General features: G+C 34.5%; 4 protein-coding genes across 5 annotated transcripts; all 4 read right to left on the bottom strand.

Moving 5' to 3' along the window:
* Positions 1-27,014: 27,014 nt before the first annotated feature.
* Positions 27,015-31,790, bottom strand: LOC145017812 (uncharacterized). The gene is made up of 9 exons (XM_078975767.1): positions 31,549-31,790; positions 30,102-30,287; positions 29,856-29,948; positions 29,463-29,645; positions 29,264-29,366; positions 28,986-29,171; positions 27,681-28,408; positions 27,346-27,563; positions 27,015-27,269 (listed from the first exon to the last, which is right to left on the bottom strand). The coding sequence occupies exons 1-9, from the start codon at positions 31,759-31,761 to the stop codon at positions 27,209-27,211; spliced, it is 1,971 nt and encodes a 656-aa protein (XP_078831893.1). The 5' UTR covers positions 31,762-31,790; the 3' UTR covers positions 27,015-27,208.
* Positions 31,791-50,725: 18,935 nt separating this feature from the next.
* On the bottom strand, positions 50,726-53,894 carry LOC145015708 (UDP-xylose transporter 2-like). Of its 2 annotated transcripts, XM_078974182.1 has the most exons (10): positions 53,624-53,894; positions 53,440-53,533; positions 53,182-53,353; positions 52,248-52,432; positions 52,104-52,171; positions 51,883-52,015; positions 51,632-51,793; positions 51,249-51,521; positions 51,035-51,159; positions 50,726-50,925 (listed from the first exon to the last, which is right to left on the bottom strand). In XM_078974182.1, exons 3-9 carry the CDS (start codon positions 53,300-53,302, stop codon positions 51,043-51,045), a joined length of 1,059 nt encoding a protein of 352 aa, XP_078830308.1. In that variant the 5' UTR covers positions 53,303-53,353; positions 53,440-53,533; positions 53,624-53,894; the 3' UTR covers positions 50,726-50,925; positions 51,035-51,042. The 2 variants fall into 2 exon arrangements, with proteins under 2 accessions (XP_078830308.1, XP_078830307.1); XM_078974181.1 differs by having other exon boundaries at positions 50,726-51,159; positions 53,624-53,893.
* A 3,366-nt stretch (positions 53,895-57,260) lies between these two features.
* Positions 57,261-60,801, bottom strand: CRTISO (carotenoid isomerase). The gene is made up of 13 exons (XM_078973194.1): positions 60,031-60,801; positions 59,740-59,946; positions 59,525-59,624; positions 59,319-59,401; positions 59,172-59,228; positions 58,933-59,085; positions 58,645-58,723; positions 58,410-58,558; positions 58,192-58,326; positions 57,990-58,103; positions 57,806-57,916; positions 57,603-57,711; positions 57,261-57,469 (listed from the first exon to the last, which is right to left on the bottom strand). Exons 1-13 carry the CDS (start codon positions 60,583-60,585, stop codon positions 57,396-57,398), a joined length of 1,926 nt encoding a protein of 641 aa, XP_078829320.1. The 5' UTR covers positions 60,586-60,801; the 3' UTR covers positions 57,261-57,395.
* A 2,354-nt stretch (positions 60,802-63,155) lies between these two features.
* LOC145013924 (expansin-A10-like) lies at positions 63,156-64,624 on the bottom strand. The gene is made up of 3 exons (XM_078972276.1): positions 64,363-64,624; positions 63,901-64,213; positions 63,156-63,815 (listed from the first exon to the last, which is right to left on the bottom strand). The coding sequence occupies exons 1-3, from the start codon at positions 64,493-64,495 to the stop codon at positions 63,512-63,514; spliced, it is 750 nt and encodes a 249-aa protein (XP_078828402.1). The 5' UTR covers positions 64,496-64,624; the 3' UTR covers positions 63,156-63,511.
* Positions 64,625-72,089: the final 7,465 nt, after the last annotated feature.

The raw sequence follows: 72,089 nt of genomic DNA, 5'->3' as shown, positions 1-72,089 counted from the left end.
AGAGGCCGCTCCAAGATACAGATGGGTGAGACCCGTGGGTGAGGATCGTATGTTAAGAATAATATAAGGTGAGACCTAGGAGCAGAGTAGCTCAGTAGAATGGTTCGGGTGAGACCCGTGGGCGAGGCCATGTAATTATAGTGATACAGGAGGGACCTGGTAGAGACCGTAGGGTCAGGATAGGGGATCAAGGATCCCAGGACTTGTAGGGACAGAGTGGCAGGGTAGATAGAGTAGTTGTAGATAGTCGAAGTTTCTTTGGAAGTCGTTGGGAGCGACTGAGAGGTTGTGCATGGGTGTAGTAACCAGTGGGAGTCCGATAAACCAGTTATCATCATATTAGTTGCGACCAGGGTGGTCTCGGTTTATCCGGAAGGCGTATAAAGAGATAGCATGGTTCTCAGTCAGAGGGAGTAATGATAAGAGGAGTTTGGTGCGAGACAGCTAGTTGATCGAGGAGTGCTACGCCTCTCACAACAGGGTTAAATAATCTCAGAGGGAAGGGTTTGGCCCTATTGCACAACTCTCGTATGAGTATAACCATTATAGGGATGAATCTTTTACTCAAAAGATTATCTGATCCATTCGATGGGTTGGGTGCTTAGCACTACGTTATAATAGCAAAAAGTATGCAGTGTGTATCGGCAGTAGTGACAACCACTGGGAGTGGCTGGAGTAATGGATATCGTGAAGGATATGTCCTTCACAATGGTAGAGGAGGTGGTTAGTTATGGAATGTTGCCTTGGGAAGGCCAGAAAACGCGCATGGAAAAGAGGGGGAATCCCTAGGATGTTCAGCATAAGTACTCAGGGAGTACCGCGTCCTCTGAGGATCGGATTCAGCAGGAGATGTATGCATCAGGAAGGCATGTGGTGAGAAGAATATAGAATAGTTGACCCTAGCAGACTTCGAGGATGAAGTCTAGTTTAAGTGGGGAAGAATTGTAACACCCCGTTCGGAAAAGCTTTCATTTATGGATCTAGAAGTCAAGGCTAAGGGGCATTTTGGTCATATATGGGTTTTGAGTTTTATTTAGGAAGGTTTCAGGCTGGAGTGTGTTGTTAGAAGCGTAGGGCTTCTTACCACCTTTCCGTAGATATAGAGTTCATCGGAAACAGATCTAGAATGAAGGAGTTATGAAACTTTGAAGATTTTGGCAATTATGGCCCTTATGGAGAAAAGTTCGCATGGAAGGCCAAGTATGCATTTTTGGAACACCTGTGGGTACGCCCAACATAAGCTGGGTTATGCCTAGCGTAGTGGACCAAGTGATCACGGTGCTGAGAGGCGTACACCCAGCGTACGAGAGGTACGCCCAACGTACGCTCAAAGCCTTCAACCCTATTTTTAGGGTGTGCCACTATATAAAAAACATAATGGCTCGAACCCTAGCCTCCTCATCAGCCTCCCCAACTCCAGAGAGACCCTAGAACTCCCCGACCCTTCATTGTGTGAGATCTTGCCCTTGGGAAGCTTAGTTTGGTGGTTTAAAGCTTGGAAGAGAAAAGAAAAAGAGTTGTAAGGAGGAACCTTGGAGGCCAGAGCTTATAGATCTAGGATAACATCATCATTTGAGACACTCTAAAGGTAAAAAGCTTCCAACTTTCCTCATAGAAGCTTAGATGTAGGTATAAGAAGCTTTGGACTTTTTTAGGTCCAAAGATTGGGCCTTTATGGTAAAACTTCATCCTTGAGCTTGGGATTGCCACCCTCAGAGTTAAAAGTGCCCCATGAGTAGTAAAGTGGTCATCTTGAAGGTCCAAATGAGTTCATGTATGAGTTAAGACCTTTTTCCATGGAAATAAATTATTGTTTTTGGAGTTTGAGCTTATATGAGTCATGCAAGCCATCAAGTAAGCAACTTTATGGTTTAATACACGAAATAAGACTTAGATCTGAGTTTGTAGCTTCAGAATCAGGGTATTAAGCACTTAATAGAAATTTGACTTAATAGGGTTGTACGTTAGGCATACAAGGAAGTACGCACCCATCAGCCAGTACGCTCAGCGTATCTAGAAGTACGCCCCATGTACACGTATGCTGCCAGGTTTGGGCCTTGAGCATTTGGGCCTCGGTGTGGGTTGTTCTTTGGACTATAGGTCTTTGGGCCATAGTGGGCCATCATGAGTCAGTGATTATGGTCCAAGTATATTTGTTGGGCTTAGGGTAAGGCCCAATAAAGCGATTGGTCCCTTTTTGTGAATGGGTCTACAGCCACAATGTCGGCCCATGTAGTTATAAGTATGAAGACCCGGGGGTTAGCCCTGGGTACTGTTTGCTAGTATGATATTCAGGACCAAGGTCCAATGTCGGGCGGGTGCCCAAGGAATGGTTTGCATGATAAAGTATACTTGTTGTCTGTGTGATACTTGTATGTTCCTGGTAGGGAGGTGAGTGTGGGTGTGGTCCTGTATCTCACCATTAGTAGAGTATGGATGGGGTTCCATATCTCATTAGTAGTCGAACAGGGGCGTGGCTCGAGTTAGTAAAGAAGTGAGTGTGGGTTGGGCTCGTATCTCATTATCAGAAGGAGTATGAACGGGATTCCATGACTCATCAGTAGCAGGACAAGGGCGGGGCCCAAGATAGGTGAGGCCTTAAGTCAGTAATGCAGTAGGGTATGTTCAGTTTATGTGTTATGTGCTATGGTTATATGTTTGCATGCGTTTAGTGGGTGGGGCCCAGAGACAGACGGGAACTAAAGTAAAACAGATCTGTATATCGAGCGGGGCTCAGAGATAGGATGGGCCTAAAGTAAAACATGTATATATATACCGAGTGGGGCTCAGAGACAGGCGTGGCCTAGGATCGGGGGAGGCCCTATGTAGCGGGCGTGGCCCAGTGCTTGCAGTATGTCATTATGCATGGTATGTGGTTGGTTGGGGAACTCACTAAGCTTCGTGCTTACGGTTTTCAGTTTTGGTTTCAGGTACTTCCGGTAGCGGAGGGAAGAGCTCGGGGTGATCGCATGGCACACACCATTGTTTAGTCAGTCTGGGATGTTTTGCTCTGATAATAAGAATATGTTTCGAATTAACACTCTGATTTTATGTTATGATTTATATTATGGATTGACAAATGTGGTTTAAGTAACGTTATAAAAATGAATTTTTTAGTCATGATTTTTGGGTCGTTACAATAAGGTCTTCTACTACAACGATGTTAGGCGTGTCAGACCCAACAAATAAAGGGGTACAAATGACTCCAAAAACATTGTTACTTTGCACAAAAAAACGTAATACAAGGTAAGCAGGGTCGATCCACAGAGACACGGGACAAATGCTTATACCCTTTTGTGCAATGTACAATATGATCACAAAAGATTGGGGGGTTTTAATGCAATGATTCAAACAAGAGCTAATTTAATGAGTAAGAAATTGATTAAGTGAAATGAATTCAAGATTTGTAAGTACTCCAACTCTATGTAAGACAAATTAGCAATGTGATTTAATGGATGACAATATATTTTTTTAGTTCTATCTAAGTTGGTACTTCAAAGTGTTAACAAGCTCTAACACTTCCCATTCACCACATTAATCAATCAAAACAAGCTCTTTGATTAATTCTAACCTTACTAACCTAATCTAAACAAGCTCTTAGAATTAGATTGAAAGGCTGCTTTAAACTTTATGTGAATGTTCCCAACAACACTCAATACTCCTCACAAGCTCAGGACTGTAAAAGTGTGTGAAAAGATTTACACTAAATTCATTCAATAGAAATCAAATTAGTGCTTATTACTTAGTCTAATTTACATAACAATTACGAATTTTGCAATTAGATAACTTGAATGATCTAACCATAATCCAAAAGGCCAATAAGAATAACAATTAGAATCAAACATTCGATTAAGACCAAATAAAATTCACTAGATAGAAAATTGAAAGCAAACATCAAGTCATATGATTGAAATCACATCCAAATGTCAAAACATAAAGTTGGAGAATTAAGTTTCTAGCCACTCATGACTAGAACAAACACAAACCTAGAAATTAAGAGTTAAACCTTACAAATTGAGATCAAAATGAAATCCAAGTGTTTTCAAGCAACAATTGTCTTCTAAAAGCTCCCAAAATCGCCTCCTAAAACTCCAAAATACGACCCCCTTCCTTTGGAACCGGTTACCTCCTATAAACTAGAATGAAATTGTTTTAAAAAAAAAACTGGCGACACGTTTACACAGCCCGTGTAAACTATAACTAATCATTTACACAGCCGTGTAAATACAAAAAGTAAATTTCTCACGAGTATGTGTTTACACGGCCCATATAAACTATAGGCTTACATTTACACGGCTGTGTAAATCTCTGAAAAGCTAAAATCTTCATTTTCCTCTTATCTCTCTCCTCAATGATCCGCAAGTCCCGAAATTTTGCCATCAACTCTTTTTAGCCTCCTAAAGCAAGATCCAACCTCCAAAAGTCCCTGAAATATCATAAAAGTGTGTGAATGGAATTGCATAATGAAAAATCCCGAAAAATATGCAAAATGCATGAGTTTAAACCTAAATGCAATGCACTTTTATGGATTAAAACTACAAAATGGATGTATGAAATGCACCTAACAAACGATAACTTAATCAACATCCTGGGCATTCCTACGCTTGACTTCGTTATAAGCCCGAGGTTGTAGTCCATCTTGAAAATAAAATAACTTGGCTTTTTCTTGTAAATTGGGCAACTCGAGCATTAAAGCAGTAAATTCTGCTACATAATCCTAAATCGAACCAACATGTTTCAGTCGCCAAAGTGTCTTCATTGCTACATCTTTGGCGTTATGGGGATAAAACTGCTTCTTGAGTTGCCTTTTGAACTCATCCCAAGTCTCTATAGCGCATAGCCCTTTTTCTATGTCGCTATGCTTCTGCCTCCACCATAGGGCGGCGTTCTCACATAGTTATAGGACGCTCATGTCTATCTTAGGCATATCATCCTTCATCCTGATTGCGTTGAAATAACATTCTACAGACCAAAAAATTTCTTCAAGAAGTTTAGGGTCATGCTTACCTCCGTACTTCAAGGGTTTAGGTACGCCGGCGTGCGGCGTCACCTTTGTACTATCTCCTCCAGCAATCGCGGCTTTACACAGGTTTACTTCGGCTTCTAGCGTAGCCACCTTCTCATGGAACTCATTTCGCAGGGTATAGATAAGTCCAAGGACTTCTTCCTTGATGACACCGATGGTCTCTTTTAATCCATCGCTCGTGTCACTTATCTCTATTACGAAGTGATCGATGGTATCCTTCCATTCAAGGATCTCACCGACATTAATCTCCGTCCTTGTAAGCTTGTTCTCTAAGCTTGCCAATGCATCTATCGATTTATCCCTATTCTTGGACTTTCTTCCATTCTCCTCGATGACAAGGGGCACGTTTGATACTTCACTATTTCCTCCTTCCACAGCCATGATCTCTTGCTTGTTTGATCTCTGGCTCTGATACCACGTGTCATAGGATGGCTCAATCACCGTGTGCCACTTAGTATTTTCTTGACTAAGTCAGGCAAACTTTAATATTCTAGATGTACTAATGACTCAAGGAAGCAAGAGAACAACAGAGAACACTCTAAAGTACGAAAGAAAGCTTTTTTGTATACAACTCAACTTCTTACAAGTGAGCTTCTCGATGGTTTGGTAAAATGAGTCCTCCCCCTATTTATAGGATACTTACACCTCCTTAAAGGGAAGTTTCTCGGTTTTGTACAATCTCGAGTATTCTAGATCTTAATTACAGTATCTTAATTTGTATACAAGGTTCTATAAGGTTCTATGATATACCTTAGTGTCCTAAAGAATTATAGGACGTTCTAGGTTCTTCAGGATTGTGATTACTAGTTTCATCATCTTGTGGATTGGTATGGAAAATTCTAGAACACTGTCTTGTGACCATATGCTCTTCAAATTGGGTTTCATAACGATTGCTCAACCTCATCACTCTTAGCAAGCAACATCGTACCAAACCGCATCATACCTCATTATATATGTAGACGACATCATCCTCAAGGCTTCGTCATTTAAGTTTCCTTAGTAGATTATTTTTTGCAGTCATCTGTGCGTTTTTCATAATTGATATGGATGCTCTGAGTTATTTTCTTGGCATCCATGTTATTCGATATTTTATTGGTCTTTTTTTATAGCTAAAATTTGTGGTTAAGATTCTTGAACAAGCTTGCATGCTCAATTATAACCCTTCCTAGACACTAGCAGAGTCGGTTGAGAAGCTAGGTGTCACTTTTGAACCATTAGCCATTTTATCACTATATCGTAATCTAGCCAAAATGCTTTGAAATCTTGATTTTCAATAGACCAAACTTTGCTTTTGTTGTGCAGTAGTTATGCTTATACATGCACGACCCTAGACAACCTCATCTTCATTTTCCCAAATGTTTTTTGTAGTATATTCGATGCAATCTTAATTATGGTCTCCAACTTCAAGTATCTCCCTCTTTGGATCTCACCGCTTACTCTAAAACTGGCTGGGGGATGCCCAACTACCCAGAGATCCACTTTATATTACCATGTATTTATAGAGGACAACCTTGTTTCATGGTATACTTCATGGTATTGTATCACGGTCCATCATGAAAGTTGAGTATCATGGAGTTGCGAATGTTGTAGCAAAAATCAATTGGATTCATAACCTTCTTCAAGAACTTCATTGACTGATAACCAATTTCACTATAATATATTATGATAAAGCCAGTGCAGTTTATGTAAAATACCAAATTTTAGACTAATTTCTTTAATTAATAAATTAAATCAATGAAATATGATTTATATAGTTAAATCATTAAGGAAAAATCATATCACTATTTGTTATGAAGTTTTGAAAGTTAGAAGTGAAAATAATAACATTTTAAAAGTTAAAGGGCCAAAACTAACAAATTAGGAAAGTGAGTTGACAAAATGATTGACTCGGTTAATGGAAGTGACTAAAAACGTACAAAATATATGGATAAGGTCCTGTTATGTCAAAAATTGAGTTAAAATCACAAATATTGAGTTTATGGTGGGAAATGGAAAGAATACTCAAACTAGAGGGGCCAAATGTGAAAAATCTGAAAATAAGAAAGCACCCTCTCTTCTTCCAGCCAAAGGAGATCGATTAAGAGAGGGGAAGGTCTATATAATGGCAATGTATTCTTTATCAAGTCCTAGGATTCAATCTAAAGCTCTCTTGGTTCATTTGGAGCAAGTTATGCAGGAAATCAAGGGTTTCAAGGTATATGTTCTTCTCTTTGATGTAGAAATTCGAATTTTTGAAATGGGTTGAACCCCAATGTTAAAATTAGCTTCTCTAAATGATAAGGGTTTAGTTTTGTAACACCCCTTGAGTATTTATTTGATGATCCCAATCTCAATCCAATTATCTCATTGATCGATTTGATGAATTGGATGAAAACCCTTATGAGGCATTATTATTGATGATGAAATGGGATTGGATTCTATGACCTAGATAATATTTGACAACAACAAATCCAATTGGAATACTCAAATTCATCCATGATGGTAAAATCAAGCATTAACATGGGTTTTAGATGGTTTTGGGAAAAATTATGAAGAAACCAATGTAATTCTTTGTATGTGAGCATTTGATGGGTATATGATACTAATAAACATGAGTTGATACTAATAATATGATTTGAATGCAAATACATGAGGACCTGTGTAACAACCCAAAAATAGTTATAAAAATTTTCATTGAAGGACTATCAATTTCATTCATTAATTGTCCCAAAAACCATCACCAAATATAATATCAAAAATACCATAGTACAATTATTCAAAATACAGAAATAACGAGGGGAGGATCTTGTTCCATCACGTTAGTCTATTTCCTTTTCGAACCGGAAGTACCTGAAATCATAAGCATAAACTGTAGAAGCACAAAGCTTAGTGAGTTCCCCAAAATACCACATACCAATCATACAACTGGGCTTAACCATGGGGTATATTCCGACCCAATGCACATATATGAGCCCAGCCCTGTGGCCTCTCCCTAGGGTGTATTACAACCCAATCAACACATATGGGATCTGCCCTGTGATCTAATCCTCGAAATCATTTCTTATCATTCCTTACATGCCAAGTAACTTGAACTACATGGCCACAACTACAAGCATACCCCAGTCTTTCCATGACACCCGTAACCAACCCTTACATGGTTCTGAAACCTGAAGATAAACAAATTCCTCATATGATGATCACATTGAATCGATTCGAAACCTGAAGCCTCAAGATGGTCTGGCTCCCTGACAGACCTCTTATACCAAATCATTATTGTTGAGCCCAGTCTGCTTGTCTCTCATCTTTTTATTCAACTTCTGATATCTTGGGGGGGGGGGGGGGGTTCCAATCATCTAGATACTTCTCATACATGTGAAAACCCAATTCGTCAATACCGCCCTAAACACAAAAACTATCTAAACACTAATCTTCCTGAAGCAGTATGCTGCCACATGGTTGCTTTCCAAAATTTACTGAGATCTCCCTGGTCTCAATTCGTTCACCGATCATCTGAAATACCGGGTTCCGACCCGGTCGCGGAGCTAAAGGAATCCCACATAGTTTCCTCACACGACTTCCGAACGAAATCCTTCCCTGAAACTAGTTGCCACTAGTTATCATGCCACCGCGATTCTAACAACCTCCTGATCCAACCGATCAAATCCATGCGTCGAATCCTGTCGATACCAAATCCACAGCTAAAAGCGATTGCTACATGACCAATTGTAGCCTTACATTACAAGCAACCTTAGGCAATCCATTGCTTCCTTGATCTCATAACTGTAGTGATACTCCTACAGTCTTATCACTGGCTTTACCAGGTCTAACCCCTCTGGGAAAACCCATAAACCAATATGTGGATTTCCATATCATCACTGCTACACCCGAACCGGTGGGTACTACTGTCCCTTCCGTATCCTAAAAATGCGCTCATGCTATCTACCAACCTAGTGAATGTTGCGGCTATACCCACAAAGTTACATCACTCTAGCACTATTTGCTAACCTCATGAATGCTATGGCTACACCCGCAGACTTACAACACTTCTCACACTATCTACTGCTAGTGAATGCTACGGTTAGCCCCGCAGTCTTACAATACTTTTCATACTACCTGGTCGCTAGTGAATGCTAGGGCTACCCCCGTATTCTTACAACACTTTCCATACCGGTCAAACACACACTCGACCTAACACACAACGGAACTTAATTCATGGCAAGAATCCTAACCTGATTCCCAACATTCTGCTACCAAGCACCGAGAAGACGCGATTCACATGCTGGGGAGTTTTACCGAACTCCTAACTCACACAGCCCTCAAACCAAACAGTCACTTGGGTTCTCTTCCTTCCTAAAAATGATGAAAAACTTATCCCAGTTTCAAAACCGATCTTGCTTCTGCATTCCAAGATGATTCTTCCCCACTTAGATTCGACTAAATCTTCACCAGACATGAAAGTTGAAGAATTCCCAATCATTCTCACTTTCCAATGATCGGTCTAATGATAACCAACTCTTTCCAACTAGTGATCCATCACCAGCCAATCCCAAGTGATCACACACTTCAAAGAACTAGTTGAACACTTCTTGAATCCTAGTGAAACCAACAGTCCCTAATACTTGAATGATCCCACACTCAAATCTTGAAGACCTAAAAATAGGTTCTCTAACTAATGTCTTAGCTATGAGCTACTTCCTTTGGCGCTCTCATCTTCCAATTAATAACGGTTACTAAACCCATTGAATCCTGACAATGCTGAATAACCACCCTGTAGGACGCTGTTCGTAGACCTACCACATAATACCCTTCTACTCAAAGTGTTCCAACAATTCTCCCATGAAATAGTCTCCAATCCCAAAAGTGTAATAAATCACACAATCAACCCTTACCGCTCGATACAAGAGATCCAATGCGAAACAGATCTTAGCTCCTATGAGTAGGGATGATAATCGTGAACGCCTCAAAGGATACTTATGCCACATGGAACCACATGCGCTCACCAGCACTGAAATAATGTCACCAACTCCTGCAACTAACTGACCCGGAGCTAGAATACAACCTGATCTTGGGGTCCCAAGTCTGCTCACTTCTTCGAGCTCAAAAAACTGAAAGGGCATTATCCTTGCTCTATAAAACGACATTCCAATCCATCAATTAACTGTTCTACTTCCATCAGCAAAACCCCAACTGAACATAATCATCACTCCTTTTCCGGAGTCCCTGCGACTCGCATTCCGTCCTCAGAGAAACCCCTGAAGCCTCACATCTAAACACATGTGCTAGCCTCAACCGCTCAACCCACGATATGTAATAAGTATAGAAATCTCCCTGATCCTAAGTAATTGCAGCCTTCATCTCATAAGAATATGTCCCAGTAGCAAGCCTCGGTACTGGAAAGTTCGACTAGCTCCTCCCCTGTCATCGTAACAGCTATTGTAGTTGTTATGGCAGCCGTATCAACAAGGCTGCATAGCGCTCTTCGAAATACTCAACCATGGCGATCTCATTAGACCCAAACATTTATGGAATCTCCCCCCGTACAATCTCAATCACTTTCTCCCAGATTATCTCCCTGACACAATCCTCTGTCAATGATGGCTTATCCTGGCTGCCAGCTCCCGATCCTGACTCGGATCCGGTCTCAAGACGTCTTATAACCATTGTTCTGGTAATACACTATAAAGATCTCTGATAATCCATATAATGACAGGGGACCAACTAACAACCAAACCCCAGGGGTTGTGACTTCCTAGCTACGCGTATGGGTCCTGTGCTTTCAGTAGTACGGGCCCATAGTACCTTCCACACCTACCCATATTTTCCTCAAGTATCATTACAACGCCCTAACAATATACATAATCATAACGAGCACTTAATCCTCACTCCTAGAGGAATGCTAAATATCACATAATTGGCCTCCCAGCCTCTCACAACCCACCTATCCATGAAACTTCCACCAACATTGCAGCACTCATGTATGCTAGCCATACATAACGTAGGACCCTATAGACTTTCGAATATCTGATCCTACCTTAAGCCCCCAATCAATAAGAACAGAACATAAGGCCAAACCAAACATTCTCAGGCTATAAGATCTTAATTATGTACAGTCGTGATGCATACACAAGCAACTACAGTAATAATGTTAATCTTATATAAGGAAAACCCTAGGCTAGCATGCATCACGTAATCAGACAATTTTATCATGAAATTCCTGAAGATCCCTAGCCTAGTACTAGCATGTTGTTCTAACATACCGCAATATTAATTAAACGCATGGTATGTTGGGGTCTACTTACTGGCTTCGGCTGATCGTATACCCTGTATCCTCCTTTTCTCATTTTGAAAACCATTTAAAATTATTTTGAGAATCCTTCCTTGATTTGAGACCGGATTCATACGAATGTTCCTTCAATTCACTCAAACCAAGGCTCTGATACCAACTTGTAACACCCATAAAAATCAAGCCAATTTAAAATTTTCTCAAACATCCAAAGGCTATTAACTATTACAAAATGTTTTCAAAATAGTTTAATATCAGAGTATCCTAGAAACCATGAGTCAAAAACACGAGGATGTGTACGGTTACACCTTCGCCTTGACGGGTCATCTGAAGCACCTAAAACAATAAACTGAAACCGTAAGCATAAATCGTAGTGAGTTCCCTTAAAATAACCATACACACAACAATACACATATAATCACAAACAACATACTATGGGTTCAGTCAACCATCGGGTTGGAATACCCCAGGCCCTCAACCATCCGGTTGGAATGCCAACATACTATGGGTCCAATCATCCTCGGGATGGAATACCTAGGCCCACAACCAACAGGTTGGCATGCCGCACATACTACGAGTACAATCATCCTCGGGATGGAATACTCACTACCCACAACCAACCGGTTAGAATGACCAGATCTATTGGCTTTCGCACAAAGCAGATAAGCCTCAACCACCAATCAAACATGTGCACAAATAACAGATAACCAATAACAGTCTATAGATAGAAAAACCGATCTAACCGATCATAACCGCATATAACATTCTATCTACTAGGATATTGATCTAATGTATCATAACAACATATACCATCCTATCTACCAGGATACTGATCTAACATATCATAACAGCATATACCATCCCGTCTACCAAGATACTGATCTTACGGATCATAACAGTATATACCATCCTATCTACCAGGATATTGATCTAACGGATCATAAAAGCATATACCATCCTATCTACCAGGATACTAATCTAACAGATCATACAATACTCACGCATATAACATATCCGGATAACAATCCAAAAGGGTCAGCCTTGGTGCCTTAGACCCTTGAGTACAGTGAGGAAACTCACCTCGAAATGTCGATACGGACTGAAGAATCGAATTCCCGAATCGCTGTCTCACCAAAAATCTCGAACTATCCAAAATAATAAATATTAAGTCAAAAAATGGGAATACTAATTTTACCAAGAGTCCCACCTATGATACTAGTCCATTTTTCCTTCCCCCTAATTTCAGCCAAGGCCCAATACCAATCCATGATCCATAACTTCTAATATGCAAGGCCCATTATTGGCCTAATTTTCCAAATTGGGCCTAACTCCCTAATTCGGGCTCATTCAAAGATTCATTACCAAAACTGGCCCAAAATACTCTTATCTAAAGAGCCCATCAAGGCCCAAGTCCAACCAGTCCAAAGGTAGCCCAAATCGCAAAATTCCAATAGGGGTAGTACGTTGGGCATACCCCTCTGTTACACGGGGCGTACTCCATCTCGTGTCGACTGAAAAAATGGGACTGCTGACTCGGTATGCGGGGCGTACGCAAGTCTGAACCAAAACTCTCATAAGTGCTTAATGGCTTAAGCACTTAAGCCTAAACTTCAGATCCATCGACCAAATGTGCCTAAGGTTCATAAAGTCTCGAACTTTAACACTTTGGACGTCCAGAAAGTTCTTAACACAAGGTCTTTATTCATTAAGACCTTTCTACTACATGCATGGGACATCCAAAGCCATTGGAACCTCATTTTTATCACTTAGGACCCTCTCTAAGGTCTGAAAGGACAACTCATCTCATCCAAATCATAACCTGCACCAACTTGAGACTTCTGGGACAAGAAATGGTTCCATAAAACTAGCATTGCAAGATCTATATCACACAAGCATAAATTTTGAAGCTTTTTACCTTCTGGAGCTTCTATATCACAAGGAAACTTCAGATCTATAAGCTTTCATTCCTCCTCCAACTATTTGATGCAATGCCTTCACCTTCAAGAGCTTTAAACCCACACTAACTCACACTCACACACAAAACTAGGGTTTGGTGCGTTTTTGGAACATGGAGGCTAGGAATGATGAGAAAAATGAGCCATAAGGATGTTTATATAGCCCCCACCCTAAATATTAGGGTTTCCTTCTAACATGAGTACGCTCAGCGTACACAAGTGTACGCCCAGCGTACTAGGGCGTTCCTAGTATGCTCAACGTACCCATATGTACGCGCAACGTACTCCTCTTGGTCACAAAATTGTAACTTAGCCCTTAGGCTTTTCATGGCTTTACCTTTCCATCCCTAGGGACTATAAATGACAAATTTTAGGATGTTACAACTCTCCCCCAATTAAACTAGGCTTCATCCTTGAAGCCTGCTGTGGCAAACAATTAAGGATAATGCTCCCGCATCTTGGACTCGGGCTCCCAAGTTTACTCGGATCCTTTACGATGCTGCTATCGGTCTGCCTACATAGTTCAAGTGCTCTCCAACCTGAACATCACTCAGTGATACAACCTCCTACTCATCCAATATGCACCTTTACAGTTGCCTACATAGTTCAAGTCGCGAATCTGACTGAGCTTCTTTGGAAGGTCTAACCTATACGTTACCTTGCCAAACCTAACAATAACCCTGATGATCCAAAGTATCGGAACCCAACTTCCCCTCTTCCTGAAGCAAACACTTTTTTTGATGACAGGATAATGCTTCCTTCGATTCCCAAAATATCACACATAATTAACCCACTAATAAATACGAATACTCATGCCTGGCCCAATCAGCCTCGGGATGGAATACCAGCCATGCCTACGACGGGTCCAGTCATCCTCAGGATGGAATACCCTCATATCATCCACATGTTTGGCCCAATCAACCCTCAGGTTGGAATACCAAACAAGTCAGGTCCAATCAATCATAGGGTCCGGTCATCCACAAGATGGAATACCCTAGATTGGAACACCATTATATATATATATATATATATATATATATATATATATATATATATATATATATATATATATATATATATATATATATATATATATAACTTGGGTCTAAACTCATAACCCGAGATCTAGGGACCTACCCTTGCATTTTACCCAAATCTTATAATCCAACGCGACACCTCACTAAAACTGGATACAAAGGCTTCCTCAACCGCCGCTGATACTACCAGTCTTACACCTGGTCCTGCCACCAGGTTCCTAAAAACCTGAAAGACAAGAACATTCTAACCCAACAACCTTCGATTTCACCATTGATGTCATTACACCCTTCGCTTGGAACTCGTGACTCGCCCCATAAACCAAAAAGATTCTCCACTTTCCTTATCGTCTCCCAGAATACAGTCCCTACACAAATACACTCGCGATTCCCTAATGCGAGTTCCCACCAAAATCCCACTAAAAACTACCACTCATAATCTTCTCAAAGACCCTTCTCTACAACTGATGAGAATCCAATAATGAATCTACCGCCAGATCCAGACTGGAGACACTACCAGAAACATGCGGAAAATGACCCTCAACACACCGATCACGGACCTCACTCAAAACCAAACCATATAGCCCACCAAATCCTAATACACTTGACCCTTGACATGTCATTACCAACCACTGGCTTAACGACCAAAGATGTTTAGACCCACTTAAATTTTGATTTCATCCTCGAAATCATTTCTTATCATTCCTTACATGCCAGGTAACTTGAACTACATGGCCACAACTACAAGCATACCCCAACCTTTCCAAGAAACATGTAACCAACCCTTACACGGTTTTGAAACCTGAAGATAAACGAATTCCTCATATGATGATCACATTTACTCGATCCGAAACCTGAAGTCTTGAGATGGTTTGGCTCCCTAACAGATCTGTTATACCAAACCATTATTGTTGATCCTAGTCTGCTTGTCTCTCATCTAACTATTCAACTTCTGATATCTAGTGGGGGTCCAATCATCTAGATACTTCTCATACACCTGAAAACCCAATTCGTCAATACCGCCCTAAACACTGATCTGCCTAAAGAAGTATGCTGCCACATGGTTGCTTTCCAAAATCTACCGAGACCTCCCTACTCTCAATTCGTTCACCGGTCATCTGAAATACCGGGTTCCGTCCCGGTCACGGAGCTAAAGGACTCCCACATAGTTTCCTTACACGAATTCCGAACTAAATCCTTACCTGAAACTAATTGCCACTAGTTATCATGCCACTGCGATTCTAACAACCTCCTGATCCAACCGATAGGATCCATGCATCGAATCTCGTCGTTACCAAATCCACGGATAAAAGCGATTGCAACATGACCAATGGTAGCCTTGCATCACAAGCAACCTTAAGCAATCCATTGCTTCCTTGATCTTATAACTGTAGTGATACTCCTACAGACTTATCACTGGCTTTACCAGGTCTAACCCCTTTGGGAAAACCCATAAACCAATCTGTGGATTTCCATATCATCACTGCTACACCCGAACTGGTGGGTACCACTATCCCTTCCGCGTCCTAATAAAGCGCTCATGCTATCTACCAACCTAGTAAATGTTTCGGCTACACCTACAGTCTTACATCACTCTAGCACTATTTTATAACCTTGTGAATGCTACAGCTACACCCGCAGACTTACGATACTTCTCACACTATGTGCTGCTAGTGAATGCTACGGCTAGCCCCGCAGTCTTACAACACTTTTCATACAACCTGATCGCTAGTGAATGCTACGGCTACCCCCGTAGTCTTACAACACTTTCCATGTCAGTCAAACACGCACTCAACCTAACACACAAATGAACTTAATTCATGGCAAGAATCCTAACCTTGTAACACCCCAAAAATACGAGCCAAAAATTTCATTTTTGAAAACATATATTTAGCAAAACATTCGAATTAAAACGTTTACTGATCATAACATTTTATAAAGATATCGCATGTCTGGAAAACATTTCATAAAACATAATAATGTCAGAGTACAAATCCCCGGGAAGATCTCATGATGCGGAATACGAAGCATGTGTGTGATGGGCCGCTACCGCGCCAGCTCTTTCCCCTTCGAAAAAGAGGTACCTGAAACCAAAATTGAAAACTGTAAGCACGAAGCTTAGTGAGTTCCCCCATCATACCGCATACCATACAATCACATATCATACATATTGCCCGACATTTCTGGGGTGCCCGACTTACCCGGTTCGGCCATTCTGGGGTGCCGACCTACCCGTGTCAAGCCATTATGTGGTGCTGACAACCCATGTCAAGCCATTCTGGGGTGCTGACTACCCTTTGGTCCTGACGACCGAACCTTGGGGACTATTTCACCCCCTACTGCTACTATCACATATATCATAACATAACATATTATCAGACATATCTGGGGTGCCTAAACTACCCTTCGGTCCTAGCAACCGAACTCGGGGACTGGTCCCCTCCTACTACCTCTGTCGCATATAACATAACAAGCCAGCATGTAACATATAAGCATATACTGTCAGACGCGTCTGGGGTGTCTAACTACCCTTCGGTCCTAACAACCAAACTTTACTACTATCACATACAACATATCATGCTAGCATATAACATATCAGGTAGTAGCAAACCTAGATGATATCACAAAGACAATCTTCTATCATACGTCTCCTACTGGTGGGCCGACATTGTGGCCTTAGACCCACCGCTACTGGAAGGTAATTCACCTCGTAGTAGCTGCTGATCTGTGTGGGAATGGTCTGTCTGCTGCTGCTACTCCGGAAATCCTCCGGCTGTAATTCCCACCAAACACTTAGTCAAATACTGCTAACCGCCCTCAGGGTAAATTGTCCATTTACCCTTAACAAGTCATGAGTCAAGTCACAGTCAACTGCCAGTTGACCAGACTCGCTGAGTTGGCTTGCCAACTTACCGAGTCCCTTTCTCTATACCGAAGTCCAATAGTCCTTCATCCTACTCGCCGAGTTGTATGAACAACTCACTGAGTTTGCCTTCATCCAAAGAACACTCTAAGTTGTGACTCGCCGAGTTGTATGAACAACTCATCGAGTTGTTCTTGAGACAAGAAGATTGCCATGAACTCGCCGAGTCAAGGCATTGACTCGCCGAGTGACTTCATGAGTGAGTCTGGCTTCCAACCCACTGAGTCATACCCTATGACTCACTACTCCAAGTCGCAAACACAAAAAGGGGAACAACCCGAGGACTCGCGACCCGACTCACCGAGTCTGCCTCATGCAAAAACTATACATGCGATTTTGCTTGAATCCAGTCCATGCCATTCATAGATCTGGGTTCCTAGGGCCTGGTTTACACGTAAAGTTTCCAACTTTACGTGTAGATAGTCACCAATGAAGGTTTTAGGGCTCAAAGTGCACCAAAAGGGGTAGATCTAGGACTTTCATGCAATATGACTCCATAAAGGCAGTAGATCCAAGCTCCAGGGACTAAATCATGCCTAGATCTAAATGCTAACAACTTATTACAACCCACAAAGCACAAAAAAGCTTGGAGAATGGCTCAAGAAGGACTTTCATGAAGCTATTAGGGACTACAAGCTTGAAAACAGAGGGGAAACGAGGTATACCTCAAGGAAAACGTTGATATGTCACAAAAATGCTTGGCCTCCTTCTCCTCTTCTTGATCTACTCTTCTTTCTCCTCAAAAACTTCAAGAACACACCCAAAACACTTCAATCTCACAAGGAAAAAGGAAAAAACGATGTTGGGGGCTTTGAGGGTGAATGGGGGCGAGCTTGGGGCGGAAATGAGGGTTTAAATAGGGTGCAAACCCTTGAAATTTAGGGTTTCATCAAACAGCGGTGACTTCCCGAGTCCAGAATATGGACTCGCCGAGTCGCCAACTTAAACGTACCCCCAGACCGCGTCCCTACTCGGCGAGTCGGACCTACAACTCGCCGAGTCCAAGGCTAAAATGACAAATACTTAGATAGATTTTACGTACCAGGAACCAGGTGCTACAAACCTGATTCCCCAAATTCTGCTATCAAGCACCGAGAAGACGCGATTCACATGCTGGGGAGTTTTACCGAACTCCTAACTCACACAGCCCTCAAACCAAACATTCACTTGGGTTGTCTTCCTTCCTAAAAATGATGCAAAACTTATCCCAGTTTCAAAACTAATCCTGCTTCTGCATTCTAGAATGATTCTCCCCCACTTAGATTCGACTAAATCTTCACCATACATGAATGTTGAATAATTCCCAATAGTTCTCACTTTCCAATGATCGATCTGATGATAACCAACTCTTTCCAACTAGTGCTCCATTACCAGCCAATCCTAAGTGATCACACACTTCAAAGAACTAGTTGAACACTTCTTGAATCCTAGTGAAACTGACAACCCCTAATACTTGAATGATCCCATACTCAAATCTCGAAGACCTAAAGATAGGTTCTCTAATTAATATCTCAGCAACGAGCTACTTCCCTTGGCACTCTCATCCTCCAATCAATAACGGTTACTAAACCCACTGAATCCTTACAATGTTGAATAACCACCTTGTAGGACCCTGTCCGTAGACCTCCCACATAATAGCCTTCTTCCCAAAGTGTTCCAACAATTCTCCCATGATTTGATGAGTAAATATAGCAAGCATATGAGTCGAAGTTTATCCATTCCTTTTACCCTTAGAGGGATAAAAGCGATATATGTGGTCCCCTCGATGATTTAGTGATGACACCCAAAGCGCATGGCCAAGCCTGGACTGATTTGATTTGTTCAATTAGTCAGTTGTCATAAATCGGAAATTGGGAAACAACAGATGGATAGAGAGAATAATTATAATCCATGTCTCGGTCCATATGATATCTTGTAGAATGGAGGAATATATCATCCCTTATCTAAAGGACACGTCATTGACTGGGTCAGAGTTCGACAACGGGTTTTAAGAGCTACGATTGCTAGTCATGATTTTGGAGTCATACTTGTAATAAAAGTTATTAGACTTATCCAAGTGGGAGACTGTTGGATTAGGTATCTAAGCTTATAACTATAATTGGTATGTACGTGAGCCGAGAGTAGCATGGTCCTTTTGGGTTGCCTTCACCAGAACAATCTAATAAGATGGATATTTGAGAAAGAGGTTACTATTGATATGTTAATATATTATAAGTATAATATATTAATAGGAAATCATATTTAATTAGTATTGATCAAGAATTAATTTGGAATTAATTTAGTGATCAAAAGAGACTAATTAAATTAATAGGGGCTGGTTATGTAAATCAGTGATATATGTATGCGTGTGTGTGTGTGTGTGTGTATATATATATATATATATATAGTTTGGACTATTTATCCATGATGGGCTAGGTTTATGTAAGTATTCATGAAGTGTTAGCCTACATGAGATATAGATCATAACTTAAGTGTACGGATTAGGGTTTACCCATGACTCTTGGATTTCTACACTATATATATGGCACCCTTAGCCTAAAATTGGCGACACTAGTAATATTGGAGATACTATAGCTGAATTTTAGTGCCTAGAAGCTCTTTCTCATTATCCTCCAATTGTTGGTGGTGTTTGTGACTTATTAGATGCATCACACATGAGGTGCTAAGTTCTTAAAGGCCAAAATTCAACAAGCTACAACAAGAGTTAATCTTCTAACTTACTTTTATGATTCATATGCCAAATTGTATGCTAGTTGTAGGCTTCATGCTTTGGAAATTTTTATTGCATTTATAACCAGAGAAAAATTAGACCCAAAGCATTTAGGGTTGTATGTGCACCATAGGATGTTGTAGTATACAAAACCTAACACTTTTTCCATCCCCTAGGGTCAAAAGATGGTCACCAAACAAGCCTAAGGTTCTAGAGTTGTCCAAAACTCGAAGATCACTTGTTCGAGGGACTTCATGGCATGAAATAAAAGAAGAGGATGATAAAGGTGGAAACTTTATACCTTCCGAAGCTCTACAATATGAAGGAGATGCAAAATCTGAAGTAAATACACTCTTCTAACTAGCAATTACTCATCCCCCCCTCTTCTTCTTCGTCCCAAAGTGAAAAAAGTGCAAACCAATCATCAGGGGGGAGGGGGTAGGGTTCCGTTTAGGAATGTTAGAGGCTGAAGAGGATGCCCTAATCTTGAAGTTAGAGGCTTTAAATACAAAAGAAATCCTAAAAGATCATGTATTTGGACTGCCACGACCACCGTGTCGTGTCACACAACTTGCCACGCTGTGGTGCTCACCAAAAAATCGAGATCATAAAAGCCATGTCATGTCGTAGCATCCATGCACCACGTTATGGCACATGTTTTTCCTCGATAACCATATATTTAAATCAGGTCACCAACTGATCTGTAAAACGAGTGTTACATGTAGCTAAAAAAATAATGAAGTGATTAATGTAATTTAATAGGCCATTATATTTTGGTATAAGAATAATGAGTTATTAAGTATATGGTTTACTCTTTTCAATGACCTTGACATTAATAAAATAAGCATATTTGAATCGATATGATCATACCACTAACAAAAAAAAGTAGATTTTGAAGCGACCATAGAAGCTTGGATGGTTACTAATCAGGGGTCATGAGTGTTATAGCCAGAAACTACAGTTCATTTTCTCTTCAAGCCAAAATGTCAAACTTTTAAAGATTCATCAACGATATGCGAGCTAAAACGTTTGATAGCATATAAGTGCCAAATTCGATACTCGGGACCAAAGTTCATTGGCAGTTGGCAATGTCCTGTATCAAAGTGTTATAAAGTTCGTAATGTGCATATCGATCACTTCTAGATGATTCCACCGTCGCCCTCCACATATGATCACCTATAGTATTGTTTGGTTGCATAATAGTGATATAGCTTTTGAAAAGTGTCTCCAAATTTAATTTTTTAGTTGGGCTATACATATCTTGAGGACACCCCAAAGCGCTCATGGTATCATTATGAATATACAAACCAAAACTGTGAAAGCCTAGAAATATACATGCCTAGTTGAGATGTGATATGATTGCATCGCGATGCCTAAGAACACGATCTAATAGATAGTTGTATCGAGTAGTCTCTTACCATAAAAATGGTTGCATGCGCAGCATCACCAACTATGAGAAATCTATCAATCCACATATGATGTGTGAACAATGACAGTTGTGTACCATAGTCAGTAGCTAGATATGGATAAGAGGGCATGTCATACATATGGTAAGCTATAACAATGGTTAAAGAGCCTAACATAGTTAGGTTAAGAGATAATTGAGCATGTCATGACGAGGATCTTATATAGGCCTTTATGGCCCAGACCCATAAATGGACCTTTATGGTGGAATAGTTTTTCAATGAAATATGGTTTGAGTTTGGCTATATTTAAATTTGCCGCAATTTTTCCAAGTGAAACTCTACACCGCCTATATTTACAGAAAGTTCAGAAGACGACACAAATGTAAATCAAATACAACTCCGAATATATATTAGAAAATTTCCCTCATTATCTTAACCATGTATAAAAACATTGTATTGTTTGACAATTCGTATTAAGCTTACTTTTCTGTCGTAACAAAAAAAATGATTTAAAACTAGAGGTGGCAAAAATTGATACGTCACAAAACCCCGATACAAACCCGACACGAAATAAACGAGTGTTGGTAAGATATTTCAACTCGTTTAAATAAATGGGTTGACACAACACGATACGAAAATTAAACGGGTAGGGTTAGTGTTGAGAATTTCAACTTATATGACTCGAAAATGACTCGTTTATTTATATGCAAGTTTTTTGAACTCTTTAAATAAACTAGAAAGATACAAAATCAAAACAATAATTAGAAGAAAACCTTTGATTGAACCGTTTTGTAATGTTGAAATGACTTAACTGTCTAGATCAAGACTTCATTTTTACTTTTTTCCGTTTTCTCTCAAACTACACAGTCCTTTTGACCACTCTCATCCTCATGATTTTGTCTTCTGTCTCCCCAACTCCCGCTCTTTTAATTTTGTCATCTGAACTTGCTATAACTTCATCTATTCCGCCTCTATACTATTAGTTATTCATTTCCGCCTACGTAACTCCTACTCTTTTAACAAACTCAATCTTTTAACCTTACATTACACGAAATATTTCAAGGTATACCTCTAACACGAAACCCGACACGAAAATAAACGGGTTGACAAGACATGACACGTTAATTAAACGGATCAGGTTAGGATCAAATACTTTCAATCTGTTTAGTGTTTTGACACGACGGAACCTAACACGACATGACACGATTTTCACCTCTATTTAAAACTAAATGACTTGAATGGTTGGAAACACCCGATAACAAAGTTGTTTCTTTAAAGAGTTGTAGAAAATTGGTTAATTCTTGAAGTAATATCCAATTCAATTTGGGGGATTCGAACAAATCGATGTTTTTCCGGTTTTTGCTGTGAAATATTTTCAAACATGACACAAATGATCACCATAGTATTATTTTCATAATCAGGGACCAATCAAAATTCATTGCATTGATAAGAAAAAGAAAGATGATATTTTTCTTGTCTTGCGTAGGTAAATCATTGCAAACTTGTAGCCCACCATGCACAATTTTATTTATAACTAAAAAGGTTACCCCGCTAAGCGGGGCCAGAAGTTTTCAATATTGTTTCCGAATCGATAAATATGACCAACGTAGAAAGTGCAAGGATGAAAAGTCCGGACTTTACCTCAGACCATTTTTTTTCATGTTTTATGAAAAAATATAAAGGTTTTGACTGCAAGGATCAGAAGTTTCAAACGGTTAAAGAATTAAAGGGGTAGGAATTAGTAAATTTTTAGAAATGTGATCAAAGTTGTCAAACCGTTAAAGTTTTGTATCCAAATTTTAAATATTAAAAGGTTCTTAAAAAGTATAAAAATATTGATTGTAAGGACCAAAAATATCAAAATAAGTAAAGAAAGAGAAACAAAGTACAAGATCATTTCTGCCAAAAAAAATATCAGTTTACTGATGGCGTTTGTATTATTTAAAACGCTATCGATTGAAATTGAAAAATAGAATTGTCTAACTTATATTCCACTAAAAGGTCTAAGTATACTTTTTCTTAAATTCATACGTGTATATGGATAATCTAATAATTTAATTGTAATGGTCCAACTTCATCATTAGCCAATATTCGTTGTGGAGCCAATGCGCGATAATAACTAAGAAGGAATTGACATTTCCATAGGGGAAATCTTGTAAAGTCTTATTTTTCAAACCAAAGTTTTTATTAATCAATATCCAAAACCATGTTTCATAAAAATCTCAAGCATCAAAAGGTTGAAATCAAGATAAACTAGTAAAATGTATTAGAAATTGTGGAAGCCAAAAATCATAATATATAGAAGATGTGTAGGCATCATAGTCAAGCTGGAGTCTTCCACTGCGAGAACCACAACCTGAAAAACTATAAACATAAAGTTTAATGAGTTATTTAAAATATCACATGCTCACAATAATAATTATGCATGTCAATAATGGGCCTATGGGCTTTCGTCGTCATCCCCATACATGTTTAGCTCACTGTGTTGTTCTTATTATCATTCCTACAAGAATGTTTAGCTTATGACTCCATGTCATTCTTGCTATCATCCCTACAATCATGTTTATCTCACGACTCCATGTCGGTCCTCTTATCATCCCAATGAAGCATATAAGAATACAAGTAAACAAGCAAAACCTTACCGGTCTAGCCACACATACAATCCTATCATAGCATTGCACAAGCATCCAACACCCAAAGGATCCAATCATGACATAAGTAATATAATGAGAAGACTCACCTAGATTAAAGAGTTGAATCTCAACTACTTGAAGTCCCAAAGAATCAACTACATGAACCGCCTAAAACAATAAGAGGCTAAAAGTCTACAGCTCAAAACCTCCAGTTTAATCAAAAGCCAAATGGGTCAAAAATCAACGGTCAATAGTCAATGGTCAACTGTTGAGCACATTGTAACCAAGACTATGTCGCACCGAGAATCACAAACCAACAAAATAGTCAGGAAAACCCAGAAATCGCGTCGTGACCTGTAGTCAGTTGTGCCTGAAACTCCAGCCAAAATTCTATTTTCCATTACACACTTAATCCCTTTAGACCAAGGCTCACAACTTTCCAGATGACTTCAAAATAGACTTAGTGGATAAAGTTTCCAACTTTATCTATTTGCATGTCTCAAACACACCTTTCTGTAACCTAGGTCTAAAATGGGACCCAAAATGCTACTAAAAACATGCATGGACCGATAGCAAGATAGAAACCTCTCTTATGGATTCAAAAGTCAACAAGACACAACCTTGAAAAAACTAAATATCAACTAAGGGACCAAAATATGCTTAAAAAACTAGATCTATAAAGATGAATGCATAAAGCTTGGAACTTGAGGGCATACAAACGTTTAGAATACACTTAGAAGGTTGAAATGCTTATGGATCTAACTTCTTGACAACACCAATCTCTTGCTTCTTCCTCAAGCTTCACCAAAATGCCTTAACAACACCAAAAAGGGATGAAAGGGGATAGGGTTTCAAGGTTAAGGTTCTATGAAGATGGAGTCCACCAAATGAGGCAAACCCTAGGACTTAGTCTCTTTAAATAGGGACCAAATGCCGAGAATTAGGGTGTCTCATCTCATTAAGGTTACGTCGTTTCTAAGACCATGTCACGCCGTGACATTCATTAAAGGTAGCGTCACGATCAACCCAAGGTCGCGCTGAGCATCCATCAAACCCTTGAAACTTATAAATTCCAATTTAATACTTAAAAACATTCCTAGAAATCGAATGTTACAATTCCAAATGTTACAAGTAAGTGAAGCAAGATGATTGTAGTTTGCAAAGCCTACAATTATTTCAGATTTCGCTTTGGCCTAAAGTCTAACCACATCGCGTCTTAGAGTGGTACGACTTACACGTTACAACAAGATATTGCATTTAAAGTTTCAATTTGTTTAATTATGTAAGCAGACGGTTGCCGAAAAGGTCGAATGGAAGTGCTTCTTGGATGACAAGTTTGATAAATGCTTCTCGTACTACATCATTATTGTAAATAAATAAATGTCCGGTTCGATAATAGTTTGCGGTGAATTTGTATTGCCTTCTTTGATCACTTTGCATGAAGTATCTTTCTAACTTGTCAAAGTAGTATTTGCGAGGCGGCATAAAACCACCAACATCGTTTGCACCAATCCTTCTTCATTAAGTCATTCATAATGAAATAGTCAAAATAAGAGCAAATATTTGGGTTTAGATTTGTCTGTTTAATTCCCCTTATATCATCGTTCGTATAGTTTCTTAAAGTTGTTCCTGTACCGATGGAAGTGGAAGCAAAAGTTAGTGAGGATGCCATTTTTAGCTTTGTAATTTGAGGAAAAGATGTCGGGATTGCAAAAAACATCGAGAATAGGCATCGTTTTTTTGCACGGGTGGAAATCAAATGAATCCACCTTTATATATATATATATATATATATATATATATATATATATATATATATATATATATATATATATATATATATATATACCCTTAAAAATATATAAACTTAGGTACTCAAACTCACCATAATATATTGTTTTGTTTGATATATTCATTATAATGTTCTTAAACTTCAACATTTAACTTGATTTACTTTCAAGATTTTCAAAATTTCACTATTACATTCATCTTATAACACATCTTTATGCCGAACACATATTAGGTTATATATATTATAGTTGAAAATGAAAACTATGTACGAGGAAGATAAATGTAAAATTTATAAAAATCTTAGAATTAAATCAAGTTATAAGTTGAATTAAAAGAACATTGGACAAGTGCAATGTGTATATATGATACAAAATGACATAATATAATGAATTTGGTTACCTAAGTTTATATACTCTTAAGGGTATATTCACTTTTCATATATATATATATATATATATATATATATATATATATATATATATATATATATATATATATATATATATATATATATATATATATATATAGTCTTAAATGACTAGAAAATGTCTAAAGTAGTCGGGTTCCCGGAAGGTGCTGTTTTTTAACGTGCACAAAAGAAGCAGAAAAAAAAACCATTTCTGGTTAAAAATCCGGTTTTCAATAAACCCATCGTCAAGATTTTCGAAAACCATCGGTTCAGTTATAAACAGACCAGTCATGCAAATAAACGGGTCGGGACATTAATTTCGGCTTTTGAAAAAACCGTTTCGGATGTGATCTTATATTCGACTTGGGTGAACCACTATGCATAGGCGTCTTTGTTAACACGTTGATTTTGTCATAAAAATTTAGAAAAACGTGAAGACTTTGAGATGGTTTGAATACATGTCATGAAAATGATTGGGTGCCAAAGAAGAATAGTGGCATAAGCCGGATGGTTTAAAAGTACATTGACATGGTGTTTACCAAAAAGAACTGTAATCTTAGTATGACAAGATTGAGTAGTATATCGTTAGTTTATAATGTAAAATATTAAAACAGAATTTAAAACTATACCTTTAAATTTTATATAGTGTTAAAAAACTATTTTTTCTTGGAAGAACACTATTGAAAGAGAAAGAGATAGAGCATATACCTGAAAGAAATTCTCCTCTTTCTCCGCATTGAAGACCCAACTGCGAAGCAAGTTTCACACAACCATGGAAAAAGAGCAAGCAACAGGAAAGCATTATACAAAGTCTTTTTTTTTTTTTTTTTTTACATTTTTTCGAACTCTTTAATTATCTACATTATGTCACACACACACAGCAAGCCAGAAGTCTTAAAAGATAAATTAAAAAAAAAAAAAAGAACTTGAAAATAAACCTAATAAAAGGGTAGTTTTCCCCGTCTTTTTCCCTATGATGAGTTTCTGTCTTGTAAGTTAGATCTAACGATTAACCAGATAATGAAACCAGCACTGTCTTTATACATGTTTCCAGCATCCTCAAGTTGCTAGAGGGGGAAACTCCTCTTCATTCTTGAGGAACAGGTTCCCGGTTTGACCACTGAAAACATGCAAATAAAACACAATATAAAAAACGAAAAACCAAAATCAAAACACGTAAGAGTAATTTAATTTACCTTCCCTGACTCTGACCACATGAAACATATTTAGGAGGGGGAGCCTGTGAGCCAGAAGTAGTTGCTTCTGGATTAGTAGCATTAGCACCAAAAGTTCCAAACACAAGTTTCCTTTGTGAGTACATCACCTGCTTCAGTTTCCCACGACTCCGCTCTTGCTGACGGTTACGTCCTGCTGGTCTGAAACCCCTTCGCGGTCCTGATCCTCTGGAGACGTTCTGCAAGAACCCATTTATTGTCAGATAAATTGGTTCAAGCAGTCTGGTCCAGTCCGGTCCAAACTGGACCGGACCGGACCAGAACAAAGACAGAAAAATGAATATATATAAACATACCATGGCAGGGATGTATGACCCGGTTCCACGAACTGTGTTTCTTTCTTCCAACCAGAACTGTTGACCGGTTTGTCTGGAGGTTTGACCATTTTGATACACCAAACCATTTGGGTTCACCTGAGGAGATGGCGGTGAACTCTGACGGAACCATGAAGACCAAAAATATTGAGCAGGAGCAGCCGCCACCTCATATTGCTGCTGAACCAGATGGCTCATAAGTATAGAACCATTTAAACCATTACCATGTTGAAATTGACCGTATAGCAGATTCCGTATGCTACTTTCATAGTCTCCGGTGAGATCCGCAAACGGATTCAAACTTTCCGTTTCACCAAATCCACCAATCACATCTGGATTTCTTAAATCATGTGCCATGTCATCATAACCACCGCCACCGTCCACCATTTTGTCAGCAGCTCTCGTATTAAGATCTTGAAATACATCAAGATCGCTTGCTTCACCAGACCCCACATAGGACACATCATCAAGATCATCATATGAAAACTTTGAATCCACGTCATCAATGTATTCGGTTTCGCTATAGGATGACAAGGATAAAGTATCAAACATTAGTGGAACATCCGGAATACACTTTGGTTTGTGCCTTTGCAAGGTGTTTGCAAAAAACTTCTTAATTCCATCTCCAATATTCTCATTCTGTAGTTCAAGAACCTCACGGAGTGTGCTCGCACCGTATCTAAACGCACTCAAGATCCGGTAAGAATTTGCTGCAACAAAACAAAATGTTTTTATCATGAAAGTTGATACAACAAAAGAGGAGATATCATGCATGAAAAACACAAAATGAACTTAATCGCATGACAAATATAGAGATATATGACCTAGAAAAACATCGTCAATCAAGTAAGATCTACTAAAAGGGGCCGTTTGGGTCACAAAATGTTTTAGAAGGAATTGAAATTTAAAAGAATTCAAAACTTGTCACAAGTTTGGATGTTAAAAATATGAAATGGATTTGGAATGTTAATAATGACAAACAACACAATTAACCTTTATTGATTTTTATAAATTACTATTTGTTTTATAAATACATTATCTATTTATTTAAATTTTACATAATAATATTGATTATTATTACCAATCAAAATAATAATTAACAGTTTACCTTAGTGGTTTAACCATATCAAGTTATTAAGTCATTTTAGTAATTAAGGATATGGGAGTTAAATTATTGAAGAAATCCAATTCCATTACTTGATGGAATCCCACTTTCAATTCCTTTGGATTCTACCAGGATCAACGACGAATCAAACGTGACCTAAATGCACATGATGAGTTAGTTACCTTGTTGAACGCTGCGGCCAAGATTGTTGGTTTCCTTTAATGGATCAACTATATTAAGATGCTTCCACATGAAATTTGGCACATTTGATGTGGATTCATTAGAACACAACATGAACGTTTCCATACAAGTATTCAAGAAAGCATCGCTGAGGAAAGCACCAGTCCTTTCGTTTAAAGGGTACTCGACTGAATAAAACAAGAGTTAATTAGAATCAGAAACCAAGTATACGAACGAATATTAATTACACAAGAAACCTCACAAACAACTTATTTCATACCAACTATGTTTAGAAGTGAAGATTTCTTAACCACACCATTCAAACTGATACAATAGTTATCCCAGTCAAATTTGCCATAATAGTCCAAGAACCTGAAAAGAGCCTAAAACCGAGCAATAAAAGAAATCGTTAGGTAATACAGACATAAATCTTGGTTATAAATCCGAGTTTTTTCACAAGGTTACTAGAGATTAATTACCATTAACGGGTTGGTTATAGATGCACCAAAGGCATGAAATATGTAGAGAACCAAAACTGCCAATGCATATGTCGATAGTAAACCATAAGTAGCACCAAGTACACGACTTTCATAATAACACCATGTTTTTATTAGAATGATACTCCGTTTGAAAAGATGATCCTTGCCAATTTGGCGATCGACCTGTATCAAATAAAGTAACAAAAATCAAATCAAATGGTAAGTCATTTACCAAATATCTATTGAGTTTATACATCTCTAAGTAACCACACGCTACGTAATCGTCTCCTGCATGCATGCCGTGAATGATGTGCATACATACATACATACATACATACATATATATATATATATATATTAGTATATGTATATGTATGAGAAAGATGGTCACACCTGCTCAAGAAAACAAAGTGTAGAAAGGCCACCCAATTGATTAAACGATATGTCTATAACAATGCCTGAAACAATGCATTTCACAAGTTTAACCTGCCACACGAAACATTACAACATTATTAACCCTGTTGTTGAAAAATCGTATACCATATTAAGTAATATATGCAGATTATAAATGGATTGATTTTATTTAGTTGACATAAAGTGCTAGTGTAAAAATAATAATAATAAGAGCCACGAGTTAACCTCCGCATCAATGTATGTGACATCTTTTACTTTGAATTCATTGTTTCCATTGTGTTCTTCAGCCTGAAGAAGATGAAGAACATCCCGAGGCAAAGTATATCCCCTATCAGGAGCACCAATGGCTGTAAAATCAATATCTCCATCAGGGAGATAAGTCTTGAGTGGCACTGAACCATAGGTGAAGACCTACAACAAGTTAAAACATTTGATGAATCTTTTAAACTCGAATGAAGAAACAAGCAATGGTTAACAACTTAGCATTTAGCAAGAAACTTATTAAAAGGTAATGTAACAAAAGATGACAAAAAGGTAAACATGTTTAAATATTTGACCATATGATATGTCATAAAAAGAAAACAAATCACAATCAGTGCTCAAAAGTTCCCAAGCATGCAACTTCTATGTATGGTCATATCGAGATGTATTTATAATCAACAAAAAAAAAATATGAATATCGATCATTTGTCTTTATGTTATTCTTGTTTGCATAAAGAGCAGAAGTCATGATCTTCTTATTGAGCGACAGTTAAAAATTTACAGTTTCTCATTTCATATAGTATATTGCTATTTGACACGTGTTGCCGAAATAAAATTTTATAAAAGAGCAGTTTCTTCATCGCTCCTTAACATCTCCAAAAAGATAAAAGATCTTTTATATGTTGAAAAGTAAGATTAAGAATTTCAACCCTAACCCCGACATTGATGGTTAAAACGAAACATTAGATTGGTAACCCATATGCATAATCTACACACACGCACACAGAAAAGAAAAAAAGAAAAAAAAAAAAAAAAATCAGGTCACCGATGATGGATGAAACTGCAATAAATATAATCAATAGTAAAAGTCAATTGGCAGATGGGATGAAGGTTTAAACTTTAATGTCTTCATCTTTTACCAAATTCATTAACTCCCATCCGAACAATCAACAAAATTCCAAATTTTTGTGTTCCAGATTATTTCGAACACGGCAATGGCATCACACCGCTCAGATTCAACTTCAAGAAATACAATAGCAACTTTTCCACGGTGATTTATAATCAATAGGAATCATCAAGAAAATGAACCGACAATTAGCGATTAACAAGATCATGAACAAAAATTACCCCAAATTTGTAAAAGTTCCAATTTTGGTCAATTGGGAGTAATATAAGTAAAATCGGGTGTAAGAATCAAACCCTAGTTTACAAATCAAACATGTCGACGAACACGATTGAAGAATTGGAAGAATCAAATAAAAATCACACCCCATTCTGTTTAAAAAAAAAAGCAATTGATTGGGATAATAATATAAGCAGATAAATTAAAATAAAATTAAAATGATTTTAGAAAAAAGTTGACACAATCCAACACCCATATCCGAATCCGACCCGGACCAAAAAGAGACCCGAGATATGAGCAACCCCTACGCATGCAAAATGTTAGAAGTTTTATTGAAATGAAATAAACCTCAACTCCGAGTGAAGTTCTGAAGAGCTTCTGCATGTATTCGATCACGTCCTTCCTCTTATCTTCGGAATCCAAAGTAGGGTAAACACAATTCAACACTTCAAGAATCGGGTCTTCACCTGCGACCCATTTCTCGTTGGGAATCGCTTCGGGATCGGGGGTAGGCACTGGTTGTGCCAACGCCGGTAGCGGAGTGAAATGCACTTTGGCCATTACTAGATAACCGAAGAGAATAAAAGTTACAGAATTATTTATAGTTTATAATTGTATATGTATCTTGATCTGTATCCAACGCTAAACCTTCTAGAAAACAACCCAATTTACATCGAATAAGGGTTTCTGAAGGTGATATACAACATACCTATATAGAAAGAAAGGGGAAATTGGGGAAAAACTTGGAAATTTGTGAAAAAAAGGTTTATCAATGCTTGTATATATGAAACTTCTCTTTAATTCGTATTATCTGGGAAAAAGAACCTCAATCCAAAAGGCTCCTCCTCCCTCCTGTTTTCTATTTTCGTCTGTTTCTCTTACATATATATGACTGTGTATCTATAGGTTTTTTCTTGCCTCATTATGTAGATAGATATATATGGTTTGTGGAGCGACCCCCGACACTACACCGGAAGCTAGAGGTGGTTTTGTACAAATTTTTATTTTTCACCTTTAGCCCCTCATTTTTTAAAGTGTTCTTTAAACAGCCCTTATATTTAGAGCTACCAAATGTAGCTAGGTTCACCATTTGGATAGAATTACACAATTTAGATTGGACTCTACAATCTTGTTCGGATTTTTGGAATGGTTTGGACATAACCGAATTGATATTTTTGAGAAAGGAATAGTCCAAAATGAAAATCAAATTTATTTTTAATTGTACCAAAAAAACTTATTTTTAAAACGCAAAAATATACGTAAGAATAGTGGGTGTGGGTACATAACATGCCGTTGTTGCCGACATGGATGAGCCAAAATGTCGTGGTAATGGCCGGAATACCGCCCCACCCTCCCGTTAAGGTAAGCAACGTTGTAACGCTAACGGAAAGCAACAATTGTTCTTCTCTCTTTCTTCCTCTACTTTTCTTCCTTTCTCGGCCTTTCAACGACTTTTTTATGGAGTAACACCATCCCTCTTTCTTCTCAACGCCATTTTCTTCTTCCTTCCCTCTAACGTGGCCTTTAACGATGTTTTACCATACCGAGCAGTCTAAGCAAAGATTTTACTAAACTATCTTAATTCTAAACACTTGTCACGATCAGTAACCTTTTCAATTGTTTCAATTACTCACAAGTGGTTTTTTGGTTTAATTTAAGTATTAGACCAAAATCTTTTGTTTCTTAATAGTCAAAGTACGAACATGACATGATAAAATCTTACTGACGATTTATACAAATTGCAATGCAATGAATAATACACGATTTGAATCCAATTAATCGTGTTATAAAAGTTATGTTTTGCAAACATTTTCTTGTGTCATTTGATATGAATGGTGGTATAATCAGTTTCTTTTTACTAAGAATAATCTGCTATTTGAATATGAAAAGAAATATATTGATAGTAGATTGTTTAAAATAACAAATCCAAATGTCTCAATATAACCGTATCGGGAGTTTGATTATCTGTTAACACCTCTTAAGGAAATCAAATGCTCATTCTACATCTTTCCAAACTGCTTCTTGGTTTGTCGTAAAACTTTATTCCTTTTTTTGTCGTAAAACTTTATTCTTTTTTCGTCGTTTGACATGTGAATGATTTGATAAAGATAGATAAGTCGGGATATATTTCATTAGTAAGATGGTACCCACATGTTATTCCATTTACTGGAAACGACACATTGTGTGATTTTCCAATAGAGATGTCGTTGAATATTGGTGCATGGTCAAGAACTTTGATGTCATTGTTTGCTCATGTGAGGCCAAAGAATGCATGTCATATCCAAATATCGTAGAATGTGATTGCTTGTAGAATTATCATTGGCTCTTTGTGATCATCACAAGTATTGATCGTATCACGTGCCAGGGCACAATGCCGACATTCAATGCATGCAATCAATGCTACCTAGCATTCCAAAGAACTCATGTTTTTTTTTCGTTGTCGTGTAAAATCGTGAACATCATTGATCGTAGGTTTGCACAAATAGTGATCGTCGTAATCCAAAATCACAACTTTAGTGAATGTGTAAACAGTTTCTCGTGTAGTCCACTCAAACATCCTTAAACACTCATCATATGAGTCCGTTCTCTTGTCGTATGCTAATTGACGAATTGTTGCATTGCATTTTTGTATTGGAGAAAAACTTATATACCTATCGCATCTTATTTTCAATTAAAAATGGAAAACAAACCTGCAAGTCATCAATAATATGTGGAAAATAACAATTTCCTTATCCGGAATCGTCATCTAAACTTTTCAGCGTACACGACATCATCAACAAAATAGTATTCTACAAGACGATTGTATCCAATTTCATGATTTCTCTTTAAATGATAAAACGTGAACTTTAAAATTCTTGTTCTTGATAATACACAATTGTTTTTGCCATAACTTTTCCGATACACAATGCTACCTAGCATTCCAATGTATCCAACAAAATAGACAATTATGATGTCATTGCGGATGGATTAACTTGAGAGAAAAAAAAAAAAAAAAAATTGGTGTCAGATTAAAAGTTAAACATGTTTATATTTAGAATGGTAAAATGTTTAAAAAAATGCACTCACAATGATTCCTCTCATGCTCGCCACACCCGATGGTACAATGTTCATGTATGGTGAAATGTGTTAAATCATCCTATCGCACCATACGGTGGGGTACTCCCTTAGGCCAAAGAGAAACAATTGCAACATTAACTTCCTAGCTTCTTCGTTCATTTTAGTGCTCTATCATATGTTGGTTTATAAGTCACTAGACGAGTTCTTAGAAGTTGGTCAAGAAAATATGTTATGAATGAACGGATAGTGTAGAATGTGTTCATAAGTAAACATCAAGGGCCTATGAGAGAGCTTTGAAACATTAAGGGTTGCTTCAAAGACTTCCAACAGTTTAAGGTCTCAAATGAACATATATCGTATATGTGGCATTTACAGGTGAAATAAATTATAAAATATTAAATAACTAAAAAACAGAGAATGATGGTTGGTGATGACGACATGGTTTCGTATTACTCCTCTATTTCAATGTGCTTTATACGTTACATCGCCACCGTTTGTAATTTTCAGGACTAACTTTGGTCAAAAATCAGTAGCGTCAAAAATATATTTACTATTACATTTAATGGGTTAAAAAAATATTTAACAATACATTTTAGATTAAACAGTTAATAACCCCGATGTAATTCTATAACAGATAATATGTGATTGTAATAAGATGGATGCGGTTGTAAGCTCCTTAGTAATTTGCTTTATGTTTTTATATTTTTTTTATTTTAAGATATCTTTATATAATTATAAAATATTTTAATTCGTGTTCACTCGTGGGTTATGAATGTTCTTCTTTAAATCAACATGTTTGGTATATTATCATCTTAAACTAGTAATAAATGTTGTTGAAAAACTTACAAATTACTTAAAATGAAAACAAACCAAAAATATTATTATTGCTATTATTTGTATTTAATTCGTTCAAATTTTATTGACTTTCTTTCAAAAGTCAACTTCATATATATTTGTCTTAATTTCACTTTAACCTCATGTACATAACCACAATTATGTCGTTTAGTAGTCTTTATTCTGATGGGCATAGGGTAACAGCAAATACAAGTATATAACAGGAAATTATTATATTGTTGTTTGAATTTTTGTTGTCAAATAAGACACGTTTAATTTAACATGTAATTTAATATAATAAAGTATGATAATTTGTTGCGGATTATATTTAAATGTAAGTTTATATGTTTTACTCATAAATACTTATTGCAAAATATTAATATAGATAAAAAAAATTGAATTATTTATGTTTGCATTGCCACAATTAGCTTTCTTTTAGTTTATTAAAAAGTAGCTTATAGGAGAATCTCCCTAGTTAATCTTTCAAAAAATAATTATGTTTGTCAAATAATTTTTCCATTAACTTTTATGTGACAAAAAACTTTAATCAAATGGTTTCTCCAATGTTTAACATTTTTAAAAGTTTTTTTTATTAATTAATTTATCTTTTATCTATCTTAAATGTTTTATTAAGCTTATTATACAATTTATCATTATACTAACATATGTATATTTTGTAAAAAAAAAATAAAAAAAATTCATTTGACATTATAATTAAAATAAATAAAAATCTGATATTATAATAAAAATGATAAAGATCACCAAAATGTGTCATAAAATATATTAACTTTTATTGTGTTTATCAACTCAACTAATTAACTAAATATAGAACCTAAAAATAATATATATATATATATATATATATATATATATATATATATATATATATATATAACTAGTTGTGAGACCTATGTATTACATAGGTTAATTTAAAATATATATATATATATATATATATATATATATATATATATATATATAAGTTAAAATATTTAAGAACTTTGAATTTATAATAAAATAAGAAAAATAATGAATTATTATAATGGAAGTGTTTTTTATCTTTTAAATTTAAACAAATAACTTAATAAAAAAAATTAATAAGCTTTAATTTTGAAAATTTTGAAAATAAAAGGTAAGTTCATTAATGAAATTGATATACATTTATTGCAATTATTACATTATAATATTATATGAAATTTAATAAAATAGAAAAACTCATAAAATGACATGTAAAAAAATTGATTCAAATAATCATAAAATGACAATTATCAAATTGAATGAGAGTGTTACAGAAAGTAAAAAAAAAAAAACATTTATTTATTAGAAAGGATTTAGAAATAAAATAAAATGTTAATAAATGTACAAATGCAACAAGCTTAAAAGAAAATTAGGAAATTATATATGGAAAAAAAAAAATAAGTGTTTGGAATGACATATCAAATAAGCATTCGTCTATAAAAATTTAGGTTTTAAAAGTTGGTAGACGGTATTAAATCGGTCAATTAGCGACTAAGATTTAACCAGTGATTAACCGGCGACTAGAAAGAGACTTAAATTGTAAATTCGTTCAATTTTATAATATTAATTATGATTAATATCGTAAAAAAGTTGGTAAATACCAGTAATATTATAACAAAAAAGATGTTAATATGATTAATACAATATTAAGTAGGTGTGAGTCGCGTGTATTACACGGGTTGATTTAAAAAAATATTAAACATTAAAACGTAAACAAAAATATTTTTTAATGTAAAACTCTAAAATAAAAAAGAAAGAAACATATTTATTGAAATTTAATATCATATATATGATATTTAATACTTTACATATATATAAGTATATGATTTTAATTTTAAAATTGAAATAAACCAAAAATTGACAACTGGATAATATTTATTTCAAAAATACCACAAAATGACAAGTGTCAAAACTCATGAGAGATTGACATGTGGCAAAAAAAAACCTTCATTTATTAAGTAGGATTATTTCACAAATAGTTTCCATTGATATTAAACTTCTTAATAAGTGTTAAAAAAAATCATCAATTTCAATAGATTCACTCGTTGTCTAGGCATTGACTAATCGTAAGGTGTTTTCTAGTTGGTCGACTACCATCTAGGCACTAATCAGAGATTAATCAGGGTTTTGTCGAGATTTTTACAACGCAGGTAAAAAGTTTTCCAAAATCTTTTTAAATAGTAAAAAAAAAAAAACTTTAGGAAAAAAACTACAATTGATGATACTTTAACTAACTTTTAAAAAACTATTTAGAATAATTACTTTATCAAATATTTTTTTATCTGTTATCAATAAGTTTTTTAACTATCAATTAATTTTTTTAATTAATAGCTAGCTTTTAAGTTGGCCCAACATTTGTAGCTTTAAAATGTGTTGATGTGTTGCACTTATTAATGATTACAAATTACTATTTTGGCAAAAAAAAAAAAAAAAAAAAAAAAAGTGTTCCTAAAACCACATGTACAATGTAAGACAAAAAAAATGGTGAATAAATATAAAAGTTTAAATAATTTCCAGAATTTCATTTATAAACTAATATCAATATAGGAAACAAGTTACATATTATCTAAAATCAAAGTTTACACATGCTTGTTGGGTCTATTATGTTCCAAATTTGCCCGCAACAAATACACGTGACTGAATAAAAGATATGAAATTAGTATATTTATAGAACATAAATACGTGGTTCATATATTTATTGTCTCAACCAATAACTAAAAATATAGAAGTACCATGAACTAATTTGAGTTATTTTCTCTTGGTTGTATATAAATAAACACAACACATTTAAGAGAAATTAAATATCTTCATATTTTTCGCCTACAAATCCTTTTATCCAATTAAATAGTGATATGTGTAATTTTTAATGTTCATTTAATGATATTTTAATATATTTATATGATACGAATCACAATTTAATTGGGTACCACTAAACTCATTGTTTCTGTTGTGTTTGACTTCTTTACACATGAAGGAATACAATTACAATGAGAATTGATATATATATATATATATATATATATATATATATATATATATATATATATATATATATATATATATATATATAACACCCCGAGATTCAGGTACATTTCTTTTACCCTTATTCTTTTGTCATTAGTCATGATTAACCCTTGTGTGGAGAAAAGTTAGCATGTGAGTACGCTGGGCGTACCAGGGGGGGTACGCTGCGCGTACTCGTGTGCTTAGTTTGGACGCAAATCGCCAAGGTACGCTGGGCGTACCAAGAGTTACGTCGGGCGTACCCGACCCAGGTGCAAAACCCTAATCTGTCTTGTGCACTATTTAAACGGTGGTAAGGCTCATTTCTCAGCCTCCATATCAGTGAGTAAAACCCTAAAAGAGAGCCCTTCATCGTCCTTAGTGTGTGAGAGTGTTGATTGGAGCTTTTTGTGCTTTGGTGACTTAGTGAAGAGGAAGGAAAGGAGTTCTTGGAAGCTAAAGCTTGAGGTGCCATTTTGGATCTGAGATCTACAGAGCAAGGGACTACACTTAGAGGTATAAAGTTCAAAACTTTCCTCTTCTTTTGATTTGTTGTTGATGGGTTTTGGTGATAAGACATCCTATGTGCTCATACAAACCCTAATGTTTGGATCTAGGTTTCTCTATTGTACATGCTTTGAATCCAAGACTATAAACCCTAATTCTAGCATTCAAATAATTATATTAATATGTAATTAGGTTTAAGATCATACCTTGATTGTTATGTAGCAATAACAATCCCAATTCCACCTTGGATTGACTTTAGAAGGCTTAGAGTCACAAGTGTCACTCCTCTAATGGCTCACAAACACCATAAGCAAGAGGATGAAGAGGAGAAAGGTTGGAGGCTGCCAAAAACGTGTAGAAACCCTAGCAAGATCATAAGCCACGTTTTTGAGCCTTAAGGGGTCTTTATACAGTTGGGCTATTAAGGTTATCTAACAAGGAAACCCTAATTTGGATGCTTAAGCCCTAAGCAACCCATAGACTCCTTTAATTAAGCCCATGGACGATTTCCTTATGGGTTTCCCATTAGAATTCGTCCATCCCTTAATACAAGGCAATCCATGGCCCAAATTGTAATTATCTTATAATTACAATTCCAGTCCCTTAAGTTTAATTAATCTCTTTTAGTCACAAAACTAATTACCAATTAATTATTGACTAATATTAATTAAACAATATGATTTCTCCTTTAATATATTATTCCCATAATATATTAATAAATCATATTTAATCCTTACTCTCCATAAATCATCCTATCAAGTTGCTTTGGTGAAGGCAACCCAAAAGGACCATGCACCATCGGGTCAAGTACATACCAAAATAGTTATGGACTTGGACACTAATCCAACAGTCTCCCACTTGGATAAGTCTAACAACTATTCTGCGTATGACTTCAGATCCTGATCTGCAATCGTAGCTTTCCAAAGCCGCTGTCAACTCTGATCATATCAGATACGCGTGTCCTTAGATAAGGGATCATATATTCCTCCATTCTAGATATCGTATGAGATATGATTTCTAATCATTCTCTTTGTACTACTTCTCGATTTCTGATTTATGACGACAGACTAATTGAACAAATCAAATTAGCCCTAGCCCGGCCGAGCATTTACGTATGTCATCACTAAACCATCGAGGGGCCCAAAGATATCGCTTTTATTCTTTGAATAAAAGGAACGGATAAACTTTGATACAATGCTTGCTTGCACTCACTCACCGAATCACACACAACAATATGTTTTATAACACCAAGTTACTAGTGCGTTTACATATTATCAATGTGCAACCGATTCGCAAGATACAACTCACACATCTCGGTTTCAAGAATATAAGATGTTATCGTCTCACTAATCACTCGAGATAGTGATCCAAGTGAGTGTGGGTTTAATCCAATGCTCAAATCATATTCATAAGCACTCATGAACGTTGCAGCAAACATTTGCTTATGTCTAATACTTTTCTAGACAATCCACACACCAATTCATGACAGTCTTCATTCATATCTACTTCCAACATATGAACGACTGTGGCCCGTTTGAATAATTCGATTATTCTTAATAAACTCAATTATTCTGGAAGTCAAAACATGCAAGGTGAAACACAAGAATAATACTAATCCCATATGGCCTCAACCCTTTGAGCAGAAATAAAACACGTTTTATTTATCACCATATCGATTACTCATTATTTGTCGTTTCGGGTAATCAACTTCTTACTTGAATTATTACACTTGTCCCATGCTCCTAGCATGCACACAATGTTTACCTATGGTTCTTACTTTTGTGAAATAGACAAATTGAACACATTTCCAATCATTCTCATTTTACAACTCCAAATCCATTTTCTTAAGTGTAAGAATATCAAATTCTTGTTACTAGATTCTAACACTTTATGCAACGATCCTTTTGTAATGTCACTACACCAAAGTCTCAAAGACTATTGCCAATGATATTACAAAGCCCTCTAACGTAGATTGTTACAAGACAATTCCTTAGATATGATGTCTCTCACTCAAAGTACATTCCTTTGAACATCCTTTTGCATAAAGGTTTCTAATCTAGTAATAGATTTTCAATATTTACTTCCCAGTATGGACACGCTTCCATATTTTCCATATGACAACTAATTTCTTAATAGAATCTTATCTATTCGTAATGATGTCGATATTGTCCATCCAATATGGAAACATTTCCATAATTTCCAATACTATACTTCCAACTACTCACAAGCGACCAATTCTCGTCGAACTTCGAATCGTCCTTTGATAGTTGTTTAATTATTTTAGTCAGAACCAATTCTAGTCCCTTTTCCCTCTAAATGCGCTAGACATTTGGAAAATTTTAGAATGGTCAAACATTAAAGCATTTCCAATCGATCCTATACCCGAAGCGTATGGGACACGACGCACAATGTTTTATTTTCTATGTTCTCAAAATTCGAATTGTGAAGAGGAATGCCATAATCATAATCGAAATTTTAAGAACATACTATGTACCCTTGACTAAGTTTATCAACATTTCACAACCTAATCCTTTAGATTTGAAATGAAGCATAATATTCTCTCCCTTAATTATAGCAAAACAACCTTTCAACTCTTACAACTTTGCAAAGTATGACTCTTGTTTTCTATAATTAATATTGCCAACTATGCAATACGTGCCTTAATAATCATAAAATCATAACATTTATGCTCCCACTATCATGATGATTATTATAAAACATAACACTTATGCTCCCACTGGCTTCGACATGTATTCATAAACATCTTAACTTTCAGAAAAACAATACTTATTGAATTTCTTAAGTTCATGTTTCTAATACTTAGTGCTTTGATAATCTTTTATCAAGGCTTCTTGAACTTATACACCTTTGCCTTCGATAGTTCATATGTGTGTCTTAACAATTAAGACTAATTGCCAAACCTCACAATTCAAATTATGGAAAGGGATGCCGTGACCATGATCAAATTCGAGAATGCAATTTTACAATCACTATCTTCTTAAAATCTTTCTTAGTGAAAGCATTTTCTCACAATCATTTTCATGAAGTAGGAAATCTTATGACACTTAGATTTAAACGTTGTATGTGTTCCTATCCATGTGAATTTGTTAAAACCAAAGTTTACGACAAATTCAAACTCATATGGATCGAACTTTCTTAATCTTGATTTCTTGCCTTATGGCAGCACAGCTGCCCACCACGTCTTCCAAGTAGTTAAGCATCTTACCTTTTTCCTATCAATGCACCTTTCATTGATCAAGGTCCTTGCCTTTTACGCATTCAAATGAGAATTCATAGGACTCACATGCATAATTAACTCGATTGGATTGGCACAGAAACAAAACAATGTCTTCACGATAGGTTGTAAACCTCAACTCGTGTGCTAGTGATGATCGATAAGGTTTATTTGATTTGTTCTTCAAACTTTTCGAGACCATTAAGACTCCCACTGACTCCTTGACATATAAGATTCTCTTATCAAAAACATTTCTTGACAAACAAATATTCAAGAGTTAGTGTAGCTTATATCAAAACAAAACACTTCATAATTTTGGTCTTAGTTGGTCTTTGTCTTATCCAAGACATCACAACTTTCCACAATTGATGAATGTTATAAACCTTCTTAATACTATTCACTCAATGTCACAATCTTGACTTTAAGACTTGTTATTGGAACGAATTATGATAGACTTCTTGATTTAACCATTTCTTCAATCTTTGATTCCTCTTCTTGGACATACAATTGTACCAAGACTCACTTAGAGGATCAATTGAGATATGGTTCTTAATCATTAAGACCTATCATAAAGCATAAAAGCTACTCTCCCTTCTTCTTAGAATGGAGAAACTCTTATTTTTCTGCCTACTTGATTCTTCTTATTCGTTCTACTATTGATCTAAACCCTTTAATCAATTCAAAATTACACTTAATCTTGTAAGTGTAATCATATTTACTAAGCCTTTAGCAAATCATGACGAATATCTTTGTTACTCTTATGGTGAACTTGATCAACACACAACTTTGTGTACTCGATCTCCTAATCCTTCACTTGACACTTTGTCAATGAATTAGTCTAATTTCCAAATACGAAATTTCTCATTCATCATGCAACCAAGTTGCGTGATTCCAAATTTCTGTCCAATTGAAACTTGGGCGATGAGAAACTCTCCCTATTTGGTAAATTCTCGACATTTCCATAAATAACATAACTAAGAATCATATCCATTCGTTGTAGAAATATGCAAACATCAATTTTCACATAACGATTTCATTGCAAGGAAGTAAACAAATAAATAAATAAGTCAAACAAAATTTATTTTATTTATAAAAGCAGCGGAAAAACATTTGTCCTTACAATGCAAAATCTATTGAAAACTATGTAAAAGAAAATTTCTAACAACTCTATCATGAGTATCTAAGCTCAAAATCCAATCATCAAGTCCATGCGATCAAGATCCATCTCTTGTGATTAGATTCATCTTGCTCTCTTATCAAGCTTCCTTTCTTTTCACCGATCCTTCAAAACATTTAAATGCAATCTTATCACATCATGTATTAAGAATCAATGAATAGGAACTTAATGGAGTTAGATAGTGGATTCTTACCTAAAGCATAGTCATACTTTTGACTCTCCCATCTCTTAGATCTCTTAGGTAAATAGGGCAACTTCATCTCCAATGCCCCTTCTCTTGGCAATAAAAGCAAATTGACTCTTTTGGAACAACACATGGAACTACTTCAGACATCGCCTTTCTCTTATGATCAAACTTTTCGATCATTGCATGTCTTTCATTGCCATTGTCTATATCCATAGAGGTCTTGAAGGCAGATTCACCAATCAACTTTGCTTTTCTATTGCGCCAAACCATTGTTGGTTCAGCAGCAATAAGCATGTAGGTGAGATCTATAAGGGTCACGTCGTGGTCTATCATATAGTACTCTCTTGCGAACTCACTACATGAGTTAGGAAGTGACTGAAGAACCCAATCAACAGCCATCGCTTCAACGGATCCCATCATTCTTAATCTATCAATGTGTGACTTCATCCCTAAGATGTGTGCACACACCGACTTGCCCTCTTTATGTTTACTTGCCAAAAGGGCTTGAGTGATATTGAACCTTTCAATTTTACAATCTTGTGGGTTAGGGAGAATAATTGGAGGAGGAGGAAGTGAAGCATGATTACTCATCTTCATGTGGAATGCTTGTTCCACGGGATTTGAGAAGACCATAGTTGTCGAACTTTGACATCGGGAGAAAAACGAATTCAAATTAGTTGATTGATTGAGTCCTTGGTAAATCACCCAAATGAAATTCCAAGGCTAGGACCCAACACAATATCCTACAACTCGGGAGAGGGATGCCGTAACCCAAATTGCAGAACATTTGAAGGTAAGTGAATGACGATTCACTAGTTTCCACCATGAAAAAACGAAAAAGAAACTTAAGTTTTAAATCTATGAAAACTCCTAGATCCTTTGAGATTCATTGAACATTTCAATGGCATGTTTAAATCTCGATATGCCCCTCTTGTTTGTGACTGGGATGCCGAGGATCACAAAGCGGGTGTGAATAACCATGCAAACTACATGGTGCCCTCACATGTTACAATCACCTATTCGATGTGCCGGTAAACCACACACGCTCCACCGAACTATGACAAACATTGAGTCACCCTTTGCTACCTTTTCTCAGAACCATTTAGTGTGCCGGTAAACCACACACGCTCCACTAACGTCTTCGCAAGGGCACAAAGTGTAATTTCATGGAATTGCATCAACTCACTTTTGCCTAAGTAACTAAGATTGGGAATTTGAAAAACATTTAGTTACTTTGTATTTCATTATACTTATAATGGAAGGTTTCGTCCTATCCTACCCGTTCGGCTAACGACCCTCCACTAGTCAAGAGTGCGGTGGGTAAGAGTGGATACCCATTCAATCACCATTTTATAGGCAATTTCCTTAAACACCCCTTATAGACCAGCTTCGTGATTGAGGCCTACTAACGGTAAGACTGACTTTTACTCATACATATATATAATGTTAGACTTTTAATGTTATATATATAGTATAGGATGTATTTTACACTTTTAAAATACTATGTGGTTAACTTTAACAATTACACTTTTAATTCAATTAAATGGTTAACCTAAACTTTTATGGATTTATTAAACCTCTTTTAATTATACTCCTTAATTAATTAATAAAACCATAAGGGTGTGATTTGAACTTTTCAAAACATTACTAGAGTTTTAGAATTTAACATTTCTAATTAAACTTTTAATCAACTTTTAAATTCCAAAACTTGAGGGCAAGTTTTGAAACCTTTTTCAAAACATTAGGGTTTTAACTATTTAAATTTCAAAACTTCAAAACTTTTGGGTTCAAATTTAAACTATAAAACCTAAAGGGGAAAATATGAAACCTTTCATAACAACAAGGATCAAATAACAAATAATTTTAAATTAACATTTAATCACATAATTATCCATATTTGATTTATTTAATGATTTCTTGCAAAACAATTTATCAATTTACTCAAAATAATTAATCAATTATCTTATAAGGAAACAATTATCTTATAAATTGATAATTATCTTTAATTAGATCAAGAATATAGTCATATATATCATAAAATCGGATTTATATTGATCTAACATGATAAGGTAACTATCCTAATACAAAAACAGCAAGAAATCCCGAGATAAGCATTATCTGACGAGTTGACTCGTCGAGTCAGGCATGGACTCGGCGAGTTCAGCCATGGACTCGGCGAGTCCAGTCTCCACAATCCAATAAATCGAAGTTTTCAGTTATACAATGCATCAATACAATTGAAACCAAGCTAGGCTCTGATACCACTGATGGGTTTTGGTGATAAGACATCCTATGTGCTCATACAAACCCTAATGCTTGGATCTAGGTTTCTTTATTGTACATGCTTTGAATCCAAGACTATAAACCCTAATTCTAGCATTCAAATAATTATATTAATATGTAATTAGGTTTAAGATCATACCTTGATTGTTATGTAGCAATAACAATCCCAATTCCACCTTGGATTGACTTTAGAAGGCTTAGAGTCACAAGTGTCACTCCTCTAATGGCTCACAAACACCATAAGCAAGAGGATGAAGAGGAGAAAGGTTGGAGGCTGCCAAAAACGTGTAGAAACCCTAGCAAGATCATAAGCCACGTTTTTGAGCCTTAAGGGGTCTTTATACAGTTGGGCTATTAAGGTTATCTAACAAGGAAACCCTAATTTGGATGCTTAAGCCCTAAGCAACCCATAGACTCCTTTAATTAAGCCCATGGACGATTTCCTTATGGGCTTCCCATTAGAATTCGTCCATCCCTTAATACAAGGCAATCCATGGCCCAAATTGTAATTATCTTATAATTACAATTCCAGTCCCTTAAGTTTAATTAATCTCTTTTAGTCACAAAACTAATTACCAATTAATTATTGACTAATATTAATTAAACAATATGATTTCTCCTTTAATATATTATTCCCATAATATATTAATAAATCATATTTAATCCTTACTCTCCATAAATCATCCTATCAAGTTGCTTTGGTGAAGGCAACCCAAAAGGACCATGCACCATCGGGTCAAGTACATACCAAAATAGTTATGGACTTAGACACTAATCCAACAGTTGTTGCATGTGCTTTTACTATGGCTAAAAACCCCAAAAGGTGGAGACTTTATGAGTGTAAAGTGCTCCATGGTCCGAGATCTATCCCCATTCAGTGCTATTAGTGATTTAGAGCCATACAGCTTCCATCTTTAGTGATTACTTTGAGGTCATGCTTGAGTATAAGCCTTCTAGAGTTAAAGGATGGAACATTGTGAGAGTTGGTGACTTATCCCGCCATGCAAAGGCATAAAGTCATCAACTTTACGGATTAAGAGGCTTAGATGTGGTCGGATCTAGAATTTGGACGTGAGTCTTAACTGTTTAAGACCTAATGAGTTAAAGTGCTGAAGCTGGGGAGTACGTCAGGTGTAATCCTAGTACGCGCCGCGTACTGGGTGGCATTCCCCGATCCTGAGAGGCAACTGGGTACGCCCAGCGTACACATCTGGTACGCACAGCGTAACCCGGAAGTTGACTTTTGAGTTGACTTTTAGGGTATGGTCTATTGTGGGGCTTTTGAGTTGTGAGAGGGGAATGGTCTTTTACCCTTCTGAGAGTGTCATAAGAGGACATAGTCTAGCCTTTGAGAGTTATAATAATTAGGGTGTTTATTTTATATGATTAGGCGGAGGTTAGACCAGCGTTACTGAGTCAGAGATTACCGAGATACCCGAGGTGAGTCTTCTCACTATACTTTACCTAGTGTCGTAACAAAGTTATGTGATAGAGTATTTTAGAGTTATATGCCAGTGTAATTGCATGTTATTTATGTGCTATGATTTATTGTGATATGTGTTATCCATGATTCAGAGTTACAAAGTTAGGAACTTCGGGTCCACAGAGTTAGGACTTTCGGGTCCACAGAGTTAGGGCCAGAGGGCCCATAGAGAGTTGGGGCTGGAGGGCCCCACTGAGACACATAGACCTGAGGGTCAACAGAGTTTCAGCCTCGAGTGGCTATTATGTGTTCGAGTGGTATTTTGGGGAACTCACTAAGCATTTATGCTTACAGTGTTATGTATTATGTGTTTCAGGTACCAGTGATGATCGCGAGAAGGCGCCGGCATGATTCGTACACACGCACACCGGAGTTTATGTATTTTGATCTTGGGTTTTGTACTGATACAATGTTGACACAATGTTTTTATTTATGATTGCAAATGATATTTCATGGTTTCCAAAAGTGAAAAATTGTTCAAATTTTTACGGTGTTACAATATATATATATATATATATATATATATATATATATATATATATATATATATATATATATATATATATATATGGGTAAAGTGAATATACCTAACAACCTTATATAAGCTTAGGTACCTAACTCCATAATACAACATCGGTTTGTATCATATTTACATTGTAATTGCCTAAGGTTCCTAAACTTCAACCTCATAACTTGATTACTTCCAAAATCTTTGGATTTTCAACAATATATTTCTTTTACATCACGTCTTTCTATCGAATACCACCTAATGGGCTTCATATCCTACCGCTACAAATGAAAGGATGTAGGAGAAATATAATGATAAATTTTCAATTTTTTTGAAGTAAATCAAGTTTAGGGATGAAATTTAAGAACCTTGGATGATTGCAATGAAAATTTAATGCAAAATGACGTAGTTTGATGAGGTTAGGTACCTAAGCTTATATAAGGTTGTTAGGTATATTCACTTTACCATATATATATATATATATATATATATATATATATATATATATATATATATATATATATATATATACTCGCAAGATACATTTTCACCACATATAAACAATTTACCCCACCCTATTGATCCTCACAACGACATGATCTATACTTTTGGATCTAAAATATATCAAGGTTGTAAAAAACGCTCGGCGTTAGGTAGTCGGTGGACTAGGGTTAAGCGATTAATCGGCTAGGCGGAGATTAATCGAGGGATTAATCTGGGACCATTAATTGCTAATTTACTAAATTTTATAAAATTAAATATGACTAATATTATATCAAAGTTCATAAATACCACTAATATCATAATAAAATAGGTTAATATGATTAATACAACACTAATAATGCCTCAAATAGTTTCCATTGAGATAAAACTTCTTGAAAATGTTAAAATTTCATCGTTTTATAGTATTTCACTCATTATGTATGTAGGGATTAATCGCTAGGCGCTAGGGATTAATCGGGACCTAGTCGGGATTTTTACATCAGTGATATATATATATATATATATATATATATATATATATATATATATATATATATATATATAATAACATTGTGGGATTGAAATCTCTATGTAGTCACCAGGTTTTCCAACCTAACCTATTCAGTTTATTGTATCATAGGTAGCGATATAAAAGATACATTCTGTTGAGAAATTCAAGGAGTATTAGGCACTAGTTTAATTATTGTAAGGCTTGTAATATTTCGTTATTCTTATGTTTCTATATTGACGATGATATCTTGATGTTTTAATATAAATAAAATGCATTTCTTCGGAAATGCTTTAATAATATCATTATCATGTTTTTGGGAACAAATTCTGCGATACTATTCCTCAAAGAGGATACTCTGATTTTAAATAAGCATAAACAAATCAATCTTTTTTAACCGTAAAATTGGGGATATCACACCTAGTCACCTACAAAGTGGTTTCTCGCTTATCCCCATTTGGGAATGAGGAGATCCAACGTCAGGTGTAGGAATTAATGTCAAAGGGATGGGAAAGTCTCAATCTGTGTTCAACATATGATTGACTAGCTTAAAAGGAGACAGTTGGAGTGTGTAGATGAGCTTTGAAGCAGGGCCACAGACCTTTCAAATCGGAGAAGGGATGGAAAGACTTGTGAGAAGAGATGATAGGCTTGATACGGATACAACTGTTTATCAGCCTAGAATCAACATGTTCGACTACACATCTAAACTCGCCTGGAAAAACATGTTGGGTTACAGCTCCGCACACCTGACACCTTTCGAAGCACTTTCTAATGTGCACTTTAGTTTTCGAATGTCTCGTTCAACGTCACGAGTCTACAAGCTTTTCGCATTTAAGTGCTCTCCCTTTGAATCTTCAGTAGGGAACTTTACTCTTTTGATTAGAGTAGGGCTCGCGAGAGAACAAAGCGTAATGCCCTGCCATAGTTTTTATTTATAGTCGTAACTATTGTCATAGTCAAAAAGGTTGAACTTCCAGGAAAAAAACTTCGAATTGGAAGATATTTATCCAACGTTTTGATGTTGGCTATAATATTTTGGTTTTCGGAGATGTGTGTTCTTTATATTTGGAATGTTATTCTAGATAAATATATATTACAATTTTATAGTATTTCAGGGTGTTAGATAAGGCGTCCACACAATTTTGCTCCAACATCGTATATACACGTGCAATAGACAACACTTTCCAAATTTTGTCCATACCTCTTCATGCAAAATTTGAGCATTTCTTACATACAAAAAGTTATCCCAACTATGTGTAACACATAATGAACCATTTAATATGGTAGGACAGCAATCGATGAGTGAAATTATATAAAGAATGTCTCATGATTAAAACTCGGTCATGCTCTATTGACCGTAGGTTTTTCATAATTTACATTTCACGTGATGGACTTGGACTTTGAAACAGATGGTGTGTAAGTTCTACCCTTTTCATAATGAACCATCTCTATTCCATAAAACACAAGATCAATATGTTCGTTTTCTAGGTCAAAACCCGCAAATCATACAATACTCTCACCAATTGCTTCCCACCCTAAGTAATACTGATGATATCTTTACAGTTTACAAGCCATTAGTAAACCTCTTATAAACCCCGTCAATGTTTTTACCGTGATAAATACAGCCAAAAAGTACAAAATTAATTTTTTTTCTATTCTTTCAAATTTCAATTTATTGATCTTTAGGCGTCGCAATTTGATGGATCCAAATTGCAATTTAACTCATCGCAACAAAATAAAAAGGTAAAATGGGGAATTTGGTAAAGGGTTTTCTTTGGGTATAACACGACACTTAACGTTCAAAAATTTCTTGTTTTATATGTACACAATTACACATATATAAATAGCAAAAACTTGCAAAAACATCAGTTGATCATAGTGTAGTGACATATTTGGATACTTTTCTCCAGTTAGCAACTCAATAATATTTGCAATAGCTAAAGTTGTTGAGTCTTTTATTACTATACTTACTTTTTTCTAAAATAAATGCAATTAATTTATCTTTGTCACAGGTTATGCTACATAATATAGTTTAATCATGATAATCAGTTGTACTACTAACAAAGACCATACTAAATTATCTCAGATAAGTAAAAGAAATTATAATCATAAAAAAAAGTAGTAAAGAAATGTTGCCCTGTCACATCGAGGTACATAAGCCTATGTTTAATGTTTTTACCAAAAACACACGTAAACATATATAGTACATACACATAATAGACATAGCAACAACACAAAACAACCAAAAGTTGCCAATGCAGGATTTATTGTTACCTAGTTGGTTAAAAGATGTAATATGACATACATATATATCACTGGTTATCTACCAAAAAGAAGTGATAAAATAATACAATACTCATGTCACCTTTGATGTGTATATCATTTTGTTCTTTTTTCCCGTTCTCCCCCATCAGTTTACATCAGGAAAACAGGATTCGACTTATAAAAAAAGGAAAACGAATTGGATCTTACAATCTTTTCTAGAAACCCCCGAATCCAGTTCTCTTTTAAAACACACGTGTTATTTTTTAATAGAAAGTATTTATACCTGAATAATCACGCGTGTAAATCCTTGTCTGAGTTCCACACTGGTGGTTTTGGAGGACTTCCCTCATTTGTCACACTACCTCCATTTTCCACACTTATTAAAGGATCGTTTTCACCTTCGTTTTTCTTTTTTAAAAAAATAAAAAAATATATATATTTAGTTCATGATTTGATTATATTTGTAGTCAATGTATGATATAAAGTCAAAAATGTACCTCAGAAAACTGCGTTGATGGTTCAATGGGTTTTGGCTGTGTATCACGAGTACAGAAGTAAGAATAAAGCACCATACCCACAACAGCAATTAATATTCCCAAAATGTTTCTCCAACTAAAAGGATCGTGTAATAGAAAATATCCAAATGCCAAAACTAGACATGTTTTCAGGTGGCCTAACACCTGATAAGTCACTGGAGATGTTTTTCCAATCACCAGAAAAGTACTGAAGTTGACAGAAACCGATATTAGGCAGGACAGAATAATGAATGCCTGAAATTTACAAAAAAAAAAAAATAATAGAATTAATGATTCCAGTCTGTGTGATATGAGACACTGAAACGGGCTTATAACATTATACAGAAAGACTATTTTAACCTTACCAGAACTTGATTTGTGTATTTGAAAGCGAAAACATTTTGATTGGTCAAAAGGGCATCTAGAAATGGACCGATGATGAACAGGATAAGAGCTTGGTAGGGGCAAGATTGGTATAGGAGTTGTGTTGAAGAGACCTTGAACTTTTTCTGGATTGTATTTGTCATCTGAGATAAAAATGATTAAGGATATCATAGAACGTATTATGTGATAATTTATTTGTGAGTAATATGATAGAACGTTGTTTTAAGGATACAATTTGAGCCACACAAGTTGTTATAATGGCAAGTAGGGATAATATGCTGCCCAGGAGATTGAGTTGTAGGTCAGTTACTGTTGCAATTCCAACTCCTAAGAGTAATATTGTAAGTGAAAACCTGACTTTTTTACTGCAGATGGAAAACAAGAAAATGTTTCAACAGATTATTTCATGAAAATATCATGTAGCATAATAAGTAAATAATTTAAGAAGTTAACCTGAATTGCTTGCTGAAGAAAAGAGTCTCCAAAAGTACAGTGCAGGGGATAATTGCAAGTTTTGTCATCTGTAATGAAACCATGAAAATTTGTCATCCATAATGCAATTGCAGCATTAAATGAAAAAGAGAAAAAATAAAATACCTGGTAAAAACCAACAGAATTGAAACCCAAACTGAGGTTTAGAAGGCCAATGGAGATTCCATTCAATATACCAAATCCCATCACAGCTCTTGAATCGAAAGGCTTGTGCTCAAAAAATTTCAACCATAATGCCACATGGAGTGAACAAAATGTGACTAAAAGATGCCAGCTTGTCAAAGTTGTAGCTGAAGGCATAAGAATGGGATTGAAGTAAAATTATGAGCAGGATCAGGGTATTGAATGACAAAAACAGCTGTAAATGGGTTCATAACTAGGTTTATTACAATAGTCACTATATTGGTGTTTCCTAGAGTTAATAGTTCTTGAGTTTGCAACACAATTTTGTTGTGACTATGATCTTAGGAGAATCCTCATTGTAATTTGTATGTGATCTTGTGTGCAATTCAGTGGTTTGTTCATGAGTTGTCCTTTTAATCATTGGAGCAGTGTGGATTCAATTCCAATCCTTTGAACTGTCTAAAGGAAAATTGAAGTCTTAAGCCAAATTAAGAAAGGATACCATGATTTATTGACAATCATGTATCAAAACAAGTAAATCAAGCAATGAAGCATCATCAACAATCCAAGGCCTTACCAGTTAACTCTCAAGCATAAAGTTATAAGGATATATGTCCTTTTTGTGTCAATGGTGAATGTGAGTATCAAGCTTCAAATGGAGTTAATTGTCAACAATGTACAATCATCATATATCAAGCAATATGAACTTGATTCACTAGTTGATCAAGAAAATAAACATAAATTTCAGCGACAATTACTCACTCTCACTGACGTAGAAGAACAAATTATAAGGATCGTGAGCTTGGTTGCTTAATGGCAATTTACAGAACATTCAGCACAATAGGTGCTGATTCATCGACCAGGATCATTAAAAGATTCAAAACTAGAAATTTAGTGTGAAGGCTTGATTGCTTACCAAAAGTGAAACCAAGAGTGCTAATCAGTGCCTTGTTGCAAATCACAATCGAAACCGAGGAAATCACAGATAAACTCAACGCTCCAACTGTTCCCAGCTGAAACCGCTGTCCTTCGCCCATCTTCCTCTCTCACTTCCGTGTCACTTCTAACTTCGATTTCGATCTCAAAATCTACCAAAAACATAAAACCAAAATCAAACTTAATCTTCATAAAATCAACCAATCAAAGCATCAGACATCAACTTCGTAAATCGTACCTCATTCCAGTAAATTACGAACTGGCGCTAATTGCCAAACAGCAAACTTCAAACCTCCACAAAATTCACCATTTAAAACTCCAGATCTACTACTCTACAATTCGGTATTACATAAAAAAATCAAGAAATTTTACACGCAACTCCACAGAAAACTCTGTGTGAATGCAGACAGATAAAAAGTAACCTGAGATCACAACGAGGATATCTCCTTCCTCAAATTCTGTAGTTGATATAAGTATGCATATACATATGATTTAATGATTATATAGTGCCTAGGGATGGGTGTGTGAAAGTTAGGAAAGAGTACTGTAATCAGTGTGAATCCATGAACAGAGAAAGGGAAAAAAATCTAATTATTTTGACTTGTTTTTGAATTTGGTTTTCCGGCAGTTTTGACGCCGGCAAGATAGATGGTTGATTGTGAAAATGGACGGTCGTGATTTTCTTTATTCTAGTTCCCCTTCAGATCTAGTATAAAAACCCAAACTATAATGTATAAAGGGCAAAATCTCACATCGTAAGTCGATTGCCTGATATAAAAAGTAACTTTTTAACAATTAATCTATATATTTATATTGTTTGGATTTTTATTCAAAGTATAAACCTTTTTGTCATAAACATTGATTTTAGAAATAAGTTTATTTAAATAAAATTGACCTATAATAAAATCTACTATAATAAATGAAGGTTTTTTTTGCTACATATCATTTTCTCATTCATTTGGATACATGGTATTTTCTAGAATTTTTAGAATTTCTATTTTCCACTTGTCATTTTATTGTATTTTTTATTTTATTAAATTGAAATTCCACATTTAATGTATAAGATAATATATATGTAAAGTATTTATTAAAAAGAGTTTATATATGTAATGTATTCAATACATTAAAACCTTATTAATTTTAATAATTCAAATTTTTCTCATTTTTCTTATAAATTCAAAATTTTCAAATTGTTAAAATTTTATATTTTTTTTTAATTAAACTCATGTAATACATGGGTCTCACACCTAGTTATTATTAAAATTTGCTTATTCTTTTCAGAACGTGATGAAATATATATAAAAGAAAAAACGACCAACAATGAGCAATTGCATCACTTTTGATAACCATGGGTTATTTATTATTTGGATAAAATTAAATTGTTTAATTACGCAATTTGGATTGTACTTTTAAATAGTGCAAATTACACACACACAAAAAAAAGAAAAAAAAAAGTCAATATATTATCATAAAATTTAGAATTTGATATAGAGTATTGTTTTTTTATAATTATATCAATATATTTACAATTTTGTTGTAATATTAACCAAATAACCGGTTTTATCAGTTCTCCCGAAAACATTTTTCCTGAATTACAATAAAGAATTATGATTTTGACACTGTATTATTTTCTCAATTATATCACTATATTTACAATTTTGTTGCAATATCAAGCAACTTACAGTTACCATCAATCTAGAACGTTACTAAAATAAATGACGTAACAATATTGTGACCTGGAAGTCACATCACACCATCAATCCAGTATTGTGTGCACAAAAGAAAAGTCAGTTAAACCCATGGCTACGACTTGACCCTCTATAGGGCGTGACGCAACGAGGCAAAAACCTCCTTATAAAAGGAGGGTCACCTCCCCTCATTTCTTTCCACCAATTTTTCCAACTCTTTCTCCCTCCTCACAAGATTCTGGTCAATCGTGATTCGAATTCTCGTTTTGTAATGTAGTTAGTGAAGCTTTAGAGGTTTCAGAAGGATAACTAAGGAAAGTAAGTAAACGTCTAAGTTCTATTCACAGCCATTCGGACCTCATCAAATTGAGTAAGTTACACTTACTTTTATCTAACTTACTTAGTTGTTTCAAAAATATTATGTTGAATTAGTATATTTACGTAACTCTATTCCAACTGTCCTCACATTCTAAATACAACAAACATATATTGCCACACATAGTATAGTGAGATAACTCACCTAAATATTCTTGAAACAACTAAGTAGGTTAGATAAGAGTAAGTGTAACATACTCAATTTGATGAAGTCTGAATCGTCACGAGTAGAACTTCGACGTTTACTTACTTTCCTTAGTTATCCTTCTGAAACCTCCAGAGCTTCGCTAACTACATTATAGAACGAGAAGTCAAACCACGAGTGATCGAAATCTCGAGAGGGGAGAGATGGAGAGAGAGTTGGAAGAATTGGTGGAAAGAAATGAGAAGGGGTGACCCTCCTTTTATACGGAGGTTTTTGCCTCGCCGCGTCGCCGGCATGGGTCAGAATGACTTTTCTTTCGTGCACACAATGTTGGACGTTTGGAATCAGTTGCATTTAATAAAATGTGTCACGGAACATAGAGGTGTGATGTGGCTTCCACGTCACAATATTGTTATGTCATTTATTTGGTAACATGCTAGATTGATGGTAACCGGTTATTTTGTTGATATTGCAACAAAATTGCAATATAACGACAAAATTGAGAAAAAAACACACTGTCAAAATCGTAATTTTGATCAATATAATGACTTTATTACAATTCAGAAAAAGTGGTTACCGGAAGAACAGATAGAACCAATCATTTGGTTGATATTGCAACAAAATTATAAATATAGTTGCATAATTGCTGGAAAAAAGAAATTGGTGTCAAATTCGAAATTTTATGGTAATATAACGAGTTTTTTATAATTTGCCCTTTTATATATAATAATGTATTATCCAATAAAATAACTTAATGTGTATTTCTCAAAAAAAAATTATCTATAAAATTTTAAATTATAATATATTTTTCGAATAACTGTTCATAAATTTTAATTCTCAACCAAATAATTATTTTTTTTTCGAGTCTAATATTTAAATTAATATTTTCTTAAATGTTTTGTCTCTTAAAAACTGAAGTGTAAAAAATTAAAACTGATCCAATTGATTTGTAATTTGGTTGGTTTGAATCGGATTTAAATTTAGTTTGAAATATTCGGATTTACATTTTAAAAATGAAATAAATTTGGATTCATTTAATTAGTTGGATTAAACCAATACATCCAAACGAACACTTCTAACAGTAACTCAAGAAATGAGGAAGACACCTTACACGGTTATACCGCTAGCCTACGAAATCACTCCTATCATATGCTATCAATAGCGCACTATAGCGGTGCTATAGCAGCGTTATAGCGTTTTGTGCTGTTACAGAACCGCTATTTTGAAATAGCAGTGACGCTATTAGCGGTGTTATTGACCGCTAATAGCGTTATAGCGACGCTACACCCGCTTTTAAAATTTTGTACATATTAGATTACTTTGACAAATAAAAAAAAACGATTGTTTGCTATTTCAATATGAAATCTTTTTGTTTTTAATTAGTCCACAACACTTTTTGTCTTAATAAATCCAAATAATAAATATAATTAATTACAAACTAAAAAGCAACGAATGACTTCTTTTTTTCGTCTCTTTCAGTACTTAGAAACCACGAAAGACTTGAATTGTGATAACACTTTGATATTTTTTCGTTTCCATATTACTATATTAAAATATTATATATAGATTATGTTATGTTTTATATGAATTTTTATGATATAAATTCTATATTGTATTAGTAATCTAATATATAAATTTTATATAAATATATAATATATATTATACATAATATTAAAAAACCGATTTCAAATAGCGGCATGTGACCGCTATTGAAATTTCAACTGCGATAACTAATTAGCTCCTATCAATAAAGTAATCTCACAAAATTAAAGTAGTTTCACAAAACCATTTCATAAAACAAATGGTTATTTCGTGATATCTGTTTTATGATTATTTCTTGAACCGTACTAATGAGAAAAACTGAAAAACATTCATATCTATTAAACAATGGCAATCATCAACAAGAACGAATGCACATATTTCAGACATTCAAACGAACATATAAAAAATTGTTTACATGGTTACACGAAAAAGAAAATACTCCAGTCATGCTAACGACCTCAACCAACCAAGAATCCCAAGGAGACCAGCATCTAATATTGGTGACTTCTTTTCAAGTCCTGCACATACGAAACAAACACATTAATATCAACCTCCTTAAACATTAAGCTGTGGGCTACCAATAACTTCTACCATGGTTTTAAGATGATCTAATTTAATAATATATAAATAAATAAAAATATTCACACTCACCAACATCTGCAGCTACTCGATGTGCACACATTACTCCCGAAAAGGCTACCGCTATAACACCTTGTCCTGGAAAGCAACTATCTCCCACACAATAAAGACCATTTATAGCCTACACAATTCCATAATCAAGAAAACCATTAAACCATGAAAAACACGTATTTATTTAGTATATGTTAAACTTGGAATTTCTAAACTGAACTTACAGTGGTATTAAAAGGCATTCCCAGTAAGCCCTTGGGCACGCCACGTGGCATTGGCCCATACGTGCCGCTATCACGAGCAAGATACCGTCTGTGTGTCTTTGGTGTGCCCACCTGACAATGTTTGTAGCGGTTAAGGTCAAGGACATTTTAGTCATTTAACATTATATCAGGGAACAATTAATACCTCTATAAATTCGATGGAGGATTTGAGGCCTGGAAATAGTTTCTTTTCGAGTCTGCTGATTATTTTGTCTGCAACAAGTTCCTTCTTTGCCTCGTAATCTTTTGTAGAAAGCCCCTATATGTTTTCAGTTTTCCCGAAACAACATCAAATTTAAATGATAATTATTTTAAAAAAAAAAAAAAGATCAAAGATTAATAATTACCTGCCAATCCTCTATGGACGAAGTCGTAAATATGTGAAGAATATGACGCCCTTTTGGAGCCAACGATGAATCAAGTATAGTTGGAATGCTCAAAAATATACTCCCATAAGGCTCCTCTAAGTTTTTCCAATCATCCTAAACAATTTAAAAAAAAAAAAAAAAAAAATTATTTTCTATGTGTAATGAGATCCAAGCAAGACACAAACATAAGTGAGTACCTCAAGAACAAAATGGTGGCAATCAGTGCCAGGTGGCAAAACCTCAGCTTTGACCCCCATGTGAATAGAAAGAAAAGAAGGCGCTTTTACATAAACTTTTTGGAAATTTTCTTCTTCTTTTGGTAGATCTTGCTTTTTCAAAAGCTTGCCTACAAAAAAAGATATAATTTAATCATGTAAATTATCGCGTATAAAGACTATCATAGGGCTTATAATACATTAAGTGAATACTAACCGAAAGTATCCCATCTAGTAGCATTTGAGATTATGGTTTTGGCAAAAAACTCTCTTCCATCCGACAGTTTCACTCCTACCTACAATAATTTAAACATTATATTATATAAAATTCAACATTATTTTACTTGTATTCATCTCATGAAAGTTGCAACGTTGTATTTGACATGAAATGATTAGAATACCATTCAATAAACATAACAGATAACACTACCAGTTTACTTGTAATGAAAAGTGAAAACAAAGGGCAAATATGTCATTTAAACATCAATAATCAAACAAAACTCACTGCTTTCCCATTGTCGACGATAATGCTTGTGACATTTGCTTTATAAAGTATTCCACTTCCATGATCAACTAAACCTTTTGTCAAGGATTTTGCAATCCCTCCAACCCCACCAACAGGGTAATTAATACCTCCAAAATGTCGATCACATAACACCTAAACAAAACATAAGGTTAGGAACCCAAGGGTAAAAGTGGAATTTAAACAAATCAACAAAAACAAGCTTGATAATGTTTAGTTACCATGCTTGCATTTATCATGGGTGTCTGTAAAGCATTAACAGTGCTCACAATAAAACACTGCATGAATCGAACAATCAGGATTTAGCAAAAAAGAGTAACAATCAGAATATTCTAGAACCTAGGAATTAGGAAAAAGTATCAGTCCACCTCAGCATCTATGAATGCGAGAACTTCTGGATCTTTAATAAAGCTGCGAGCAATGCTTCCAGCATTTTGTGGCAAATAATAAGCTATAAAAGATACCAGAAAACATACAATTAGCATTCAGAAACTTCTTAATCAAAAAATCATATTCATTACCAAAAATGGTATAAAAATGTAGGAAATAGTATAAGCAAATGGGGAAAACACACCAAGTGTCAAGCATTCCACAGGCTTTTTGAAAAACTGTCCAAATAAGTAGATAGGTTCCTCGAGGGATTTGAGTTCCAGTGAATTCAATGCGTTAAAAATCTGGAAAATACATATAAAAAGTTTTTAGCCAAAGTTTAGGTTAAAATCCAGGGTGAAAAACGAACAAATTTATGTTGCAAACTTGAAATCACCTTAATCAAAAGTCAAAACCGACCTTCCAGCATGCGTTGTAGAATTTGTGAATCCCTTCCTTTTCGTGTGGAAATTTACTCGTAAGCTCAGAAATGAAATCATCGTATCCTCTATGTACTTGAACAGAAAGGCTATTTGGAAGATGAAAATGGACGGTGGTTGGATCGGGTATCACCTCCATTTTACACCCGACTGCCGCCAGTGCTTGAGTTATTAAGTTCAGATTTCCCTACAACAGAACAAAAAGAATTCCATTAGTAAATCATTTGATGGATTGGATGAACCAATACCATCAACAATCGAAATTAAGTACCTTATCGCTGAATCCGAACATCACGGATGATCCGACATCAAAAGTGTAACCATCCCTTTCATAGAACCCAGAGCTCCCACCAGGAATCACATATTTCTCCAGAACCAACACATTGGCTCCCTTCACCGCTAATTGCGTTGCCGCCACCAATCCACCGATCCCTGAACCAATCACAATTGCGTCATAACCACCACCACCGCTATCCTTGCTCTTCCCCTCTGTCACATCGTCTTTCTCCACTACTTTACTAACATCCATCACCGATTTTGCCCTAACAGAGAACAAATTATTGTTTCTTTTCACTGATTTGAGGAAGCCCATCTCCTGATTAGAATAATTTCCGGTTTTCAAGGGTTTAGAACAAGAAACACTCTGCTTTGACCCTCTGGGATCATAAAGGACACTGTAATTTAGGGCTTTTGCCTTCTTTGAGCATATGGGTTCGTAAAGAAAGCCTGGATTCCCCAACTGGCTAGCCTTGAAATCAAGTAAAAACTGGGAATTTGGAAACCCTACAGTTCCGGCTTTGGAGTTACTGAAACTGCTCACCTGCATCTTTGAGAGCAAAAAGTGAGTTCTTTCGCAAACTTGGGAGGTGGGTTTGAAGAAGAAACTGAAAACTGAAAGTTTCGAGACAATTGGTTGGGTAGTTCAGGTGGGATGCTTATGAGGTGCGAGAAGAAGAAGGATGAGTGCCATGATGATGATTCCAACCAAATAGAAAATGATCCGGTTAGTAGATGAGACAAAAATTCACCCAAATTCGAATCTTTATGTATTTATTTGTGGTTGGATTCTTGGGGCGTGGTTAATAATATTAATATTAATATCGTAATGTATACCTTTATAAGTCTGCTCTCAACATTGGGCTTGTGATTTGAAAAGATACTTGGGTCATATACATGTGGGTTGGGTTCAATACTTCGAATTAACAAATTTAACTAAAACTCCGGACATAACGTTGTGTTCCATTCTAAGAAGAGAACCGAAAGAAAGTATAAAAAGTGATAATAGAGAATAGAAAGGAGAATTATTGATAATTTCTTTTAACTTTCTTTTAAAAATTGAGGAACAAAAGTTTTTTTCATTTATAAATTTTACCTTTTAAACCCAATAGGCCAATATAAAAAATATCATACAGCCTTTATAATCATGATTTTATTCGACTTCCTTTAACATACATAGCCATTTCCCTCTTTTTCTTTCGATCTAACAAACACCAAAGTAGAATATAGCTTATCATTCTCTTCCCTCTGTTTTTTTCCTTTTTTATTTTCTTTCTTGTTTTTGTCTTTCTTTTATTAAACTTGAAAACACATTGTAATTGCTCAATCTATGCTGAGAAGGATGATGTATAGTTGATCATCTAGTTCTATTTTTATTTTATTTTTTCAATTTTCATTTTTTAGATTAATCACTGATTTCTATAATGTGATATTTTAGATTTTAGACGTTAGATGATGATTATCGATTATTTTGATTTGAAAGTGGTTAAATGATTATTTATTACAAAATATCTTTTTTTTTATCAATTTTTGAAAATTTACATAAAAAAACATGTAACCCAATAGCCATTAGGATTGGAATAACCTCTTCCAAACAATGGTCCATTAGAATTGTAAAAGTAAACGTGTTAGCTTGGCGAGTGAATTACAGACGACTACCTACATTGGTAAATGTACATACAATTGTTATTGGGACTGCCTATTTGTGCAAACTTTGAAACGGTGTGTTAGTAAGTAAAGCAGATAACTAGTAAAACCAAAAACACACAAGATACAGTATTTGCATGTTTTGGTCAATGTGACCTACGTCTACAGGCAGGGAAGGGGTATTCTTTATTTTTGGGTTCTCAAACAGAGATTACAAGTACAATTTTCACAGAGATTCACCTAACACTCTAGAGAGCAATATACAAAACGACTTAGCATGCATCCTTATTTATACATGAGGGATCAGACCTAAAACTCTAATGGTTCAAGCCTATTGGTTCATAGGCCCATGAAAGGTGACAACCAATATTCCCGTATGCAACATCTTCTAGAATATTCATCCATGCCATACAACTCATGAGCATCAACAACACACATAATGAAGCACCTTGAGCCATAATAATACAACATGAACACTAGTGGCTCAACATCCATCATGGTGGCACAATATGGTGTATTCTTTGAGTATCACCAACTTTTGAACGTCATATAGGACTTCGTAACTCATCAAAGATATCATGGCTCATCAAGGAACCAAGGTGGCATATCTTGTACCATCAACATATATGATGTTGGCTCATCTTGTGCAAGGATGACACAACATCCTTATTGGCTCAACATCTCATTGGCTCAACATCGTCATAGCTCAACATGTTGGACCATGTTGCTCCAAGTTGTTTCAAGTTGCTCTAAGTTGCTCCAAGTCATTACAAGTTGCTCCAAACCCTCTTTTAGATTATTTGTTCCTTTGACACTTGATCTATTCCTTTCTCAGATGATCCAAAGTCATCTCAGATGATCCATTCCTGTGTGGCTGTGTTACATGCTCCATGAACCTCAAGTGTTACATTGAGTTCTAAGCGTTCCAAATGCTCCACGAGAATACTCCAAATGTTCGAGTCATATTTAACATCGTGCTACCGAAGATATAAATGGCATATTTATTCATTGCCTGACTGCGGAAGAAGTATGATCAAAAGTCAAGGACCTAAGCACCCATAGACCCTTTTCCAACAAAAGCTTTAGACCATCTAAGAATTCTCTTAAACTTATTGGGCCTCAAAAATTAATAATGTGCATGAAACTATTTCTTTGATCTTCATATCGGTTTTATGGACATTTGGAACCAATAAAATTGAATCTTCACCTAATCGTCAAGTAATCATACGGCACTCACAAGCGAGGTACAACTTCTTTCACATCTTAAAAAAAAGGTGGACATTTAAGGTGGGAGAGAGTGGTGTTCAAATCTTATTGTAGAATGTAATGATAATTTGTTTTGCTTACTTTTTTCTTGTATTTGCATAATTTTGATATACTATCTTATTGTTAGTTTTATTATATGTAAATCTTCTTGTTGTTAAGAAAAAATAGGATATTATGTTTCACAATAGAAAGAAGTGAAAGAACCTCTTTGCAAATTAAAAGGCATTTATAAAATAAATGTTCAAATCTAAATACAATCATATCACAACCTAACGTTTATTAAGGGCAGTTCAATACAACGTTTCGCGGATGCGATTCAACACCTCAGCTTCACAGACTGACCAAAAATAGAAACATAAAGCATAAAATATTATATTATACAAATATATGGGGTCCCTATAGCCAAATGCCAAAAAAAAAATTGCCGGAGGCTTCAAAAAACATGACACATATTCTTTGCTGCTATTTTTATATGAATATTCGTCATGTTTTCTAAAGAATTTAATTAAAAGTGGGCATTTCTTAACGAAAATATCAAATGAACCCCCTCCACTTTTGAACTATTAAAACTGGTCCCCTTGGAAAGTCTGGCCAAACTGCCAACCAGAACCCACCACATTATAACTTATCGTCGTCTTTCCGTCACTAGTTGTGACTCTAAAAGAGAGACTTTGACCATTAAGATACGAATTGCTTTGCCAGTTTTGACCCCAGTTTCTCGACATAGCCTGCCACCCTGTTTTCGACCCTTTGATCGAGACCTCATGCACGTCCCCTGCACCTCCGACGTTGCTGATCAAAACCAAGTTGAAGTACGAGTGGCCATGCATAGTGAACCTTATTCCTCCTCTTTTTATGCAAGGAACCCTGTAAAACGAAAACTTGCTCAAATGTTCAATATAAGGGTAAATAAGTAAATTTACAATTAGTAAATGACGAGGTTATCCATTACCTTCTGAAAGATACGGGAACGATTCCTGCCTTGTATTTAGCTATTTGCAAGAAAGCAGGTTGAGCCATGTCAAAATGCTGGAGTGGCGGGTTGCACCATCCGCCATTGTTGCTGGGCAAGTCGAAGTTAGGCGGGCAGAAATTGGTGGCGGTGATGATGACGGAGCCAGGGAGGCACCACTGCGGATCGTTCACACACATCATCTCGTAACACCCTCCGCAGCTTAATCCGTTGTTAAAAAGTGCAGTGCTCAATGCTGCGGTGTTTGTTCCGTATCCTTGGCTATACAAATCCCCATAACCACATGCTCCACCTGCATGAATGTAATAGCTTAAGAAACTATGTATCTTGATGATGTCGATCAAACTAAATGTTTAATAGTTACAAATTAATTAATTAAACATGATATATACTGATGATTAGTGATGTAATATGTTCATAGAAGTTTAGAATTAAATGTACCCATTGTCCCTGAAGCATCGCCGCCACCATAAAAGGTAGCGTGGGCGCTCTGCCAGCCACCATAGTTGGCGGTGGCGGTGTGGAGGAGGGCGGTGGTCAGCAAGAAAACCAGCGAGGTTGTCATAAAAGACATGTTTCAAAGATGGTGGTGTGTAAGAGAGAGAGTTTGTGTGTGGTGTGTGAGGAAATAAAGGGATAGTTTGTATTTATAGATAAAACAAGAAACCGGAGAACCACCGCCGGAGAGAGAGACGGCGGATCCGGCCAGATTCAGGAGGGAAAGAATAAGGCCAAAGTGCACATGCAATTATCTTCATGTGGTGGATGTTAACATGCATTTTTTATTTTATATATAATTTTTTAATATTTTGTTGTTTGATGATTAATTCAGGACATCTCGTTGATTCGATAGCTCATATAATTATTTTTTAAATATTATTATATTTTTTTCTCACAAACAATTAATCCGACGAAATCTGCGTGATATGTTTATTCACTAGCATACATTGACACGGGACGAATCTCGAACTTTTTTGCAAATATAAAGGTGATTCACAAAAACTTTTCAGAAAAAAGGTATTTTAAAACTATTTATTAAAAATAAGGGTGTTTGAAAGGATTCCCAGCAAGTTATAAATGGTTTCTTATTTAATTTCTTTTTTTTTTCTCATCAATTCAATCTGATTCAACCAATAAACAAAATGTGAAAGTTGTACAAAAATATGATATGTTGTCTATGACCACTAACCAGTAACTACAAGAATATGTAAGAACTTAACTATATTGTATGTAAACATGTTTTTATTTGATATAACGGAAAAATACATATTAAACTTTATAAAAAAACATAGTTATAGTATTTGTCTATTTGAAGATATATAAATCTTCAGGTTCGTTCATATATATATATATATATATATATATATATATATATATATATATATATATATATATATATATATATATATATATATATATATATATATATCAAATGATACTTATAATTCATTTTTATGGAAACTGATTAAATTTATCATTAATGTCAACAATAATATTCTTTCAGAATAAATTTGTATTTAGAAGAATGAACTTCATATTCCTTGAAATTTTATTGTATTTTAAGTGAGTGAATACTGAAACAAACAACGAACCCACACATAAAAATTTAGGTATCAATTCATTTTGAAATAATGTTATTGCTGATATTAATGACAAATTTAATTAGTTTTCATAAAAAGAGAATTATAATTATGGATATCATTTAATATACATACAATTATAGAAATCATTTAATATCTATCTTTATTTAATTAAATAATTATTTAATTTTACTAAATTCTTATTGGTGCAATCTAACACACAATAAATATAAGAAACAAATTAACTTATCATTATATATATATATATATATATATATATATATATATATATATATATACTGAATTTTAAGTCGTACAAACATACAATGCATTTGTACAATCAATTTATGCATTACAAAAAGAGTAGAGTACATATGGTCAACAGTTGAAAATGTCAAATCTCGTATCCTCTATTCTTAGGCTATTTTGACCCGGTTCATTCCTTATCTCTGTATTTCCCCAAATCTCGTAATTTATGTTCACAAATCTTGGATATATATATATATATATATATATATATATATATATATATATATATATATATCGTTGACGTTTCCATTTCTAGGGTTTAATTCATCTTTCAGCATTCAACCACCATTGTCACACCCGTCGCTTGGCGCGGGTAAACGGCTAGTGTATATATATATATATATATATATATATATATATATATATATGTGTGTGTGTGTGTGTGTATGTATTTAGAGAGAGAGAGAGAGAGAAAGAAAGAAAGAACTAGGTTCAAATGTTTCTATAAACTATTATGTGCCTAAATACACCAATGAGAATTCAAGAAATAATAAATAATTAAATAAATCATTAAATGGTATTTTGGACCTTTTATAATTTTAATTAAGGAAATCATTTAATTGAAATCCTACAATTATGCAAATAAAGTAAATATATTTAACCTACTCCTTCACCTTCGTTTCCTGCCAAGAACATCACCACTACAGAGAAGAAAATCAGCAACTTCCCACCGCCGATTGCATCCCTTCCTTGCGATCGATTAAGAGTCATCGGGAATTTTCTGTCTGTTTTTGTGTTTCTTTCTTCTCCGATCAACTAAGGACCGAAGCTTTTCCCTCCCTGCGTGATTGTTGTCGGATAGAAGGAGCAGCCGTCGCTGCCACTTGACGGTAGCACTACTGCCTTCGTTCCTTTCCTTTCCACGATTGGTGGTTGATGGAGACGGAGATAGTGAATCAAGGGAAGCCTGCCAGAGATTAGATCTCCCTTTCATGCGATCTGTTCAACCACCGACCAACCAATTGGAGTTGCATTCAGGGAGTTTGTCATGGAAGTTGTTCTAACACTATATGTAAGGGTTTGATTTTCCCTAATTTTATTTACCTATTTTGATACTATATTCTTGATTTTTTGAGATCTATCATATAAAGATGGTGAAGTCTTCAGTCAATGATTCACTTGCTCAACCTGAATTTTACTAGTACATCAAAAAATCAAATGCTGAAGTCATCCGACTTCAGGCACATAGAACTTTAGAATAGTTTCAGATAACATATAAAACAATTACTTTATCATGTTTGTATTCTATCTTGTAGAATTTGATATTTGAAAAATACATTGGGGAAAATTTTATCTCTTATCTTCCTCATGAATATCAAGCACCAAAGGAGCAATCTTCAATTAGTAGCAGTAGCAAAATCGCCTTAGTATCTAATATGATGAGAGTAATTCTGCCAGAATGGAATCACGAATTCAAATTCTGTTAGAATGAAATCTAATATGTTGGTTTGATAAAATGTTCACTTCAAATTATTCTACTTATTCTAATGTATGTTGTATAAAATCATTCTCATGTTTATCTCCTTTTTGCAGCTCCTTGTATAAAATCATTCTCATGCAATACAATTATGACATAATCTCAATCTCACAAAATGTCAATCTCATAGAATGTTAGTATATTTTGAAGTAGCTTAGAGGTCAAACATACACAAGACATCTAGAAACGAAACAAAAAAGTGCATGAGGATTCTTTCAACAATGCCGATATTTTTTTGCAAGAGATTTCAAGAATGAATGTAATTTATGTTCATAGTTGTATTCTTTAATTATGAATGTAATTACTTATTCTAAACTATTAAACTTCGTCTTATATGAAATTTGTATTCATTAAAAATTATTAGTTTTGCTAATATGTGTTTATAATATTATGTTCATAATTGTATACCATTCTGACAGAATTACAGAATATCATTATAACAAAATAACATTCCGATAGAATAAAATTGGATTATGCTTACAAATTACGTTTGAAATTGAATTAATTTGAAAAAAAAATCAGATTTTTTAAATCAAAATCATTAATTATCCCATAAATCTCGACCTTTTTTAAATTCGTCTCAATTGACTAAATTGCATTTATGCTGAATTTTGTGTGATTATATGGTACACGTTACCTTATTGTACTATCATAGACCCTCAGATCATGATCTTTGATTATATTATATATGATGGTCCAGATCTGTGTATTCTGGCACACAATAGTTACTACAAAGAAAATAATCTAACCATATATATATATATATATATATATATATATATATATATATATATATATATATATATATATATATATATATATATATATATATATATATAGGGGAGGGTTCATGCGAAAATGCAAATAATTTGCGAAAACACGAAAACAAGAAAAACCTATGATATTATATCACCTCAACATTATATTTTGGAAAATAATTACTCCAAACTTTGAAATACATGATGACAATCGATGATAGATGATAAACTATTTCATATTAACAAAGTATGATTTTTAACATTTTTATCATGAAAACATTAATTTAAAAATGATTAAAGACGTGAAAAAAATATAATTATAAAAACCGTCTTTAAATGTATATTACCATAACACCATCCAATTCAAACTTACTATCTTTAATTTATTGCTAATAAAATTATTTTTTTATAGTACATGTGTTTAATTTTCATAAGATAAAATCTGTTTTTGCGTTTTCGCAAGATATTTATATTTTCGCATGAACTTACTTATATATATATATATATATATATATATATATATATATATATATATATATATATATATATATATATATATATATATATATATATATATATATATATAAAATTTTAAACGATAAACACGCCTTTAATTGATTAATACATGTATTTATACTTCTAAAAACGTAAAACTATATATTTATCTTTACTAAAACATAACTTTATGTTTTAAATGTAACGAAATTACAAATTTAATTTAAAACAAAAATAGTATAAAAATGTAACGAAATTACAAACTTAAAAGTTTTCTTTCTGAATTTTGTTTTGTGGTAAATAAGTTTATATCATAATGCAAAATTGCACATAAAAGTTATTTAGTATAATATCGTGATTTTTCAAAAAGAAATTTTGTTTCGGTTTTTTTTCAACCAAAGCATACTGTATATAAAAATATTTCTCTTTACGAATGGCTTTGTAACCATCAATTTAAAGATTTTACAAAAATTTGAAAAATGAAAAATAATAATAATAATAATAATAATTATGTATATATTAAAGTTCAATAGAAAACCATTATTTACCAAGTAACCAAGAAACAAATTTTTTTTCAACTTTGAAAACTTATTTATTTTATAAAAAAAAACACTAAAAATACATAAATTCATTATTTTTATCATTTTTCCTATTATATTAAATTCGATAAAAAAATATATTTTTTCGTTAAATTCACAGTGTGAATCTGTGCAGATTCACAATGTAAGTCTGAATTCGCACGGTAATTCGGAAAAATATATAAGAATTCACAATGTGAAGTTATGAATCTAGATATTTTTATTTTTTCGATAAAGAATAAATTATAAACCTTAAAAAAAATATTTGATTTCAATATAAAACCATTCATAATGATTCTACACACCCGCTATTTTATCAATTTAACATATTGTACTTGAGATCTCGTGAGAGTTATACAAAAAATCCTTCCTAATAAATGAAAATAAATTTGTCACATGTCACTCTCTCATTAACTTCGACATGTCATTTTTTGGTATTTTTGATTAAATGTTTTTTCCATTTGTCATTTTTTTTATTTATTTTTTTTTTATCTTTTCTTAATTAACACATCATATTTACACCTCAATTAATAATTACATTAATTGAAAATAACCAATAAATTAAAATATTAATACTCATATAATATATAATATGTTTCCTCTTAAATTCAAATTTTAAATTTTAAATTTCAAATTTAAATAAAATTTTGTTTAAAATTTTATATTTAATTTTTGTTTTATCAAACCCGTATAATATACGGATTTCACACCTACTAAATAAATAAATAAAAAAGAGTGAGTTGCACAAATAAAGGAAATGATGATAAGCCTTGTACCTATGTCATTTTAGTTTTGTAATGTTTTTTATTGTTCATTATGATATAGCCTTTAATTTTAATTTAAATCTTAGTTGGCCTTGTAAATTAAACGGTTAAATTTAATATAAATCTATTTTGATACGTCTATCTCGAGAAATTTTAAGAAAAATCTCAATATTTTGGAAAGTTTTATAATAAAATCCTAAATTTATTTCTTAAACAGAAAAGTTCTGACTATTTAACCTTTTAAATAGATTAGCCCAAACAACCAGTATAGTTTATTCACTTTAGTCCTTTTTGACATGTTCAGACAATTCAGTAAGTAATGAGACCAAATCGTTAATTTTTTCAAAATAATGAGATTTTTCTGCAAATTTTGCCAAAAATTTTATATAGTGTGTAAATGTATTTTTGATGTATTTATATATGTTTTTATGTATTTATTTATTTGTTAAGTTTGTGTGTGTGTGTGTGTGTGTATATATATATATATATATATATATATATATATATATATATATATATATATGTATGTATTTTTATGTATGTATGCATTTTTTAAGTTTTTTATATATATGTTTATGTATTTTTTTGTGTTTTAATTTTTAGATATATAAACGTATTTTTTACATATTTGTCTGTATTTTTTATTATTTTACATATTTTTTATGTATTTTTATATGTTTTTTATGTATTACGCAATTATGTGTTTTTTTACGTATTATTGTATTTTTTTAATTTTTATAGATGTTTATATATTTTTATGTATTTTAAATGTATAACCGTATTATTTTTACGTATTAATGTATTTTTTTACTTCAAGTTGTCTCACCATTTTATTCGGTTCTCATAACATCTTCGAGTATGTCTAGATGGTTTTCCTACATACCCACATATTTTAAGCTTTTCTTATTTACTTATCTTGAAATTAAGCATCAAATTAATAAAACAAAATAATAATTTATGCCTTCGGGCATAATGTTACAGTCTTAGAGATGTTAAAATCAAAGAAGATTTTATCTACTGCGAACAAAAATGTATCTCTTACAAATTTCGAATTTATGAAAAGAAATTTAAGTTTGTAATAGTTTTTGTAAGGTTCTTTACATAATACCAAGGTTGTAAAAAACGTCGGTAGACTGAGATTAAGGTAGTAATCAGTTAGGCGAAGATTAATTATGGGATTAATTGAAGACCATTAATTATTTAAAAATTTATTCAAAAAATAATAAATATAAGTTTAATCCTAAGAATATAAAAATACATTAGTACTTTTCTTTATACAAAATATGCAACAACATTTTAAAATAAAGTCAAATAATACAATAAGTTCACATGAAATCGTTAAATGTTTAATGTTTCATGGTTTTTAGATTTAAATTCACATAATGACATAAGTGATGGGTTTTGGTCATAAGAACATCCTATGTGCTCATACAAACCCTAATGCTTGGATCTAGGTTTCTCTTGATTGTTATGTAGCAATAACAATCCAATTCCTCCTTGTATTGACTTTAGAAAGCTTAGAGTCACAAATGTCACTCCTCTAATGGTTCACAAACACCAAGAGCAAGAGGATGAAGAGGAGAGAGGATGGAGGCTGCCCTAAAAAGTGTGAAACCCTAGAATGATGCTTAGCCACGTTTTTGGGTCATAAAGGATGTATATATAGTTAGGCTATTAGGGTTATCTAACAAGGAAACCTTAAATTGGATGTTTAAGCCCTAAGCAACCCATAGACTCTTTTCCTTAAGGCCTTGGATGATTTCCTCATGGGCTTTCCCATAGAATTCGTCCACTCCTTAATATAAGGCAATCCATGGCCCAATTTCAATTATCTTATAATTACAATTCCAGTCCCTTAAGTTTAATTAATCTCTTTTAGTCACAAAACTAATTACCAATTAATTATTGACTAATATTAATTTAAACAATATGATTTATCCTTTAATATATTATTCTCATAATATATTAATAAATCATATTTAATCCTTTCTCTCCATAATTCATCTATCAAGTTACTTTGATGAAGGCAACCCAAAAGGACCATGCACCATCGGGTCAAGTACATACCAAAATAGTTATGGTCTTAGACACTAATCCAACAATATGGAATAAAATAATTTCACCACACACATCTTCATCTTCTCCACATGACTCTTGAGGCCACATGAGACTGGTGAAGTTTTCATTTGTGCATAAATTATTATTTT

This window comes from Lactuca saligna, chromosome 9 (assembly GCF_052625555.1).
Source record: "Lactuca saligna cultivar CGN05327 chromosome 9, ASM5262555v1, whole genome shotgun sequence".
In the NCBI taxonomy this organism is placed as follows: Eukaryota; Viridiplantae; Streptophyta; class Magnoliopsida; order Asterales; family Asteraceae; genus Lactuca; species Lactuca saligna.
This window is presented reverse-complemented; position numbering and strand designations above follow the sequence as displayed.

Excerpts from the sequence above, each read along its gene's own strand:
- LOC145017812 (XM_078975767.1), bottom strand. The coding sequence starts at position 31,761 with ATGGCCAAAGTGCATTTCACTCCGCTACCGGCGTTGGCACAACCAGTG. Across the intron at positions 30,288-31,548 it reads GAACTTCACTCGGAGTTGAG|GTCTTCACCTATGGTTCAGT; the intron begins GTTTATTTCATT and ends AACTTGTTGTAG. Across the intron at positions 27,270-27,345 it reads TGTGGTCAGAGTCAGGGAAG|TGGTCAAACCGGGAACCTGT; the intron begins GTAAATTAAATT and ends GCATGTTTTCAG.
- LOC145015708 (XM_078974182.1), bottom strand. The coding sequence starts at position 53,302 with ATGGGCGAAGGACAGCGGTTTCAGCTGGGAACAGTTGGAGCGTTGAGT. Across the intron at positions 52,433-53,181 it reads CACTCTTGGTTTCACTTTTG|CTACAACTTTGACAAGCTGG; the intron begins GTAAGCAATCAA and ends TTATGCCTTCAG. Across the intron at positions 52,172-52,247 it reads ATTCTGTTGGTTTTTACCAG|ATGACAAAACTTGCAATTAT; the intron begins GTATTTTATTTT and ends GTTTCATTACAG.
- CRTISO (XM_078973194.1), bottom strand. The coding sequence starts at position 60,585 with ATGCAGGTGAGCAGTTTCAGTAACTCCAAAGCCGGAACTGTAGGGTTT. Across the intron at positions 59,229-59,318 it reads TCGCATTCATAGATGCTGAG|TGTTTTATTGTGAGCACTGT; the intron begins GTGGACTGATAC and ends CGATTCATGCAG. Across the intron at positions 58,104-58,191 it reads CGTCCATAGAGGATTGGCAG|GGGCTTTCTACAAAAGATTA; the intron begins GTAATTATTAAT and ends GAAAACATATAG.
- LOC145013924 (XM_078972276.1), bottom strand. The coding sequence starts at position 64,495 with ATGTCTTTTATGACAACCTCGCTGGTTTTCTTGCTGACCACCGCCCTC. Across the intron at positions 64,214-64,362 it reads CGATGCTTCAGGGACAATGG|GTGGAGCATGTGGTTATGGG; the intron begins GTACATTTAATT and ends ACATTCATGCAG. Across the intron at positions 63,816-63,900 it reads GTTCCCGTATCTTTCAGAAG|GGTTCCTTGCATAAAAAGAG; the intron begins GTAATGGATAAC and ends TTCGTTTTACAG.